Raw genomic sequence first — 72,089 nt, forward strand, 5'->3', positions numbered from 1 at the left:
TTATTAAATATTTTCCACATTCTGTACATTATCAAGCTCATCGGTCTGACAAGCGAGGTGTGCTCTGATTGGCCAGCTATGCAGTGCGTTGTGATTGGCCGAATTCGTCAAGCGTGTGACGGAAATGTTACGCCCCTTACCATACTGTGATGCCTGCGGCAACCACATGTGACAACCCCGGGCTGGACTCCGCTTCGTCCACGGTGAAAGCCGATCCGGCGATCCACTGCGCGAAGTTGATGTATTTCCTCAGCGACTAGCACGGATCAGCTCCAGGCATGACGAAGCGGATATTGTCCTCTTTTGGAAGGCCAAACAAAGTAGTTTCGCTTTCACTACGAAACACATAGCACCTTCACGACATGGCGGCGGCGGCAACAATTTGACTTCATTTTAATATGGGAGGAACAATGAAACATTTAGCTGAACTTCAGCTTTTTAACTTTAGCTTGCTTATAGCTTGGCTTGGACAATCCGTTTATGATCCAATAATAACAGATTGACCGCTTAGAGGTGGAAAAACCCCTGTTGAAAACTTATTTCACTGCAGAAAGCAGGAGACTTTTGCTATAGGAGAAATTATTGATAGGAGAGTTATTATAGAGACGTTATTTATGATTTTTCATGTTTATGAAGAGTTTGTGGTAACTTCTCCAGATGCTTCAGAGCACATGCTTCACACAAAGACACATTCAACCTATCAGACTTGGCTATTGGCAGATCAATGCTCACATAGAACAAATTCACTCAAAATAATATCTCAAATCTATTCATTTGCTATTTTTAAATTAATGTCCTCCAGATTTACCTGTGAACTAGAAGTTACCTGTGACTTTTGAGTGGAAAAAAAGACATTTGACTGGCAAAGTATGTTTTAAAATATTAAGGTCCGATATTCCTTAAACAGAACAAAACAAAAACTTGTGTGATGACATTTCAGACAAAATCAGGCCAAAATGAAGTTTGTTTAGAGTTTGTTTTGGGAGTTCGAAACAGCTTGCCAAAGTGAACTTTCCAGAAAAAAATGGAAACTTATTGTTAAACTTTACAGAAAAATCTAATTGAAAGTGACACTGTTTAAAATGTTTAATACTGTAAAGCTACTTGCTTTAAAGAAGGCTATTTTACAAAGTGCTATATAAATAAATGTGACCTGATGTGAGTTGCCTGGACTGCCGAATTGCAGAGCTCATGCAAATATATCCCCAACTAACAGGAAACATTCTCACAAATTTCACTGACATCTTTTTAAAGTTATTTAAATGTTAGGACAAAACTTTCCCTAAAGTAATGTTTATGGAATGTTCTTATAAACTTATTAATATTTGGTGTGTTGTCATAACGTTGAGGAAAAAACTTTTTTAGAATGAATTTCACGAGACATCCTTAAGTTGTTATTTGTACTTGATGAACATTCTAAAAATGTGTTTGTAACCTTTAAATAAGATTATAATCATGACAACCAAACTAGACATTTTAACGCTCTTAGAATATTAAAAATAATATATTTTTGGGTAAAAATAAAGTTAGTAAAATATTGTGAGAAACGTTTTTGTAACCTTTAAATAATGTAATAATTACAACAACAAAACTGGACATTTCAGCGTCATCCACCTTATTTTTCAACGTGGAAGTAAGCCATTCTCTGTGAATGTGCGAGACTTCCGGTTCATTAGCCACCGTATTGCGAGAATTATAACAAAGTGCATTAAATGGTAAAACTGTTTGTACTACAAACCAGTGTGTTCATAATTAAGATAATACATTAAAATAATATAGTTAGACACACCAGTTTGCAATATCAAGCAGCAAAACGAGCTGTTTTGAACAGCTAAAAATAGCTGGAAGCGGATGACACTGGAAGCCAGACACATTAAATGTACAAATGGCCACGCCCACACAAAAATATGGTGAATAGAAACCTTCAAAACAATGTTCCCACAACCTTATTTATAACCTAAATTGTTATCGGAGTCCACATCGCTATGATCAGACACTTTTCTAAACTGCTGCTTTCTCACCGCTATCAGTTTCTTGTTTGTTTATTTTGTTATTGAGAGGATAGTGCACAGTACAAATTTGTATATTCATCTGAACACTGCTCCCAGCACCGCGGGCAGCATCTGGATGCTCACTAACATTAAACCCCTGCAAAAGTATTTCAAACTTCTTTTTTCCCCAAGCAAAGACTGAAAAAATAACTTTGTTGTGAGTACTGTATATCAGGGCCTTTAGGTTGTCATAGATATTCATATGGTCATAATGCACTGCATCCATCCATCCATCCATGTCTCTATCACCCCCCACTCTCTCTCTCTCTTTCTCTTTAACACACACACACACCTACACATAGCGTGGTAGGCCACCTGTCTCTAACGGCTGTGATCTGCTGAGTTGCGTAACCAGAATGTCCATCAGCTCTGGCCTCCTGCTGACAGCGCCACAGTGGTCCACTCGCTCCGTGTGTTTGTGTGTTTGCTCCTGCACAATACTGCATCTATTTGCATTCGTGCATAACCCATTGATTCCTGTGGGTCAGGGTCAGAAAAGTTCCAAGAGGGTCAGTATAGACCTTGTCCCAAGGAAATTACGAGCACTTTTCACCCACACAGTGAGTCTGCCCACTGTCCCAGATGACTTAATCTGTTAAGCGATGTTTACCACCAAGGACGACGCCTAGAAGAGAATCTGCCGTGATTTAAAGGGATTGGTTTAATTACTATCATCTGTGCGCCATATTTATTTAGTGGAATCTAAAGTAAAAAGCCAAGCGTTTAGCACATAACTAATGTGAACCATTAAACTGATTATGTTGTCTTGTACTCTTGTATGAGCCGTGTACCTTTTGCACTCTATTTCAGGAGAGAGGGGTGTAATGGCTTTTAAAGAATGGTTCATTGTTGCAGTTAATCCAGATTAACAGAGGATATGCTGTGTCTCCATTATGTGGCTAAAACGGAATCTGTCTACTGACTTTTTGGCACAAATTTCATTAATGATCCAAATCCCATAGTGACAGCGATACAGCTGTTCTCCCGACCTGCACCGATATTCATATATTAAACTGTTTTGTGTCTTTGGGACGGCAGTGACAGGACGTACACCTAATCGCAGACCTGGACATCTTGTTTTATTTTGATTAAATGTCTGTGGATGTATTTTACAGTGTTCTTGGGCATGTGAGTGAGAAGACAGCTTGACCAGGCACCGTGTTCCAAAATCCTCCCCCGTTCAGTCCACACTTCCCTCACGTCCATCTCTGATGCATTTGTGTGTTTGGCGTGGTGGTGTTATAGGTGTGAGATTGGCGTGGATCTGCTGCCAGGTGGCTCTGCCCACTTCTTCGCCATTGACTTTTACCTTAACTGCCTTCTCCCTGATCCACTCCTGCAGCCTGTTATTTAAAACTTAGAGGGTTAGTTCACCCGAAAATTAATCTTGACTCACTGTCATATTATTCTGAACCTGCATGAGTTTCTTTCTTTTGCTGAACACAAGAAGACATATTTTAAAGAACTGTTGTCTATACAATGAAAGTCAATGGGGTCCAAACAACACTGGAACCCGCTGACTTGTATGGACAGAAAAACAGTGAGACATTTTTTCAAAATATCAACTTTTGTGTACATTGTTCATTTTTAAACTATTTATCCAACATATTATTGGAAAAACGTGCCTCTATCTACATGTTTGCAAAGCTCCAAAACGACCAATGCATAAAAATCACTGCAGTTTGCATTAAAACACCACACAAATTATGATTACAGGGGCAGACTATTGATTAATAAAGATTTTTTACACAGCTCCTTGTACAATACTATATTATAACCTCAAAACACGTTTACTTCATATGTATTACTTTTCTGACATGGTAAACTTGCTTATTAGTTCAGCTGGTACCTGAGTCCCATGAAACACAATAGTCCCATGAGTCACAATAGAAGAGCTCAAAGACTTGTAGAAGCAAGCTAAAATGGCATGGTTGCTTCAGCAAATGCGGTGTTATTTCACATTTGCTTTTGTTAACACTATTGGTTAGATTTATTGTAGGCAGTACATTATCTTCAAACACGATAGAGCACTAACCTTTTAGTGCCACTCACTGGATATGTCACTTCCAGATTGCTGCAATTCGTACAACCAACCAATGTAATAAACACAACTTTTTGACCTTGCACTGTGCTAAAAACACTTAAAACACCTTAGCAACCACATAGCAACACCCTGGCAACCACCTACAATATTCTAGCATCATAGTGAGTTTTGCATGGTTAAGCATTCACATTTTCTTCAGAAAGTGTAAATGTCTAGAGAGAGATACAGAATAAATTAAGTGTAGTTGTATAATTTAAAAGAGCAATGCTGTACTACTGTACCATTCTGTACATACTGTAGGTACACGGTCACTGTCTGTTACCTTAGACCAAGATGGATTACATGCATGCATGCAGGAACTTTCAAACTGCACTTTCTGAATGTTTACATGTCCCCTGTTCTCGCTCTCACTTTCTCTCTCTCTTTCTCACACACACTCTTTCCAGTTCTCAGATTGCAGATTATTACAGATATATTGCCATAATTATCTATCTTTATAGCGCCTTTAAATGTCACATGTAGTCAGAGTTATGGACTTAATATTACAAAGAGGGTTGAGGCACAAGGATGACTTCATAAAATTATAATTTCAGTAAAGCCAGTTTCCATGTACCTTGAAAAACTGAAAAATATATACATTAGTAATGTTTGTGAAGGTGGTAAATGTATGCATTAAAAAAAAAAAAAAAAGTAAAAAAAAAAATTTTTTTAAAGCAGTGTTTTAAAAATCCAGATATAAGTAAATGACAAGTGTCAGTGGAGCTGCTAGGATGAATCACAAAACCCAGAAATGTCAACAGCCTGCAGTTCAGTTATTTATTTCCTAATGACTAATGTGTTTGGGCCATTTTAAATTTCCTCTTCTGGAACATCTATATACATGCTATTAGCATCAAACACTCATTTATGAGATGCTAACACGTAATGAGGTCCTCAGGTTCTGGTTCCTGTTGTGTAACCAGGAATAGAGATTTGTCCTCTTAAGGTGTCTCATAGCTTCCAGTTCACTTTAGGATTCAGTTTAAGGCCATACCAATTGTTTTTAAGAGCCTACATGGCTTAAATTCATCTTACATTTGTGAACTTGTGTCTTAGGGCCCTATCATACACCTGGCGCAATGCGGCGCCAGGCGCGACGCAAGTGTTTTTTTGCTAGTTTCAGCCTGACGCAGTTGTCATTTTCACGTTCTGCACCATGTTGTTTAAATAGCAAATGCATTTGCGCCCATTTGTGCGCTCATGGGCATGCTGGTCTGAAAACGAGGTGTGTTCAGGCACATTGCTGGCACGTTGCTATTTTGAGGCAACTGAAATAGACCAACAAAAATCTGGTCTAAAGTCAATGTTTTTTTTGTGTGTTATTTAAAGAGCGTGTTAGTATAAGCGGGTCCACAGCGCGCGTCCACTCTGCTTATCACAAACACACAGGAATGCACAGCAGCACACAAACATGCCAAATATAAAAAATTCAAGGATTGCAATGTAAAAGATTATTATTGTGTAGGCTACATAAATATAAAAATGCCTACATGTCATAATGGATAGTCATTGCATGTATCAGAATTAGGCGACCTATTTGGGAATGGGAGATGAGACTCTGATTGGTTTATTGCACGTTATGCCCAAAACACACCCATTACTCATTAAGAGAATAGGGACACCCTTTTAGACCATGCGCCAGGCAGGCAGGCCGTTTTTTCCCGCCGTTAAACTAGCAAAAGTGGATCTGGACACGCCCTAAGTGCACCTGTGGCGTTCACTTTAGATCATGTGCTTAGATCGTTAAAATAGGGCCCTTAGTGTCAGACTCCTCCTAAAAATAAAGGTTCTTTATTGGTATTGATGGTTCCATGAAGTACCGTTGACATTCGTGGAACCTTTCCACTGCACAAAATGTTCTCTATAGTGGAAAATGGTTCTTCATATTTTTTAAATGTTCTTCACACTAAGAAAAAAAAGGTTCTTTTTAAGAAAATACCTCTTAGCATTGTTGTGAAAACCCCCTTTTGGAATCTTCATTTTTAAGACAGTAGGACAACTTCTGTCCACTTTAGAGCGTCTCCCACTGTAGATGTTTTTAAATTTCAACTTAATATCTTTTCTCCATAGTCTATGCACTGTAAAAAAAAATATTTTGACAGGTAACCTAAAATGTATGTAAAATCACATTTATTTATTTATTTTAGAATGAATGAATAAAGGAAAAATGTCAAAAGTATTATTTAATATGATTCGGACTATCAAGCTCTGAAATGACAGTATCATCAAAGTGGCCATCTTTTGAAGTCACTGTGGAAAACCGTTACATTCTTGAAAAAAAAACTTTTTGTGTTATATGATAGAAAGAAATTTATAGTGGTTTAGAACCAGGGAAATAAATAAATGATGACAGAATTTAAATTTTTTGGGTGACCAGTCCCTTTAAATCTCTTTATTTTATGTCTTAATTTAATTATTGTGCAGCGTTTTGGTCACCATTTGTTGTTTTTAAATGTGCTATAGAAATAAATGTGAGGTGACTAACCAAAAATCATGAGCTTAGACACAGGGGGTTCAATTAAGTTTGCTGTTGGTCCCCAATCAGGTTTGTTTTCGAGCGTGTTTTTTTTTTTTTTGCTACTTGTTTCCAGCTTTGCTCTCACCTGTCACAGCGGAATTCAAAATGAGATATTTGAATGGCCCACGCTCTGCCAAAACCTGGCCAGAGCTGTTTACACAGTGATGGAAGCACATTTGGGATCTGTTCAAATTCAAAGACATGCCAAATCATTCTCTCTTTCTTCTTCGTTCCCCCTCCGTCTCTTTGTGCCTCTCACCCTCACCCTCTCTTTCCCTCTCTCTCCCTCGTGGTAAATGGAGATGTGAAATATTTAAACACACTTTGTTGTGCGGGGACAATGCACTCTAGCAGATGGACCAGCCCCGCACGGGTTGGGTGTATGCAAATCTCCATACAAAGCAGCCCAGGATGTTTTCAATCTAACACCAGCGCCTCAGGCCCTGTTTTAATCCCCCTTTACCCACAGCCAGCCCAGTTTTTTATCAAGTCAAACGCCGTAAGCGCTGTGTCAACCTGGACATCTGGCCCCACCACGAAACCAGAGGGAGAGAGAGACAGGCCAGCGAGTGTGGGAGAGAGGATCTGGTTGGCCTGAAACATTTGGAGATGGGTTTGAGATATGGAGAGATGAGTAAAGGACTGTGTGGGATTGTATTGGAGCTTCTGAATAAAAGCTCTCTAACCCTCTTACTTCACTCTGCCGCCTCGGTGGAGATTCGGGCCCGGGAGGCTTACGTTTGCCTGGGAGGTGAACATGTTGCTGAGGCGTTCTCTCTGTTTTTCATTTCTCCATCGTTTTCTCTCCCGCTCCTTCTTTCCCTGCCGCTTTCTTTCGTGTTTTCAAAGGCAGTGAGTGATACTGGGGGCTGTTGCATTTGACTGATTGCTTTCTGATGTGATAAAGGACGCAGACACCTGGAGACACCTGGAGACACCTGGCATCTCGGTGCCGAGCAGCGCAGCATCACGCAGGCGTGCACACAGCACGCACGGACACTCCTTATTCAATTACTGGCACAATTAAAACATTGAACCGATGGTGCGTGAAAACTTCACATTTCCATGTTATAACATCCACTAACTGGTGAACTGATAAACCGACCGGTTAACTGGAACTGATTGATGTCTGAGAGGAAAAAGGGCGTGTTTGATAAATGCTTTGTCTAACTGGATATGCGAATATTCAATCGAGTTAAAAAGATAAAAACAAGGAAAAATCCAAGTTCTTAGATATGAACTCTTTGTATTCACATTCGTTTCATATGGTTTGAAAACATGTAATCAGTGCACACTTCTTAATTATCATTATTAAAAAAATCTGAGAAATATTTCATTAAGAGTTGTGTGTTGCACCGCATGAAATTTTTACAAACTGAACTAACTTTGCCATATCATAAAATTGCCACATTTTTGCCAGATTTCACTTCCTGTTTTATGTTTTGTTTTTTTTGTTTTTGGTTTATACAAAAAATTCAGAGTTTATACAAAATGTTTTAAAGCAACTTAACATTAATAAACTTTTTGTAAATTTTGTAAAATCTGTTGTGAAACTAATTCAAGTTCATCAGTCTCTACAGAAAATAATATTACTTTTATTCAGCACAATCTTGCTCAATTTTTAATAACAGTTTAATAACTGTGTCAATGTTTGAAAGGTAATTAATTATGAATTGAGTTCATTTCAGCTACAAGCAGCTCTACAGAAGGCAATATTGTCATTAATCAGCTCAAGTGAGGTCAATGTTGATTCAGTTCAGTTAAATTCAGCTGCACCACGTGACCTGGAAGATGAATTAATATGGTGTAGTAAAACATATTTAATTAAAATATTTATTTAAAATATGATATTGCATATTTTATTAAAATATATAATATACTAAAATTATTCAATTATATAAAAATATTCTATGTGATATTATTTCTTAGAAATAATATGTCCCAAAAATATATCAATATTAATTGTAATTTAGAATCTGAAAACATACTCATCATGGAAAAGGTGTGTTTAGGTCATTGTATTTATAAACACACACACATATATTATATGTATATAAACACCTTTCCACCACTTCTGTTCTCTTTTCCTTGGAAATGTAGGAAAAATTCACCTCTGGCTCTTTGAACATGTGAGATGGAATGTAAGCAAGAAACAATCCCTATGTGTGTGTGTGTGTGTGTGTGTGTGTGTGGCAGACGTACCTGTCTCCTTCACAGCTGCCTCTCAGACTGCAGGAGCCCAGTTAGCATGACACCTCACATCTCTGAACAGGGCCTGAGGACTGAAAAGATAAACACACACACACACAAACCGCTGCTCCAGCCCTCCAGACCACCACCTGCCTCCATGCACTCGTCTGCGCACAAACACAAAACATTGTCTCTCTTCCTGTGTTTTTCTTTTCATAAAACTTCAACTGACATACCAGCATTAGCTTCCCATGCTCATGTGAGTCGACATGCCTACACAAATATGCATATTTGTATGATTACTGTTCGATTATATACATGCTTACTGCCTACGGCCCTCGCTGCACGCTGCAGGCCAGGCTATGACCCTGTACGGTCCCAGTGACCCTCCCTCAGTTCACTCATTCCTTCAGGTGCAACACAAATAAATAGAAACACATATGTGTTTTTCTATCCTCTACACCTAAAACTAATCCTCAAACAAACCTTACATTTTAAAATCTTAATTAAGAATTATTTAGTGTGTTTATTAAGCCGTGTTCATCTTGACCATCATATGATGCTTAAAATGTAGGTAATTTCCGATTTTATAATACATTTGATGTTTGCAAAACCTGACACACACACAGATACACTGTCCAATATAGATAACACAACCGAAAGGTGTTTTGTATTTTTTTTCTTCATCTAATGGTATATGAGAGATTACAGTCCTGACTTAAGAAAGAAGAGAGAGAGAGATAGCTGGAGAAAGAGCGAGTAAAGAAAGAGAAATCTGGGGGTAAAAGCAAGTGTGAATCTGACAGACCAGATTGCCTGGCAACAGAATGACCATCATCTGGTGCAAGAGAAAGAGTGAGAGAGAAAAAGAAAGAGGGATTGCACATAAAAAAGGAGAAAATATGGTGGTGGTTTTAGTGACCACTATGCCAAAACCAAATCATTTTTGACTGAATTAATTATCTTTAGATGTGCATTTAATATTTACAGAAACAGAGAGTTTGTTATGTTAATGGCAGTTACATACATCAGAAATATTTAAAAGAATAATGATGCTGAAACAGAACATTTCTCCTATGACACTATGAGAGCAGTATCAAGGGTCAAATCTTCATTTAACGATGCAGTATTATTATGGAGATTCCCACTGGCCCCATCAGTGAAAGACATTTTGGTTTCCTGATGTCTGGTCGACTTTTAGCCAAACGTTCTGGGCTGACTGTCACAGCACAGCCTCAGGCACAAACTACACCAGTCCTCTCTCTTCACACACAGCACACACTCGTCTCAAACATGCAGGAGGAGGGGGAGACCAGCCTATATTATGCTAAATTATGTTTTTTATTCTTAATCTATATTTTATATTTAATATTTTAGCATAAAATGAAGCACACTCTATCCCACAATACAATGCACTCAATTTGAACTTCCATTTCCTGTGAACTGGAAGTAATATAAACCAAGATTTTTAGCAATTCTTTATTATATTATATTATATTATATTCTTGCATGGCCTGCCAAAAGTTAAGACCATTTTACACAATATTAGATAAAAAAATGCACAATAAATATGCAACATTATGACATCATGTGGCAGTAATGTAGTGCACTGCTGTCTGAAACAATTCTTAATCTGTTCTGTTTCACATAGCCTTACTGTTAAAAATAGTAGGCAGTACACAGTAGACACTATGCAGTTCTCTAGTATTCTATTCTGAATATAACCATGTTGCTTTTTCAGTTGTCCCAGACATTTTAACTGTGTCGGAAATCAATACTCTAGAGCAGTGTTTCTCAACCCTGGTCCTGGGCGTCCCCCAGCACTGCACATTTTGTGTGTCTCCCTAATCAAACACACCTGATTCAACTCATTAGCTCATTAAAAGAAACTCCAGGACCTGAAATGGGTGTCAGATAAGGGAGCCATACAAAATGTGCAGTGTTGGGGGGGCGCTCTGGACCAGGGTTGAGAAACACTGCTGTAGAGTATGTACTGGATTTAATGAAGAACTTCTCATCTGTTCATAAAATATACACTACTGTCCAAAAGTTTGGGGTCATCAATATTTTTTTATTGTTTTTGAAAAAAGCCTCTTACACTGACCAAGGCTGCATTTCTAAAATACAGTAAAAAAAGTAATATTTTGAAATATTATTACAATTTTAATATGAAGAGTTCAGATGCAAAAGCCTCTAAGTGCCATCTGAAATGTTCATCTAAAATGACAATTTTTATCAGGCTCCTATATTAACGTTCAGTTCTTTTTAAAATTACTGAACCTGCACATAGGAGCCTGAAAAAATGCTAAGTTTAGAATACAATTTCAGACAGCACTTAGAGGCTTTTGCATCTGAACTCCTCATATATTTCAAAATGTAATTTATTGCTGTGATAGCAAAGCTGAATTTTCAGCATCATTACTCCAGGCTTCAGTGTCACATGATCCTTCAGAAATCATTCTAATAAGCTAATTAAAGATTTTTTTTTACTATTGTCGATGTGGAAACTGTGATACTATAAGCAACAGTGTTGGGGAAAGTTACTTTTAAAAGTAATGCATTACAATACTGCGTTACTCCCTAAAGAAGTAACTAATTACATTACTTCGTTACTTTTTATGGAAAGTAATGCGTTATATTACTTTTGCGTTACTTTTTAAATATGAACAGGGCTTGATTATTTTTAATATAAAAAGTTCTATTTATAGCAAATATAAAAGCCCTTTCACACCAAAAAGTGCAATGAATAAACCTCAGGCTGAAGCAAAAGTAAATTCACGTCTGTACAGTAGAACGCAGGAGAAGAATGTTCAACACTCTTCAGCAATAAAAAAAAAACAATGAAGCACAATTGCTAGTTTATCTAAAGTCATTTTTGCTTATTAGTATGGTTGAACTGGATCAGCAAAGGTCAGCAGCAAAGACATTGGTTAATAACATGGGATTAGATACATTTGTGTTATTTAACATTTAATTATTGCAGGTTTGCTTCATGTTCTGAGTTTGCATTTCACTGTTTTAATTCATTTTGATGAATACTAAATCTGTTTTTTGTGAGTGGGATGAATTAATGCACATTCACATTTAGTCTAGAACTACAGTAACATCATGTTCACACAGCGCACACAACTCCTCTGCACTTCTGATTTCTCCCAATATGGGGACAGGAGACTTGTCAGTCAATAAATGGGAAAACAAAGTACCTGGCGTAAAAAAAAAAGTAATCTGATTACATAACTCGCGTTACTTGTAATGCGTTACCCCCAACACTGATAAGCAACTATGGTCTTGTTTTGGATTTGTACAGTCCCGGGTTGTGTTTTTGCAAACCTGGCAATGGTGCATCCACCAAGTTGGCATTGTCACGTGACCTACAATTTCATAATAAAGTGTCCATTGGATGCACACTTCAGAATTTCAACAGAAATATTTTGCAGATACATTTCAACATAGCTTCCTATGTAGTACAGAAAAGTATGCATAGTATTTTTTATGCACTCCTGCAGTCAAATGAATGACGAAACACAAATCTGAAGTCCTTGACCCTAGTTTCACCTACAGAAGTACATTGATTAAATGTAAATTAATTAAAAACAACGAGATACAAGAGCATATATTACAAATAAAGAACTCTAATTAGCCTTTGGGTTTATGGCTATAATATCATTAGAAACATGGATATTAGCTACTCGCATCACACACTCTGCTGGCATTTTCATTAAAGACGTAAAACCAGAAGTTGTAGAAAACGACATAAATAAGCTGTCTGGAGAATGGTTTATGGTCCGGCTGGAGTTCTCGCTCGCGCACACCCTCTAAACTTATTCAATAATAGTATCCCGCTGCTTTAATGGAGTCCTCCGTATGTGTGCGAGTCAGTTTCTTTTCCATCTTTTTCACCCAGTCAGCTTCTCCCGCTGTACTAATTAATGGATGCTTAGTGTGGGTGCCCTTTCTATTGAGTCCCTTTAGTATAAACATAATTAATGCCCAGCCTCTTTTATGGAGGCTGTCATCAGTATTCATCCGCATCCCCCGGAGGAGTGTGCGCTGAACCGCTGCTGCAGCCGGACCGGCTCACCGTGGCACAGCGACACTTGGAGCCCGAGTGAAAGGACCTGGGAATGCACACAAGTGGTATTTGTAAGCCGAGATCAAAAAGCATTTACCTTTAGATGTTTTCCTGTTATGAATATTCAGTGGCCTTATTGAAATCTAATTTAGGTCTCCTTATCTCTGGGGGGTTTTAATCAGTGCACATAGCCGGAGGGTAGATCTGATTGACAGCCAAACTTTAGTGAACGACAGAGAGCTGGTGGAGGGGGAAACAGACACAGGGCATGGACAGAAGCACAGAGAGAGATTTAGCCGTGCACTTGTGTTTTTGTGGCACAAGATATAAGGTATAAAATGCTGTTTTGAATGCAAAACAAACTGCTTCCTGAACAACACTGTTTAACGATAAAGGAACAGTTCACCACTAAATGAACATGTTGTCGTTATTTATTCACCCACATGTTGTCCCATATTTCTTCCGTTGAACAAAACGAAAAGTCATCTGAACGTTTACATATGTCAATATTTTAATTCAGACACACAATGTTTATTTCATATTACGTGACCTCACAGCTCAAAATATAAGGTTCTTATTGGCATTGATGGCTCCATGAAGAATCTTTAACATCCATAGAACCTTTCCATTGCACAAAAGGTTCTTTATAGTGGAAAATTGTTATTTTACAAACTTACTGAAATGTTTTTTAAGGAACCCAAAATGGTTATTCTGTGGCTTTGTTGCAAAAACCCCCTTTTAGAACCTTTATTTTTAAGAGGTAACTGCCAGTGACTGTTTTATTGCCCATCATCATGTATTCAACCCTGCTCCTGGGGACCCACTGTCCTGCATAGTTCAGCTCCAACCCTAATCAAATACACCTGACCCAGCTAATCAAGATCTTCAGGATCACTTGAAAAATCATAGGCTGGGTATGCTGAAGCAGGCTGGAGATAAAGTTTGCAGGACAGTGGGTCCCCAGGAGCAGGGTTGAAGACATATTAGATAAACTAGACAGCTGAAAACAATCAGTGAACATTCTGAATTGAATTCAGGAAACTTTACTTGTCAGCTTGACAGCACCTGGTTAATATATGCTTTTATTGTATGGAAAACAGACACTTTGAAATTCTCCTGAAATATCTTCTGAAGAAATTCTGATTCCACTGAAGGAAGAAAATGAGATTGGAACAACATGAGGGTGAATAAATGATGGCAAGTTTAGTTTTTGTCTGAGCCCATCCCGTTAACTTTACCAGACTAAAAGAAGCTCAGCTGTTTTAGTGCTGCAAAGCTTTGCTGATAAGCGATGACACATTTTGAGCTAATGACTTACAGAGACTGATCAGTTTGAAACAAGAGAATGAAATTTCCTTGCGTAATGAGCTGATAATCAACAAAGGGGAGGCTGTCAGAGGATTGAAGCGGTCCACCAAAGCTTTGAGCTAATAAAGATCCTTTGTTAGGAAGTCTTCTTGTCCAGGTCTTAAGAACATACAACACTATCACTTGTACAACGTGCTCCTCAATGAGCACAGCGAGAATTAAGTGAGTATTAAACACATTGTTGTGTGTGATCATTTGAGACCCTCAGCCTGGAAGGAAAGATGGAGGAAGTTATTTTCTGAAGAGGCCAGCATACGACAACTCCCTGCCAGAGCAATGCGTCATATTGTTCTGTAAACATACATTTGGCATTTGTTGCAGTGTGTGTGTGTGTTAGCTTAAAAAAAGTAGACTAGAGAACTAACTGTCAGGAGCATATTTCTGTGTTCTTTCTGTCTCTTTCTATCAATGATATCAGAACAATCAATGGTAAGAAATACAGACAGTCCCAAATAACAGCAGCTGTCCTCAACAAATAACTTTAAAGGCACAGTTCAACTGAAAATGAAATTCTGTCTTCATTTACTCACCCTTATTTTGTTCCGAAGCCAAATGACTTATTTTCACCTGGGGAAGACAAAAGATAATGTTTTGACGATTTTGTTGGTAGCTCTTTTTCATGAGGACTAGAGCGTTAAAGCTTCAAAAAAGAAAGCAGCATAACGGTATCATAAATGTTGGTCTGTATGACTTATGCACTATACTGTATATCAAGTTTTCAGAAATCATATGATAGCCTTTATGTGAGAAACAAGCTGAAATATGTGTGAATTTGTCAAATTTAATTCATTAAAAAACTTGACGTGGCCTAGCTCTCCTTGATATTTTCATAACTGTAAATGAGAAAAGGTGCTACGTCAAATTTGTAAACAAATCATTTGTCTTGGGTTGAATCTTTTCAGTGAATCATTTTAATCACAAAATCGGTGTAATTGCTTTGTTCATAATAATCCACACATAATCCACAATTCCAGTTCATCAATTCATGTCTTGTGAAGCGAAAAAGCTGTGTGTTTGTAATAAACAAATTCATCATGAAGACATTTTTTACTTAAAACTGTTGCTTCCAGCTAAAAGAGTCCTTTATCCATAATATTGCTTTCTCCAGTGAAAAAGTAATCTCTTCCGAATCAGGAGAGAAATGCACAGATCAAGTGCCGTTTACAAGCGAAAATAGTTCTAAACAAATATGTTGGTGGATTTTGATGTGAGAGGACAACAGAGGATGGAGGAACTGGAGGAAGGGTTATTATGGATTATGGTATTTTGTTTGGAAGCAACGGTTTACAATTAAAATGCCTTAAAGATGGATAATGATGAATTTCTTTATTACAAACATGTAGCTTTACACAGGACATTAGCTGATTGACTGGAGTCATGTGGATTACTTGTGGATTATTGTGATGTTTTTATCAGCTGTCTGAACTCTCATTCTGACGGCACCCATTCACTGCAGAGGATCCATTGGTAAGCAAGTGAAATAATGCTGCTAAATCTATCCAAATCTGTTCAGATGTAGATGCAAACTCATCTACATTTTGAATGGCCTGAGGGTGAGTAAATTTTCAGCAAATTTTAATTTTTGGTTGAACCATTCCTTCAGTATCTCACCGGAGGATAAATTATCAGTGAACGCTGATTTTAATTTAGTTCTCTTTCTGATCCAAAGCTATTGTATGACTTGTGTATAGCTGAATGGACCCCTTTTATACTACTTTTATGGTTTTTGCACCCTATTTTAAGGGGCATTCATAGTTCTTTAGCTAGTATTGGTACTAATACCCCATGTTATTTTATGTAAATTACACTGAAATCACACTGAGTTTAGTAGAGGTCTACACAATAATAAATATATTATCTGTCAAACAAAAAAAGAAGCAACTTGGGCATCACATCAAATTTATGTTCACTCTTGTTTTCACCTTCTGGCTTCAGAAGCTTTCTGCTTCTTCAGCTGTACATGTACTAATTCTCCTGTTGTCTGTAGGTAAAGCAGGATAATATTGTCTGACAATATTGTCTGATTGTCTAATTTTTGCTCTTTGCATTCATGATTATCTTGTACAGGCTTCATTGAGACAATGAGAATGTTTTGAGTTCTTGCAACACCTCTTGTTATTTTATATGGGTGCTTCACTGACACTTCCTTAGCATGACATGAGCGCAGGTGTGGGGTCCTGTCCCGGAGGGCTCCATTAAAATAGTGTCCCTCTCTGTGCTGAGCTACAGGACAGTGTGAGTAACGCCGGCCATATGCTTACCAGGAGGCCAACAGCTGACTGAGATAATTGACAGAAATCAACATATCTGGACACCCGCACGTTTGTGTGAGATGTGAGCGGGAGGAAATGATTGGTGATCAGCAAGAGTCGCTCTGCAGGGAATGCAAAACAGTGGTAGTAATTTAGTTAGTGGAAGGAGAGTTTATAGCCACAGGGCTCAGCCTTTAACAGAAGAGAGAGAGAGAGTTGGGAGCTTGGAGCTTTCTTGTGGTCATAGAATATCTTTGTTGTTGTTTATTTATTGACTATATTTCCAAGTCTTTTGTGTTTGTTTGTGTGTGTGTGTGTGTGTGTGTGTGTGTGAGAGTGTTCAGCAGTCTCTGGGACTGGAATTGTGTTCCCAAAAAATTTAAAGTGCAATAAAATGTATTCTTATGAATTTGATATCTATAATATAAATCATTTTTATTATAGAGACTAAACAGTGCATGTGTTCGACTAATTAACATGCAGATCAGGTCTGAGTTTGGGGGGGACATTCGTTGAGACTACGACACAGTGACATTGTCATTAGCTTGAAGTTAATTAGTAATTAAGAGAGCTATTTCACTCAGGCGCATCTCTCGCTCCTCTGACAGGCTCTTTACTCCTCCATTGTGACGAAAACCAATACTGCGCGCAGGGGGCTGTTCCTCTGTCACTTCCCACGAGAGTTAATTAAGGGCTTTGCCACGATCCTTAAGATACGTAAAAACTGTGATATTATGGCATGTCACAACCAGCTGTGTTAAATTCAATAATATCCTGAAAACATACAGTGCCCTACCTCAGTTCTGATGTTGTTCAAATTCACTAAACCAAAAGATTAGTAATGGGACATATCAAGATTTTATTTTAGAATCATTTATGCTTTTAAGACCTAGACTTTTAATTACTTTTAAATGTCTATGTTAAAACATCATCAGAATCTCTCACCATGCCATATTCACGCGGCATGTAAAATTTAGTTGAATGGACCGTTATGGCATGTGGACTGAAAGCTGATGGATGTGTTAATAAACACGTGTACACATGTAAAATAAAACCCACATACAGTCATATTTCTCTCCAGTTCAACTGTAAATGCATGGGACCTTCCTATATATGTAACATTGGAGGATTCTTAAATTTTTTCTTTTTCTTCTGAACCTTATGATAATTTCCAGCAAACTATCATTTCCAACACATCTCAAATGATGCATTGTGTTTAAAAGCATTCTGTGGAGGAAATGACACAATGAAAATAACATTGGTAGAAAAAATGTCCAAATACTAAGTTTTGTGATATATGGGATAAGTCTTTAAATGATGAAATACTAAGTCATTACACTAAATTACAAATAATTTTTTATAAATAGTTGTATTTTGAGAAACATTTTGAGTAAAATTATGACTTTTTATGTATTTTTAAAACATTTTTGTCATTTTGTTTTACTTTTTGTCAAAACTAAAACTTTTGATCTCATAATTGTCATAATTTTGGATTTTTATGTCATCATTTCAATTTGTAATCTCCAAGTATGTCATACCTTCAACTTTTTGTCATAATTATGACTATTTCATACTTTCGAATTTTATTTATATCATAATCATGACTTTTTTATCTCGTAATTATGATTTACCCAAGCATGATTTTTTTTCTTATGTGGCTGAAATAGGCTTCCATATATTTACCTTGATTTTTCTTTATTTTTCTAATATTTATTTTTGTCACACGTCGTATCTCAAAATGCTCAACATTTTCTTTCTTTTTTCTTTTTTGTTTTAAAACCTTTGTCCCAATTTGGGACAAGGGTATAAAATAAAACTGCATCTGTAAAATGGCTGGAGAATACAACACTGTAATCTGTGTAATCGCACACAAACAAACATTCATCCACACATAAGCAGAGATCTGGATATTGTCACTCAAAGTCTGGACATTAACCATATCAGACTCTGAGAGCCTGGGGACCTTATTCTCTATAGTATTCACAGAGTACACAAATACATGCATCAGAATGAGGAAATTCCAAATGAATACAAGCACCTCTCATCTTCAGGTGTGACACACTTTGCCCCAGGCCCCTGATCTCACCCTCCCCCTCATCCCCCCTCCACGGTAAGCGGCATCGCCATCGGTCTCTATGGTAACCTGAGAGAGTCCCGTGAGAGGGGTGACGGATGCCTGGCACACGCACATATTGCCAACTCACCAGCATGGCACGCAGCGACCTGCCATATGGTGCCACCCCATATATCTGCGACAGAAGCAGAGGAAGACCTGCACGACCATCCATGCTGATATAGCTCTGGAATTACGACAACAGTGTGAACGACTAGTTTCCGCTATATGGCTCTACAAGATTCATTAGCGCGCTGGCCTTTCCAACACAGGCTACATGCAGGCATATATTTCGGCTGCTCAGAATAATGAGCTCCGTGAAAGTGTCTGTTAATATATGTAGATGATCAGAACTGAAGTATACTAGAAAGGCTGTGGAAGTTGATGGTTGGGCGCAGTTGGTGAAGTTTTCAGACTGGAAACAGGTGTAATGATGCTACAAACAGTCGGGAGGTGCTAGCCATGATGACACTCCAGTTAAACACGCACATGTGCCCACCCACGCACTTTCAGTTACACGCATAAAGGCCTCTTTTCAGCATTGAAATGTTTGTGCCAGACTCAGTTAGCAGATTGTAAACCTTTAAGTGAGGTAGGCCCACTTCACCACACTATTTGATGGGCTCTGCTGCCCCCTGGTGGTGTGGCTCTCAATACAACGTCAATATGTTACGGATCACTGATGAAGGTGGAAATGAAAACAGAACATATACCTTGAAAATATACTTTTATGTTTCAGCAAAATGCACTTACAAATACAGAATACCTAATTTACATTGTTTTACATTTCTTTCTACCTGACAGTTGTCCCTAAAATAAGAACGCAATAAGGATTGATTCAGTTTTCAGTGAAACACATATTTTGACTTGTCTTAATTATGACTTATGACTATCTAATAATTTTGACTGTCATAATTATGACTTTTACCTTATAATTTCTACTTTTTAATGTCATAATTTTGATTTACTAAAGCATTATATTTTCTTAAGTGGCTGAAATGGGTGTCCATTATTGACCCTTTTTACCATTCTTTACCTTTTCTTTGTTTTTGTCACTCATCAGATCTCAGATTTCATCTCAAGTTCTTCACTGACACAGTTGTCTTCCTGGTCAATTCTTACATTATAATATTTTTTTATTAGCCAATAGTTTAGTTAGTCATTGTGGAAATTGTGACACAACTTAAGCCATAAGTTATCTAAAAATATATTATAAATACTTATTATAAAAACATATCGGACAACATTAAAATGCTTTGATGATGGCTCACACTTTGTTTGGACTACCCTAGTTTGAAAAACAAAAAAATGACTATGGATTTTCATATTTTAAAACATTTGTTCCAATTTGGGACAAAGGTGAAACAATAAAATAAAATAAAAAACATAATAAAACAGCAGGATTATGTAACACTGCAAACAATTGTGCATAAAACCTCATTTTCTAGACTCTCCTGGTGTTGTGGTTCACAATACATCTTCAATGTCTTGGATCGCTCTGTTGGAGGTATAAATTAAAACACAAAGCATATTAACCTTGATAAAATATACTTTTATATTTCAGCAAAATATGCTTACAAGTAAAGAATACTGCATTTACATTGTTTACATTTCTTTTTCATGTGACATTTGTCTCGAAAATAAGAACACAATATGGACTGATTGAGTTTTCTGTGAAATGCAGCTTTCATCCTCAACTCAGGATGGTATGACACTGCATTAATTCACAGATCGTCTGTTGTATTTCCTAGGTTTGAGTGAAATAAGTTTAATAAGGAATGACGCAAGCGTAATAAATATGCAACATTGCGTCATCGCTACTCTAATGCAAGTTATTATCAGCTGAGATGAAGGAACAAACCCCACAATTATAATCCAGTTATGCAGAACACTTTAAAAATCTAATTAAACTGCATTAAATGGAATGGAACATTATTTATGTGAGATGGCATTTCTATAAAGCTTCATCAGTCAAAACAGGAACAAGATGTATAAAGCAAAGATCATAAGCATTTTCAATCTAACCTCTAAATCAGATATAAATCAAATATAAACGTTTTCTGAAATACTGTATATATTACACACAATGATATCTAATCCATGTATAAAATACCATTTTAATAACAAATAACCTTTGTGAACATATTTCTTATGATTTTATGTTCTGGAAAAAAATAAAATAAAATTTCCTTGAGTCTCATGCAGAGAATGGTGATATATAACAATTCAAGTCTTTTTTCCTGTTTCTTTGCAAATCTGCCATGATCATCCTTAGCAATAGGCCTGCAAGAACAGCAAAAATGCATTGAAATAAGAACCATTAAAGTGCCTTCCGAGTTCTTGCTTTTCCTTCAGTTCTTTAACGTAACTAAACAGTAACATTTTATTTGTGGCCAAACATATGCTTTCGTTTTTGAATAGAACTAAAATATTTTTGGTCAAATAATTCCCAGTTAGATATAACGTTCAGGATCTTGTCTCTACATAATAAAGCTTATCACCATAATACATTCATCATTTCATCGTGCAACATCTTGGTCCAAGCAAATGACCCATCGAGAGAAGGTCTCTAATGACTGAATCAAAGACAAAAAGCAAACTAGCAGTTTGAAACAAAAACATCCTTTAAAGATCAGAAACTCTTCTCAACGGCAGACGGCTGAGACAAAGAAAATGCTTTGAAGGATCAGCCAATGACAAGATGACCTAGCACGTGTTTCATTAAATGACAGTAATACTCTAATTCTGCAGTAACAAACTGTAATCTCTATCACACTCTGAGTGTGAAAAACAGCCGAGATGTCTGAGACGAGGTATTTTAAAATGTCATACAATGCCAAAACAAATGGTATTAACAATAATTTAATAAACATTGTCAGTACTCAGACACTCAAGCTCTAGCTTTTGGTCTTCATCTGATTAATGGATGGTTTGAACTGCTTTGGTCACAGTAATGATGATATTAAAGAAACTGCTACCATAAACCAACACAAGTGCTACAGGATAAAATAGAAATGAATGAACGCAAGGACCTTAACAAAATATTCAGTAACACACTTCATACTGTGGCTCCTAGTGATCTATAACAGATCCATATCGGTTAAGTATCTCCTACAGCTTCTCCTAGATTCTCTTCAGCCAAAGAAAAGCCGAACAGAAAATAAAAGAACCATAATGAAGAAGCCACCGAGTGTTTGGGACGTCCCTCTTCAGAAAGGTTTCTGTCAGAGCCTGTCATTTCTGCTGCTCTGCTCCGGTCCTGTGCTCTCAGATGTGGATGTTGTGGTAACGGCCCTTCGCTAGATCGATGTCTACTCGGCGAGCTTCTGCGAAGCTTAAAAATGTTCCTAAACCCAGCAGGTTCAGTACTGTGATGAGGCCAAAAACGGATGCCCAGGAACCAGTGGCCTCGATCAGATACCCCGAGAAATACACCATGATGACCCCTAACAAACACACATACAACAACATTAACACATACAGCACACTAACAATCCACTTAAAAACTGACTTTGAGTCCTTGATATTAAGTGATTAATATAAATTTTACATTTATAAAATATTAATGTTTTTATACTGTTCTTGCCTGTAAATGCTCCACAGGTATTCATCACTCCTGAAAGAAAGAAAAAAACAAAATTTTTTACAGATTTAGAAAAGACGAATGAAATAATGAGACTGACTGGTAATATTCCCTGTACTGTTTAAATAGCAGACATATTGCTTATTGTAAAATTACAATAAATACGTGCACACCAAGAATGATAACTCTAACAATAACTACAAAGTTTTAAAAAAATTTTCACACTGCAACTATAACGATAATGACAAAGAGGACCATTAACTAAAACTATAAAAAAATTAAATAAAAGCAACATTAACCGAAAATAAATTATGACGAAACCAAAACTAAAAAAAAAAATATATAGAAATATTGACTTGGCAACTAACTGAAATAAAGTAAGTTTAAGTACTGAGAAAAAAGAAAAAAAAAACGAATAAAAAGTCAAAAACACATTAAAAAAATTACTAAATCTAATGTAAAAACTTAACAAAAATTAAAATGAAAACAGAAAATATAGAAACTAGCTCAAAATATGAATAAAAGCTATTTTAATGATACGAAAATAACCCTGGCTACAATCACTTTCAGAGCTTTTTTTTTTTCGGCTGATGAACAATAAAACCATTGACAGCCAATCAAAACCCTTTCTACTTATGCATACACTAAGAATAAACAATGTTCTTGTCCATTGGTGGGAAAGCTAATATAGTTAGCCTTAAGTGTGCAATCATAGTGTGGATTAAAGTAGAGAGAATGCTACAAACCAAACAGAGCCCCTGCACAGGATGGAGCGAGATCCTGAACATTCACTGAAACCCCACTAGAGAGACACAATTACATTTTCACATTTACTTTCATGCATTTGGCAGACACTTTTACAAACAATTTATTGGAGCTTGAATGAACAGAAATCAAGCTATGACCATGCTCTACTATTTCCTTTTTTTCAATGCATGAGTAAGCGGTGAGTGACATTACCTGTGGCTGAATGTAGTGAGGCCCATAGTTGCGGACACGAAAGCCACAGCTGTGGGGAAGGTAGTGGTCCCACACAGAAACAGAGTAAACACACTGGAGACGCCCATAGAGAAGAACTGAAAAACACAATAATACATAATATATACTCAGTTTTTTAAATACATTTTTATTTTTATTCAGCAAGAATGCAATAAATAGATCAAAAGTGACAGTAAAGACAATTATTGTTACAAAAGATTTCCATTTCAAATAAATGCTGCCATTTTGGACTTTCTATTCATCAAAGAATCCTGAAAATATATCATCGTTTCTACAAACATTTTAAGCAGCACAACTGTTTCCAACATTGATAATAAGAAATGTTTCTTGAGCAGCAAATCAGCATATTAGAATGATTTCTGGAGGATCATGTGACACTGAAGACTGGAGTAATGATGCTGAAAATTCAGCTTTGCATCACAGGAATAAATTACATTTTTAAATATATTAAAATATTTTAATTGCAATATTTCACAGTACTACTGTTTTTTACTGTATTTTTCATCAAATTAATGCAGCCTTGGTGAGCATAAGAGAGTGTATATTTCAAACATACCTGCATAAGTTTTCTCACTGATGCAGTATCAAAACCTTTAAAAGACAAAGAAAGGAGCGAGAGGATTAGTGTGCCAGCTGAGGAACATTTAACAGTTTTATAAGTCAATTACAATCATGTAGACTTGACATTTACAACAGACTTGTAACATTGGTGGGAAAGAGCAAAGTCACGACAGAACAATGATTACAGAGTGCAGCCGTTGACGCTAAGGATCATTGCCTTTCTACTGTCTACCAAAAAGACATGAGCATGAGGAACAAACAAACTTATATCTTTGAACAAGAAACGGTGATTGTATGTGTAGTATATGTGGTTTCGTACCCTGACTGATTAGATGGTCTGAAAGGCAGCCACTAAACAGGGAAGAAGGGATGGCCACAAACCATGGGATCACGTTAAACACCCAACCCTGAGGAAACACATGCAGACATACAATCAAACACACACACACACACACACACAGACAGACAGACAGATGCACACAGGAACAGGCAATGAACAATAGGCAAGTCCAATGCATGTGGATATACACTTTTGAGAATATGAATCAAACACACATTCTGATGCACTGTGATGTGGAGCCCCCTGCTGGAGTTCAACCACAGCAGCATCATGCTAACATGACCAGCTCTCTCTCTTTCTCAGAAATTAATTACTCACATAGAAGGATAAGATATAAGACACAGACAGTTTTCTCACATGCCATAGTTCAGTTTACCTTGGCATCAGGGAAGGTGTCCTTGAAAAACGTTGGCAGCCATGACAGCAATGTGAAGAAGGTGCTAGCGGTGCACAAGTGTGTAATAATGACGGCGCTGAAAAACAGATTTCAGTGTTTAGGATGCATTTGAAATGAATGTCACAAACAAAGCCTGACAGAAAAAAAGACACTGCAGGTGCATTTGCTCATTGATAAATATATTGTAGTTTAGACAAATGTTTATAATGATGTAGATAAAGACTAGTGATATTAGTAGGCTAATAAAAGTGGGTTTATTTTACATCTCTTATGGAGATATGGGCCATCTCATATGGGTGCCGCCATGTTGCGATCACCTGATCAAATACTACAATTTGGGGAAAATGGGAAAATGCTTGTTGCTTGTTGAATAAATCAACAAGCAACAAGCTTGTAAATTCTACAATGGCATCAGTAATTGAAAATGCTAGCATTAGTTGCATGATACTGGATCCACACCAGTGTCAATGTACAGGATTTTATATTATATAATTATTATAAAATTAATTATTTTTAATAAAAAAAATAATAATGTGGGTAATTTAAGAATGCAGGAAAACTTGTGAATGCAAAGTCACATATGACTTCACCGTGTAGATTACACTTGTGTTTACTGTGAGTGCACTCTATAAGTAACTGTTGTTACTAATGTTATTATTCTAGTAACAGACTGTTGCCGGGATGATATATTTTTTGTAGGACAAAACCTGGAAATATGTTCCATCATCCTCAAGTCAATGGGTTTTTGGTTAAATGCCTGCAATAAGGTCTGTGGTAATGTTCATGTTTCATTCTACAATATAGAATATATCAGTAATACCCGCTTTTGACTTTTTTTTTTTTACTTTTACTCATCTTGAAACAAGTGGCTAAATGGGATTACAGAGTTTGTCTGGGACATTAAACGTCATCAAACCAAACGGTAAAACTCATCTACTCACTAGTCCATAGTCTTGTTGCATTTATATTTGCTCTCTTGCTAATTATTGTAACTCAAACTTTGAAGGAAAGGGTTGTTTTTTTATTTATTTCCCCATGAAGACTGAAAGAGTTATCAGAAGCTTAGTGATGGTAGCGTTGAAGTCATGTGACCTTAGTGTAGTTTGTTTATAGCCGACATTCAGCTTTTTACTTCTGGTGATTGTATTTAGGCTTCAAAATTCATACAAGTTGTGTTAATTTGTAAAGACTATCATGATGAACAAAATGTATAAAAATCAAAAATATCTGCAATATCCGAAAGCAAATGGAAAAATCCTATTGAATTTTGTCAAGTGAATCAGAGTGATTCTCTACTCTACAATAATAACATTAATAACAACAGTTACTGCTAGAGCACACCCTCAAGCATAATCAAAATGGTAAAGTGCAGCAGCATTTTTAAATAATTTTATAATTATCATCCACTTTTCCATATACATTAATGTACATGTTAAACTAAAATATTACAAAAATATCCACGTCATGTGTGCAATCAGAAACCCTCAGCCATGTTTAGCTGACAGGATGGAGTACTGTGTTACTGTTTCTGGGTGCTCTATATATAGACAGACATGGAACGGATATGAATCAGGCCTTTATGGGAGCTTAGTAAAGACCCTTTGTTCAGCATTCATGCACTCTCTCTCTCTCTCTCTCTCTCTCTCTCTCACACACACACACACTCAGTATTCAGGTGCTAATCTCACCACACAGCTGGCTGTCTGAAGAGACGCAGCCAGTTTCTCTTGGACAGTTTGGACTGGATCCCAGCGCTGCCCAGAGACTCCAGTGTGATGATGGTATATGACAAACACAAACACAATCAGTCTTTAAACAAACACCTGTTAAGGAAGGAATAACAGCACAGCTACAGTCTCTGTTCTGCATGGAGTGTATAAATGCAGACCTACTGCTTCTCACGTACTTGTTAATTAAAACTGATACATATACATATACATATGTGACCTTGGACCACAAAACCAGTCTTAAGTCGCTGGGGTATATTTGTAGCAATAGCCAAAAATACATCGTATGGGTCAAAATTATCGATTTTTCTTTTATGCCAAAAATCATTAGGATATTAAGTAAAGATCATGTTCCATGAAGACATTTTGTAAATTTCCTACCCTAAATATATAAAAACTTAATTTTTGTTTAGTAATATGCATTGCTAAGAGCTTCATTTAAACAACTTTAAAGGCGATTTTCTCAGTATTTAGATTTTTTTGCACCCTCAGATTCCAGATTTTCAAATAGTTGTATCTCGGCCAAATATTGTCCTAACCATATATCAATGGAAAGCTTATTTATTCAGCTTTCAGATTATGTATAAATCTCCATTTAAAAAAATCCAGGGTCACATATATATACATACATACACTTACCCACATTTTAGCCAAACTACCACAAATGGCTTACACCGTTAAACCATAAATTATGACATTAGCTTATTACACAGCTCTTTAGAATACTTGATTTTGATTGGGCAATCATGGCAAGAAATATTTTAGAATGGCTACTATGTGGAATTTTTACAAAGGACAATACCATCAAAAGTTAGGGGTCAGTAAGATTTTTTTAAAGAAATTAATTCTTTTATTTAGTAAGGATACATTCAACTGATCAAAAGTGACAGACAGACACACACACACACATATTCATATACAGTGGGTACGGAAAGTATTCAGACCCCCTTAAATTTTTCACTCTTTGTTATATTGCAGCCATTTGCTAAAATCATTTAAGTTAATTTTTTTTCCTCATTATCCACTGTATATATATGAAAATAAAACAGAAAACAGTTCTTCTAAATTGTAATCAGATTTCACAATATTACTGTTTTTATTGTATTTTTTATCAAATAAATGTGGCCCTGGTGTGCAAAAAATTGAGGTGCCAAGAGATTCCCAATGCTCACAAGTGTTTGTGCTTCTACGTTCTGTACATACCTTCTCCTTTGAGCAGATACTTCCACATGCAGTACGCCCACAACACAGAAAGAAGCCCAGAGATGTAGAACACACTCTCCCAGCCATACAAGTCCAGCATCAGAGAGCCTATGCCTCCTATCACCAGAGTCCTACACACATACACACAGTCACACAAATTCAATCTGAAAGACATCCGTTCCATTTCTAAATGTAACAGTGAAAGCAGACACAGTTAGAGATCAGACACTAACCCCAGGTATGAGCCGCTTCCTACTGTGCTCATGAGGAAGCCCCTCTCACTCTCCACAACCTTCTGAGAGCACAGACTGGCCAGTGATGGGTAGTGAACACCTGAGCATCACATGATAACAGCAAGAAAACAAACACTCATATTATGACTAATAACCAAAAACGGTCAATATTATAAATGTATACCTTGTTTAAAATTTAAACATTTATTAGTTTGTGGTAACTAATACATAAATAACAGTTAAAAATAAATTAATATTTATTTTTTAAGTAAATATTTTTTTTACTTAAAAATAAATAAATATTTTTAATATAATAAGTAATTGACATATTAATGATATTTTGGGCATCCTCTCACATTACAAATACTCACTTTCTATTTTATCCTATACTGTAGATTGTGTATTGTAATGTGCACTATTGTATTGTAATATTACGTTTTGTACCCACCTCATAATTCTGAATAATGTAAAGCCTGGACGCCATTAATTACTTTTAACAAACTTGAATATTTCTGTAACAAAATCAAACTGTGGCACCATCTATGCTGGCAAAGGAATCAAAGTCATAACCGTTATAGAAATTGTCTTTTTACAGACCCCTTTCACTAAAACAAGGGGTCTGTAAAAAGACAATTATACTTGCAAGGCAGAGCATGATAGTGGTTAGATTTACTAAACAAGTTTTCCCAAACTGCACAGCTCTTCTGCAGTTTTCAGCAAACTACAGCCCCATTTAAAAAAAACACTGAGAACAGCTGAATACTGTTTTGTAACTTTCTCGAAGCTTAAACTATTATTGCAATTCAGTCTCATTAGATCTTTAGTAAACAGTCAGTACAGCATGAAAGCATATAAGCACAGTTGTGTGAAGTTCAGCTGGTTTTGTGATGGTGCGCTCACTCACCCTGCAGCAGGCCCATGAGGAAGCGGGAGATGGTCATGGAGACGATGGGCTGGGAGCAGAAATGGGCTAGGATTGGCGTGAAGGCGGTCATTGCTCCCCATGCTGCCGCTGACAACATCAACACTTTCTCTCCTCCCACTCTAAACAAATCAACAAAACCAAATTAACAAGCATTTATGAACACTACATCAAATCCAAACATGACTTTTTGCATTTGAACATATTTCTGAGCATTTCTCCAGCAAAATTCCGCAGGGCTTGCAACATTAAAAACTTTGTAGTGCTGCTTCAGTCTTTAGATCTGCAGCATGGGACCAATGCAGACAAGCGATTCATTGCAAGCTTCATTTGTAACACCTACTTTATCAAGTTAGGTCCCATTTCTGAGCAGGTTGTGGCTCTCTGGTGGCCACTAGACTTGGAGTTCTGTAAAATTACTGTATTTTAGCTCACACGAGAATCATATTATGAACTCACCTGCAGTAATTTCTTTAATATTATTTGAATGTAAACTAATAAAAATTACAAAAAGCTAAACTAGCTCTAATCTGGGACAGACATCCACTGCTAGCTGTTTGACAATGTAACCAGTGTGATAAAGCAGACGCCATTTGTAGAACACAACCTGTTCTACAAATATTTAAAGCACTTCTGACATCTGGCAACTGTGATGGTTTTAAAATAGAGCCACACCTGTAAAACAAAGACTGCCGTCACATTAACTCAATATCTGAATAGAAATGAATTCACTGTTCAGCCGCCCTTCCTTTCAGACCTTAAAATAGTTTACCTTTATGCATTACGTGTTGTGAATAAGTGAAAATAAAAGCTGTGTTACTATTAATAATGAGAAAGTCAGTTTCATTCAACACTAACTTATGCAACCTACTAACTGTTGCCCAACTATACTTACAATTATAAGTCATTACTAATTTAAGTAGTAAAATTAGTTACTTGTAATTTTCTAAATACCCCCCTCCCTCCCTCCCTCATATATATATATATATATACACACACACACTATATATATATATATATATATATATATATATATAATATTATTATTTTTAATAGTACTAATTTAAACAAAGTAGACAAATAATGACATTTCATTTCTTGTTTCACTAACCTGTCACTGACATAGCCTCCAAGCACCTGAGTAAAGCAGTAGCCCCAGAAGAAGCTGCCCAGCACCATGCCTGTCTCTCTCTTGGACCAGCTGAAGCGCTCTGCCATGCTCACTGCACAGATAGGCATGGCCACACGGGCACAGTACAGCAGGCACGTCCCCAGCAACAACACCACCGTCCATACCCTCGCCACTGGCCTGCAGACAGACAGATACAACCAGATGAAGCAAGGTTTTTTTTTCCTTCTTTACAACAAACAAGATTCCTATGAATAGTTATTACAGGCCACAGCACATAAAATTCCATTTCTAACTGGAAGGTACATATCTAGGTTAATTTGCTTCAGATGCATTGACTACTGCTGATGCACTTAAGTTCATCAACCTTTTTACAAAAAAAGATGATCTAAATAGTACAAAGATTCACAAAGTTTATTTCAATCCTCTGGTTTAGAACAAATGGTGACTGAGCACTCATAGAGTGTGCTTAATAATTATAAATGTATAATAAACTTAATATGAATACATGCTTGTTCATTTTCTTATTTTGAATGAAACTTCACAATTTTGTTATAAAATGTTTAAAAACGAAATAACTGGAAAAATATAAGTACATCTATATATTTTAAAACCGATATTTAAATCATTTTAGCCATTCACAATTTGCTGCAAAAATAAATTTAAACTTGAAAAGGTAATTGTGTCCTAGAATAAAGTGAATTTCTGTGCATAATATTAATATACTTTTGTTTTATAATGTATTAATATACTTTATAATCATAGTAATGTACTTATTTGTATTACATTAATAATCATTAGAGGAAAGTTTGGTGGGGTGGTCTCACCTTGTCCAGTTCTGACTGGACTCTGCCCACTTCTTCTGGGATCCAGCTTGTCCGATATTATCTGCGGGGTTCTCCTTAATACTGGCCAAATCTGGACAAGAGTTCTTTCCATGTTTTTGTAGAATTGCCATTCAACGCCAAATATATCCGTTTGTGACTATCCGCTCTGGTATCCTCTCGGGTCAGTCTGTGCGAGCGTTACAGGCAAAAAACCAAAGCAATGAAAAAAAGATGTTTCTATTCCAGTTTCCTCGCGGAAGCATCTCTTTATAAGACCTCTGCCGCATCCATTGCGCTCCGGCGACTGGCAAAACGAGTGGACTTTCGGCTTTCACAGCTGCTGTTACGCAGCGGGAGGAAATTCAGCTTTCTCCTGATTCCTGAAGTGTTGATGATGATCCACGTGTCAGTTTCTTCTTTCAGCCACGCAGTTCCTCCAACCACTGCCTCTTCAAACCAGGAAGTAACGTGACTCAGCCCCTTCCACTCATAACAATAGAAATTCAGGCATGCTTTCTCTTCGGCTAAATACCTTAATGTGAAACTGAGAACCTTATATTTTTAAGGACAGGTTTAGTAGACGCAACACCACTAATGGTGGCGAAGTTATTACAGATACACCGTTGTAGTGATGTGAAGTCCGAATCATGTCCGCGAATCGATTCTTTTGAACAATTCGTTTAAAAACGGCTCACAAAAACGATTCTTTTACTACTTTACGTCAATTGCGTCATTGGCAATGGCAGTCCGGCGTGACATGCTAAACATTCTTGACGTTCAAATAAGGTTTAGTGCAGCTTTATGTTATTAATTGTTTATTATACGTGTATTCATGCGTCCCAGTTCAGTTTGCTGCAGTCATGGTTCAGCTCATAAAACAAACCTATTTAGAACATAAAAATTATTTGCTTTTACAGTAAACAACACTAAAATTCATTTACATTTCTTGACTTAAATCGTTTTGCACTTTTTTTAATTAACTTTCGTATGCGTTGATAAAATTTCAGTCATAAACAAATCGACATTTCTACTAAGCTATTAAATTTGGTTTTCAGTCCATCAGTAAACTCATTGCTTCACTCCAGCTGTTCTTACTATCAAATTATTCATGTCTGATAGACACAACTGTCATTATTAATAGTTAAAAGATAAATAGTGAACAATTCTTTCAGACTGGCTTTGTGAACCGGTTCATCCGATTCATTGAAAAGATCCGACTCAAAAGAACAATTTGTCCATTAATCGAATTTTGCTACATTATATAGGAAAAGAATAGTCAAGTCTAGGTTAATAATTTATTACCATGACAAGATTGCATTGCCAAAGAAATAGACTTATAGGGCAAAGTCCAAGTTGCCATAACATAGGCCTATTCTTATTTTAACTCATTTGAAGTGTAATTTCTGATTTGGGTCTTTACCTGCCAGTCGCAAACCATTATAATAATCAGTCATAAGACAGCCAAGATGGGGCTTTCATTTGCCATATTGATTTGTTAAAAAACACCGTCTGCAACATTTAATTGGACATCACAGCATAAGTATTTGGCCATAGCATTTAACAACAGCAGCAATTTTGAAAATCAAAGAGTTTGGGGATTTAAAAAGAAAAAGAAAAGAATATTTAATACCTATGTAAAGCATCTGACTTTACATCAGTTGTGATCTATAAATCACAACTGAATGTCAATGTAAGCAAGAATACTATGACAATGTACAGTAGAAAACAATGTCACACGACTTTATAACATTATAATGCAATAAACATTAGTACTCAAAAAAGGGCAGATTTTCTTTGACGGGGACCTTTAACACGCATACAAAATGTATGCCTGTGCACTGCAAATAAAAGTTGTGAAAGCACACAGAACTCGTTCTCGGTTTTGGTACAATCAATCCACTGTCCTTGATTGCCACTGTTGTGCCGTAGGTACAGTGAACACAGTCAAATAGAATGTGAATCTAAATAGTGTGGTTCAGTCCTCAACTATACTTGTAGACTTTCTGAACATTCACTGACAAAATAGAAACATAATCCTCTGCAAAAACAAAATAGCTAAAAGGCGATCAATTCAGCTCAGCAAGTCAAACATTGCGGTAACAAAAAAAATCACAGAAATCCATCTGTGATAAAAAAGTGTTTCCATTTTGGCTAGAAGTCACCCTTAAATCTTAATCTCAATTCCACAGCCCATTTAATGCAAAGTCTCTGATAAGCAACAAGTAAACAAAACAAAAGTTTGATAAAAGGATGTTTGAGTGTCAGTCACTGAGTATAAATAGTTAAGGAAAGGGAAAGCGTCCATTTTGTTCCCGGTGAATCTAAATAGTGTGGTTCAGTCCTCAACTATACTTGTAGACTTTCTGAACATTCACTGACAAAATAGAAACATAATCCTCTGCAAAAACAAAATAGCTAAAAGGCGATCAATTCAGCTCAGCAAGTCAAACATTGCGGTAACAAAAAAAAATCACAGAAATCCATCTGTGATAAAAAAGTGTTTCCATTTTGGCTAGAAGTCACCCTTAAATCTTAATCTCAATTCCACAGCCCATTTAATGCAAAGTCTCTGATAAGCAACAAGTAAACAAAACAAAAGTTTGATAAAAGGATGTTTGAGTGTCAGTCACTGAGTATAAATAGTTAAGGAAAGGGAAAGCGTCCATTTTGTTCCCTGCAGAATGCAAGCATGGAGATGCAGGATCGTTTTCACTTGGGGTCCTCGATGGTGCCTTTGCTAAGATCTGTCATTTTGGGGTACTTGACTTTCTTCTGGTCCAACTCGTTCTGAGCCCACAGCAGCAGTTTGAGGAGTTTGGCAAGTTTCGGTGTCGACTCCCTGTTTTCATAGTCCAGCACCGCCTGGTTTACCTCGCTCCACACCTGTTATAGAAGACCACATGCTGTCAATTACTGGCAGACTGAAAGAAAAGTGACATCAGTGGAAAAGACATTTCAGAAAGTTTTGAGTACAGATTACAAAAGACAAATTATATATATATATATATATTTATTTATTTATTTATTTATTAGGGCTGTCAAAATTAACACGCTAATAACATCTAGACTTCATGCTCTGTGTTGACTATGGTTTCACTAATAATAAACATACATTTGCATAAAGCATCCATATTTGTATGCATGTATTGTACTTGAAAAGTATTAATTTAAGGTACATTTAGAACAGATAAAAAGGTGCGATTAAGTTGTGATTAATCACGAGATAACAATCATGTAATTAATTGCGATTAAATATTTGAATCAACTTGACTATATCCAGCAAAGTAAACGAAAAGATTGAAGGGTGATTGTCAAAAATCACTTAGAATCTCCAAAAGGACACCAAAGAACCAAATGATATAAGAAGCCCATATAAGCACATATGAAAGAAAAAATAATTATAATTGTATAGTATGTGTACAGTGCAACAGCAAAGAGCTTTTTTACATTTTAGAGAAGTCAAGTTGCGATACCGAACAGGACCACATGGAGATGCCAAAAACTCCTAAACCACAGCCTGCTGACTGCATATATCTACTACAGTACACTGATCTATTCAGAATAACTAAACACAGCAACATACACATGACAAATCAAAACATTATCGTGAATGTGTGTGGAAACAACGTGAATGAACAGAAATGTCTGTGCCTGTGTATAAATACAATCTACACCAAAGAACCAAATGATATAAGAAGCCCATATAAGCACATATGAAAGAAAAAATAATTATAATTGTATAGTATGTGTACAGTGCAACAGCAAAGAGCTTTTTACATTTTAGAGAAGTCAAGTTGCGATACCGAACAGGACCACATGGAGATGCCAAAAACTCCTAAACCACCGCCTGCTGACTGTATATATCTACTACAGTACACTGAGCTATTCAGAATAACTAAACACAGCAACATACACATGACAAATCAAAACATTATCGTGAATGTGTGTGGAAACAACGTGAATGAACAGAAATGTCTGTGCCTGTGTATAAATACAATCTGCGATCAATGAGTCAAGAGCACTCATACACGCATTATTATAACAGACTCACGCGTGCTTACTGTACTGTACGACTCCTGTACACCACCGCAATCGTCTTTACCTTGACTGCAGTCTTCATCCATCAAAACTTTATTAGCGAGACACTGGTTATCCAGTCGAAAACATGTAGTTTGCGCCTCATCTGTGTTGTGGTGGGATGTGTTGACAACCCGTTCAGTCTGTACTTCACACACAGCGTGACGTGTGAGGGCTCACGCTCTTCAGAGACAATCACAGAATATGACAGAGCTCGTGTTTTAAAGCGAAACAGACTGGAATGAATAATTCACTGAAAACGCAACGCGAGTCTCTGTTCTCGCTGCAATCTCTGATGTAATCAGCCTGGTTTCCTTTATATTAGCTCTGTTTTGGACGGATTGTTTGAATGCATTCGCTTACTGGATCATTGGACTGAAAGCTTTCCCGGAGTTTAGCAGCTTAAAATGATCTGATCGCAAGCAGAGAAGCAAAATCGGGTTAAATGGTTAGAATAGATATTGTGCTTCAGTAATTTTGCATTAATTGCGTTAAATTATTTTAACGCGTTAAGGATTGTAAAATTAATTTCATGCGTTAATGCTGACAGCCCTAATAATAATATATTAAAAATATAAGATAATATAGAACAACCAATGTTACCTTCTGTCTCTGCATCATGTTAAGCAGGTCACCGAAGGGCGACTCTTCTGGGTTATCAAACGCCAGGAGTGCGAGGGTGCGCTCCATCTCTGTCAGACACTCTCGGCTTTCCTCTCCCTGTTCAGCAAGCTGTGTCTGTGCAAACTCCAATGCAGCCTCAGTTTCCCGCAGGCGAATCAACTCTATCAGGTGTTGTTGCTAAAGAAGGAAAGCAGATACATTTTACTCGTCGTAACTTTGGAATCATTCCCTTATGATTTAACATCAGACAGTTGACAGTTTGAGTCACCGTGAAACAGTACTACATCTTTCACAATACACATTTAATATTGAGGTTAACAACCAGTTTGCAAAATAAAAGTCCAACAGTGCACAACTTATAGTGGCCCCAAAAAGTATTTGGACTCTAAGCCACAATAAATATATACAAGTTATTACATCAGATAAAATCTTTTAGTTGGTTTGTTGGGTTCTAAATGATAAAGCAATGCTTTTCATGTGTTTGATACATTGTTATCTATGCAATGACATTCATACATTTGTAGGGTGGCTTCTCTGTCAAAATACAGCCATAAATGTCTTATAACATACAGGTGCATCTCAATAAATTAGAATGTCGTGGAAAAGTTCATTTATTTCAGTAATTCAACTCAAATTGTGATGAAGATGAAAGTACAGATATCGGTTAGTGTCCAGCAGCTCAGGATGCAGACTGTTGATCAGTGCAATGGCCTCTTGAATTTGTCCCTTCAGCACCATCTCCCTAATTTTTATCCTTTCATCCAGAGAGTCCAGATCAACACTTGGTTCAATGCCTGATTCCATCCTGAACTTCTCAGCTGCCTCTTTAAACCCCTCTATGTAAAAAAAAAAAAAAAAATGTATGAAATGGATCTTCTGACACTTGTATTGAAGCTGCAAGGTGAAAAAATAAAAGTGGTAAGTTGATCTCCTACCTGTCACCAGATAATTCATAATAAGTCGATTCATGTCGGCCCGCTGAATATGAACGTTATTTAGCTTTTCCATCCACTCCTCTCGTGTTATGTCCTCTGGCTTTTCAGCATAACTCATCATGAAGTGTTCTACATTAGCAAAAAATATACATAAAAATTACATATAATAAAAAATACACACACGTGTGCGCGCGCGCGCGCATATATATATATATATATATATATATATATACACACACACACACATCTACATATATATACACACATATATAATATATTGTTTACATATACTATTACGTTGACTTTTTAATTATTTTAGTTAGAGAAAGACTAGGGCACTGATACAACAAGCTACATAAAAGGATAACGAATCAGCTAATACACAATGAGAATATATAAATCAACAATGTTATAGAAATTAAGCAAGATTACATTTTCGCTTGTGATGACCGGAAGCTCTAATTATAAAGGCCTGTATCATAACATTGAAGCCTGTAACGTTACCGCAGAAGAGATCACAACTGATTTAAAAATGTCCGTTACAACAGACACATATAAACGTTAATAAGCACAGATATTCTTCAAGCTTTTATATATTACCATTCCTTGTCCACGCTTAAAATAATCAGTCGATTATGCAAAAAAATTTTTGAATTGTACCTGATTGTGTACACTTTCCTCGCCAGCAGCTCGGGGAGAAAGGCCGTACTAAGCTCTCGCGATTTTAAGGAAAACGAGATTTCAGCTATACCTTGCTTGGATTGGCCGTCGATCAAATGTATTTTAATAGCATCGAGGTAGAGTACTGCTTACATTTTTTTTTTTTCATAATTTAAAGTTTTGTCAAAATAACTAAAATATTACGTTCGTTGTAACTTCTATTTAGTTATTAATTTTACTTTATTTATTTATTTATTTATTTTTGAATGTTTTCATCAGCCAGCACTTACCTTACTAATATCGTGAATTATCCTCAATAATAATTTTGACACCGAAAACACAGCAGGCTTTCAGTAGATCAGAATGCAGAAATGTGCTTCCCTTTTTCCTTTCTAGCTCGAGCGTGACGTCAGCGCACGACTCCCATCGAGCGAGACGCTGCTCGCGATCATAAGACTTTTTTTTTTTTTCATAATTTAAAGTTTTGTCAAAATAACTAAAATATTACGTTCGTTGTAACTTCTATTTAGTTATTAATTTTACTTTATTTATTTATTTATTTATTTATTTTTGAATGTTTTCATCAGCCAGCACTTACCTTACTAATATCGTGAATTATCCTCAATAATAATTTTGACACCGAAAACACAGCAGGCTTTCAGTAGATCAGAATGCAGAAATGTGCTTCCCTTTTTCCTTTCTAGCTCGAGCGTGACGTCAGCGCACGACTCCCATCGAGCGAGACGCTGCTCGCGATCATAAGACTCGGACGCCGCATCTAACCTACTCCTGTTTGAAGGCCTTTTATAGATATAGGCAATCACTTACGAAGAACTGACGAACTGCACTTCTACCTTCCTTTCTCTCCTAGACGGTAAGAAATAAGAACACAGCCAGAGGAAAATCTGTGCGTCTCAATCCTGCTACACATGCATGCATGCTGGCCTTGCTCATGGATTAGTAACGTTACTGTTGTAGTACGTTTCTGAACGAGAAACCTTAATGCAGCCCGGTGCTGACCGGTGAAGCAGCATTAAAGGAGTAGTTCACCGTTAGTGAAAAGTGTGTCATAATTTTCTCAACCTCATGTCGCATGACTGACATTCTTCATGAAACACAAAATGAAATGTTAAAGACTTACAGATTCAGACAACGAATTTTCATTGCATTTTATTTCCCATGCAGTTAAACCGTTAAAGTGCGGCTGTTCTGCACCTCCGTTTGTGTTTCGGAAGTGTAACAGATTTGAAACAAGTAAATGATTATATAATTTCCATATGTGGGGGAACTGTTCCTTTAACAAGCAAACCAATATGGATGCTGAGCGCAGAACATGGAGATTAAAGGCTCTAAATCTCCAACCCGTCAGTCAACAATGTGCCGTTTGGCCTGCATCAGTATTGAAACTCTTCCCACCAGGATGCCATCAGTGTTTGCGGTTATTCGTTAGATTTGCGTTGCTGCTCCATCTAAAACGATGGTCTGCTTGCTAATCATCATGGACAAGATACTGTCAGTTGTCCTGTTGTCACTGGCTTTGCTGTATCTTGACAGATAGAGAAGTGATAGGTCTTTTACTCCGTATTGCTGTCAAGTCTTTGAGTTGTAATTATCTACCCATAAACCCATTCTAGTAGGCTTAAGGCTTTAAGTAATCATAGCTTGAAAAGCCTGCTATGTACTATATGCTTTTTGATATATATATATATATATATATATATATATATATACACACACAGGGCAGGACTTAAGGGGACGGGGGTCCCTGGGCTTGAGGTTATGTTTGGGCCCTATACCTATACTACAAATGCCCTCAAATAGAACATCATTATGGAGTAACACAAAATAAACAAACATATGCTTTGAGGTTCATAAATAGTACAATTAATGTGCAACATGTCTAGGCTATAGTAAAATTTAAAATGTAATATTAAATATTCACTATAATATAATAAACAAGATGTGTTCTCTCAGTTGAGAGATCAAAACCCTGAAATAACTTTGAGCAAAAAAAAAAAAAAAAAAGCCAGAAATGTTGGCTTATTAGTATTTTAAAAGTTATTGTCATATCCGTGTCCTCTTATGTGAGGTTCTTATTGAATCAATAAATTCAATTGAATAAAAAGACATGCTGGCTATAAACAATCAAATGAAATCACTATCAACTAAATTCATAGATGGATTGTGCATAAATGTTAAGTTTAAATATAACATTTTAATGTAGAAATATTAAATGATTGCAAAAATGAAATAAGCTACTTTTTTAATATGAAACTACAACTGCCAGTAGGTGGCAGCAAGTGACTGTTTTAATGAGTGAGTTGAATCAACTGATTCATTTAAAAAGCTGATTAATTTAACTTTGCAAACAGCTGTACATACTTATAGCCTGATTGAATCATTTGCTGGTCCGTGTAACGCTGAGGAACAAGACACTGTTGTTCGGAGACGCAGCGGTTCTGCTGTTTGTTCTATTTTCTTTCTGACGGAGCAAAACGGAATTTTATGTATGAAAGTTACTCTGTAAGTTGTTGTTTATTGTACATTTGCGATTGTGCAGATATTAGAGAAAAAAAAACAGGATTCTTGTTTGCGTGATAGGCTAAATCCTATATCATAGGCATAGCTATGTTATAAAAACAGAAACTCATTAAATTGCTATTTTTTATTTAAAATAATTTTGATGACATTTCTTCACCACTATGGGAATGGCAGTAATGAGAGAGAACGCTCAGAACTCATCAAATGATTGCATAATTTAGTGGAACATTAATATATATATATAGAGTAATATAGAATCATCCTCTGTAAAGAAATGAGGAGTGAACATTTGAGAATTTATCATTATGGGGCCTGATGGTTAGAGAGTCGGACTCGTAACCCAAAGGTTGCGGGTTCGAGTCTCGTACCGGCAGGGATTGTATGTGGGGGGAGTGAATGTACAGCGCTCTCTCCCACCTTCAATACCACGACTGAGGTGCCCTTGAGCAAGGCACCGAACCCCCAACTGCTCTCCGGGCGCCGCAGCAAAAATGGCTGCCCACTGCTCCGGGTGTGTGTTCACGGTGTGTGTGTGTTCACGGCGTGTGTGTGCTCACTGCGTGTGTGTGCTCACTGCTGTGTGTGTGCTCACTGCTGTGTGTGTGCTCACTGCTGTGTGTGTGCTCACTGCTGTGTGTGTGCTCACTGCTGTGTGTGTGCTCACTGCTGTGTGTGTGCTCACTGCTGTGTGTGTGCTCACTGCTGTGTGTGTGCTCACTGCTGTGTGTGTGCACTTTGGATGGGTTAATTCCAACATCATGTCATGTCAACATCATGCTACATGTCACTTCACTATTATCTTTCTAAATGTGCACTCTTTGGGGCTAAAGGCTTAATGGAGCTGTTTAAAGTATCCATGTGATAACAAACCAATCGGTGCAGACGCGATTCAATTCGTGTGTCCTTCTTCTATGTGAAATAATCATAAATACCAGTTTATGCTGTTTGATTGTGGCCTCGAAGGTCATAGTTGTAAGCTGTAGCCCCGGCTGGCCCGTTTAGATCTTGCGTGCGCAGTGGAAAGAAATGTGGCTAATAATTTCTGAATTCTGACTGGCATATAACGAACAAATCAAACAAACGTAAACGGGCAAAGGCGGGGCCCCCAACAAGGCGGGGCCCATGGGCTGCAGCCCACTCAAGCCCAATGGTAAGTCCGGCCATGTATATATATTGTGTGGGTGTGGACACGAGTTCTGCATTGTGACTCATTACCCATAACCACCTCACTACTTTCTACTTTCTCTTTCTCCTAGAGCTCAGCTCAGTGTACATCAACTGCTACAAGTTTTCTTAATTGTAAATTTGACAGTGAAGTGATTTTGCTGTATAGAAGTTGTTGAGCCATTTACAGTTTTTTTTTTTTTATTGGTTTGGTACTATTTTCACAAGTAAGCTGTACATTTTCAAAACCCTTCATTACCCATAACCACCTCACTACTTTCTACTTTCTCTTTCTCCTAGAGCTCAGCTCAGTGTACATCAACTGCTACAAGTTTTCTTAATTGTAAATTTGACAGTGAAGTGATTTTGCTGTATAGAAGTTGTTGAGCCATTTACAGTTTTTTTTTATTTTTTTTATTTTTTTTATTTTTTATTGGTTTGGTACTATTTTCACAAGTAAGCTGTACATTTTCAAAACCCTTAGTACAAAACTTTAAACTGATCACATTTGTTACACCACTAGTCATTCTTTCAAAACATGATCTCATGATTTAATTGTAGTTATATATTTATATATATATTTATAGCACATATTTTCATGCCACATAATCATTGTTTCAAAACACAAGATCATTGTGATATGTATTGAGAACATTTGAATTAATCACCAAAACACAATAGTATGATCTTCTTTCAATTTAGTACTTTTAACAGTCGGTTCATTCAAGAGCAAACAATGCAAGATTCATGTTTCAAATCACCTTTGTTGCTGAAATAATTACAGTAATACAGGCAATAACTGTCATGTTAGAAAATACACTTACATTACCTAACTTGCATATCTCACATAAAATCAATAATGTTTGTAAAAGTATTTATCCAGTGTGTTATCAAAAGTTGTGATGAAGGTATGACATGGCCATAAGGTTTTGTGCTAGAACAGAGTTTACTGTCAATGCAGTAAATGTCCTCACTGTGCCATATGACTTAATCTATATTCTAACTGAATTTTTTTAACATGAAGGGTGAGTTATAGTAATGTGCAGTCTTTGCCATGGTAATGCTTCTATATACAGTATCACTTGGCATAATGTAATGTAAAATGCAGTATTTGATGCCATCTGTCTCCCTTCTTCTGATACATCTCTGATCAATCTCTGATCAGTTCCTCTCCCTTGTGTCCTGCTGTATGTTCACAAATAGCAAAACACATGGTTTTACAAACGAGGATGCCCTCAAAGGAAGGTTTTAGGTGATTTTGTCAAGTTTTGCTTACTTCTGGGTACCAATTTGTCCCCAAAATATGGTTACAGTAAGTAGGCACACACACACACACACACACGCACACACACAGGTTTTCCTATCATTATGGTGACATTCCATAGGAGTAATGGGTTTTATACTGTCTACCCCTACACTAACCCTACTCCTAAACCTACCCTTATGAAATTTTAATTTCTACCTGGTAGAGGTAACACAACTGTCCAGAAACGTAGCAAGGAGATCTGTAAAATAATCCATGTGACATCAGTGGTTCAACCGCTATTATACGAAGCTACGAGAATACTTTTTGTGCGCAAAAGAAAAGAAAAAAAACTTTATTCAATAATTCGTCTCCCCCGCGTCACCCTGTAGCACCATTTTGGAGAGTATCAGCTGGACGTAAACAGCGTATGCTGGACGTAAACAGCGTATGCTGTTCTGTGTCAGCTGCGTCACACGGATACGCTGTTTTCGTTCAGATCAAATCTAAAAAATATCTTAATTTGTGTTCCGAAGATGAACGAAGGCCTTATGGGTTTGAAACGACATGAGGGTGAGTAATTAATGACAGTATTTTCATTTTTGGGTGAACTACCCCTTTAAAGGGTTACTTCACCCAAAAATGAAAATGTGTCAGTGAGGTTTTTCAAAGCATTTTCTTTTAAAGGATTAATTCACTTCCAGAATACAAATTTCATTATAATTTACTAACTAACTGCGTTGGCCACCATTGAAGTCCATTATATGAAGAAAAATCCTGGAATGTTTTCCTCAGAAACCTTAATTTCTTTTTGACTGAAGACAGAAAGACATGAACATCTTGGTTGACATGAGGGTGAGTAAATTATCAGGACATTTTTATTCTGGAAATGAACTAATCCTTTAGATTTCACCAAAGAAAGTCACACGGGTTTGGAACATGTGGGTGAGTAAATGATGACAGAATTTTTATTTTTTGGTGAACTAACCCTTTAATGATCATTGTCTTGTTCGCGGTGTGTTTCAAAATTTGTATAGCTTGTTCTAGTTATGTCATCTCTGGACTGTCTACCACCAGTCCAGAGATGACATGCCATTAACCAAAAAGGAACAAATTTTTTCATCTTTGTGCTCTGTCCAAAGTGCTCAGTCTTCCACTTTGTTCTGTTGTCATTAGCATGCATTTCATCTGCCAAATCTCAGTTTTGAATGCCACTGTGGGTCGGCTGTCCTTTTTGCCACTTGTTTCTAAATTTGCTGCATAACTGAGTGGTCCATCTCATTCAGAAGACCTGCTGAAAGCACCGTTGCATTCCATTAGCTAATTTACTGCACTTTCTTTAGAAGTTGTTTCCCCCACCGGTGTGCCAGGATTCCTTAAGTTTTTTGTTTAGTCAGTGTTCCAGTAACACAGGCTAACTAGCTCTGTGTAGTCTATGACAGGGTGTCTTACAGAGAATTCCTCTCATACAGTTCGAACAGTGACGTGTCATAGACTTCTGAAATGAGAAGTAAAATTCCCCTCTTTGCTTAACATTGCTTAATCACAATAGCGCAATCCAAAATGTAAATTACCATTCAAAAGTTTGGGGTTGGTAAGATTAATATATAAAATATATTTTAAGATGTAATTTATTACTCCAGTGTCTTCAGTGTCACATGATCTTTCATGAACCAAATTATTCTAATGTGCTAATTTTGTGTTCAAGAAACATTCATTATTAATATTATTATCAATGTTGAAAACCGTTGTTCATCTTAATATTTTTGTGGAAACTGTGATACTTTTTTTTTTTTTACTGTCCCTTTTGTTCAATTTAATGCATCCTGGCTGAATAAAATTTTTATTTTTTTAAACTTACTGACCTATTGAGCTGTAGTGTATATTTTAATATTACAGCTGTTATTTGGTTATTATTTTAGTCACTGTCCTTTTGGACCATTCGTTTTGTCAGAACCCTCTGAGAGTTTAAATTATTAGTTTTAAATTATTGGTTTGTCTATGTGTGGAGTTATCTGATGTTGGTTAATGGTCACATAACGTGGTAAACAAGGACAAGAAACAACATAAACTATCAAAAAACATCCATACTTCTTGTGCACTATATTCTGAAAAATAAGTGCAAAATAGACTGACATTTAAGTCTCTGAAAGTGTTTGTCTCCACAGCTTCTCAGGGTGAGTAAATAATGACAGACTTTGTTTAGCAGAATTGTGGTGGGTTTTTATTTTATATTCACAGTGTCTTTGTCACTGACTGACACTCTTCTGTTTGACACTGTTAGCTCATCTACCAATTTCAGTGTTTTTCAGTATTTGTCTTGATAGCACATTTGTAGACGGGGTGTTCATACCGTTTTGCAGTAATTGGCCAAAAGTGATGATATAATGAAGCAGAAAATTATCAGTTCCCTGTGTTTTATAGTCCTGTATTTGGATGTAGTGGACTGACAGAAAGCAGAACAATGACAGAAGTCAACAATGACATGAAACTATGAACACTAATGAGTGTTTAGACTTGTGTGATCCTGGACTGTAATGGAATATACATTTCCATGAGAGTTACCATGGTATTCTTGTTGTGTATCTTGGTTTGTTCATATCTGATATTATAAAAAGCAAGAAAGTTTTTATCATCAACACAAGACCATGTGACTTCATAAAAATGTCACTGCTCTCAGCTGTTTGTTCATCACTACTCCTCATCTGTTTGGTCTCTATTCCTGTTCTTTTGAGATCTTTTGTGCCCGTACCTCCGGCTTTTGAGCACCACCTTGCTCCTTATGTTGTTTTGATAGATGCTTCAGATCTGTTCAATTGTCTCTAACTTCTTGAAGCTCCTAGTTTTTGGTCAATAATCAATAACAACACATTATTTTAGGCAACGTTGCTTTAGTATCATTGACATGCTATGCTATTATAGTTTTTTTTCTTTCTTTTTTTATATTTTGAACTAGTTTTTCTTTTTATATTTTCTGTTTTCATTTTAATTTTGTTGTGTATTTTCTAAGTTTAGTTTTTTAAATGTCTATATAGTTTTTGAGTTTGGTTATTTAGTTTTAGATATTTTAGGGATAGTTCACCAAAAATGAAAATTCTGTCATCATTTGCTCACTCTCAAGTTGTTCCAAACCTGTAGGAGTTTCTTTCTTCTTTTGAACACAAAAGAAGATATTTTGAAGAATATGGGAAACCCAATATTTGCTGGTAGCCATTGCTGGTAGCCATATGGAGAAAAAAAAATGTAAATCAATGGCTACCGTCAACTGTTGACATTCTTCAAAATATCTTATTTGCGTTGCTTTAGTATCATTGACATGCTATGCTATTATAGTTTTTTTTCTTTCTTTTTTTTATATTTTGAACTAGTTTTTCTTTTTATATTTTCTGTTTTCATTTTAATTTTGTTGTGTATTTTCTAAGTTTAGTTTTTTAAATGTCTATATAGTTTTTGAGTTTGGTTATTTAGTTTTAGATATTTTAGGGATAGTTCACCAAAAATGAAAATTCTGTCATCATTTGCTCACTCTCAAGTTGTTCCAAACCTGTAGGAGTTTCTTTCTTCTTTTGAACACAAAAGAAGATATTTTGAAGAATATGGGAAACCCAATATTTGCTGGTAGCCATTGCTGGTAGCCATATGGAGAAAAAAAAATGTAAATCAATGGCTACCGTCAACTGTTGACATTCTTCAAAATATCTTATTTTGTGTTCAACAGAAGAAAGAAATTCATACAGGTTTGGAACAACATTAGGGTGACAATTTTTTACTATACTTTTAAATAAAAATGAGAAATGTTGCCTTGCCAACCAGCTGAAATTAAAATAAGTTGAATTTTTATATATATCAGTTAGGCCTAATTTTTATTTTGTTTCAAGTAATGATTATTTATGGTTTTAATTTAAGTTTTAAGTTTTGGTTGACAGTACGTCAGCACTATTACTGTATGTGTGTGTATTTGTTCATTGTGAACAGACTCTCATCAAACATGCCCCGCTCTCTCCTGCTATTCCATCCCTCTACAAACAGACCTTTTAAAACCTGCAGCACATAGCAAAAAAGCCACATCACTTCACCTGCTCGGATAGACAGAGAAAAGAGGATGCAAACAGTGACGTGGGAGGATGTTAGAACACAAACAGAGGGACCAGACAGAGAACTTGATATGATGAATAAACCTGTACAGGAAAGACATGGACAGCGATGTTCATTATTAAGCTGAGGAGACTTTGACAGCCGTCTCTAGTCCACAGACTGAGATGGCCACTAAAGATTTAGTCAGACCATATGGTGGTGCAGAGACAGGAGGGGTGAGGGAGTGTGTGAGAGAACAAGAGAGATGGATGCAGTGTTTTGGTATAAGGCTGCATTGCAGAGCCGTGCTCCTGATGAAAACTCTTAGTAATCACATTTAATGAACCACTGAAGCAGAAAGTCCGTATGCTAGTATAGACACACACTCATTACACATTATTAAAAAAAACATTGTAGTAAAAATATAAATTCGATACAAATTGTAGCAACAAACTTTTACATAGATTTTTTTTGTTTTTTTGCAGTAAATGTAGGTGTTGTTTCTCTGTGTAAAACAAATACTGCCATGATGCCAAGTTGTTGTGGGAGGTTTCTTTGGCGTTGATATGTGGTTGCTAAGGTGTTTCGAGTAGTTTTTAGTACATTGCGATGTGGTGGCTAGTGTGCTGGGGGGTTGCTAGTTCACAAGTCAAAAGAGGCTTTTAAGTACCTAAATGTTGCTAGAATTGTATTCATTTTTTTAAAAAGAAAGTAATACTATTATTCAGCAAGGATACATTAAATTGATCAAAAGTGACAGTAAAGACATTTATAATGTTACAAAAGATTTCTGTTTAAAATAAATGCTGTCTTTTTTGTATTCGACAAAGAACCCTCCTAATACTAATAATAATACATGTTTCTTGAGCAGCAAAGCAGCATATTAGATTGAATTCTGAAGCATCATGTGACACTGAAGACTGCAGTAATGATGCTGAAAATTCAGCTTTACCATCACAGGAATAAATTAGATCAAATGAATCAAATAAATGCAGCCTTGGTGAACATAAGAGACTTACACACCACAATCTAACCTCAAACTTTTGACTGGTAGTGTACTTACAGAATGCACTTTATTGACAGCTGAGAAATTCATCAAATGCAGGGCTTACTTTGACAGCATGTGATTTTGGATACAGTTTATGATATTGTGGTCCCTAGACTCTGGTCTTTTCTTCGGGGTGTGATTGATTGGATTGATTGATTCTCTAAGCAAATCTATTGCCAAGCAAAAATTATAATTTGTAATTGTCTAGAAAAGTAATAGCTAATTATTTATAGTAGTAAACAAAAATAGTAACTATTATTATTTTTTATTATTAAGAACAATAAGAGGTTTGAAAATCCTAAGCATTAGCAATAGTAAATATTACAAAGCACCACTAACATCTGAGCTGATGTTGAATTTGTTTTGACACGAATCATCAAAGACTACTCTGAGGTCATGTCAATGACATTCATTCAGAAGCCCAAAAAAACCTCACTCAAACACACTCTATTAGTGTATCACACCTGGAGGAATTATGGGAGTGTCCCGGTTGAAGAAGCGCACCGGGTTTGAGAAGGGACAGAAATAACCCTTCACTTATTCAGATGCTCCGCTAATACTAATCTGCTAATGCTCGCTAACAAGCTGCACGATTAGCCTGGAAAGGAGGCGAAACTGTCTCTCACCACGGCACAAGAGCTCCTCGCATGAAGAAGAGAGGCGTTTGTACTCATTTAAAGAGTCGCCATAAGTGTGTTTTTGCAAATGATTGGTTATTTTATTGGCATCTTGTGACAGTGAAATGTCTCCTCTCCTGGCAGCCGTTTTGTGTGGAGGTGTCTTAACCTGAATTACTCTGGGTTAATGAGTTAATTGTCTTTGATTCATACTGGAGGTCGTAACTTCTGGTCCTCCCTGTGTGGAAGACGTGTCCCCGTGTGTCTCCCTCTCTGTTTCTATGTGTTTTCACTTGAACACATACCTGACAGCATATAATCATGTAGATAATACTCTGGCTGAGCCAGTCTTTTATCCATCTGCATAAAGTGAGCTTAATGAACTTTTAAAGAGGGGAAAATGTGCTTAATCAGATTTATGCTTGCAATTTTGAAAAACCTCAACGATGTTCTTTTTGCTACTTGAATCAGATGTTGTGTTGCTTTCAAGTCATGCCGGAAATATTGTATTCATGAGTTGAATGCACATGAATGCCACCACAACACCATTAACCATAACCAACAACAACAAAACAAAATCATAATTTTTTATTATTTTATAGTCATATTGAATGACACTGGTGATGGGGAAAGTACATACAGTATGCTAGAAATAGGACATGCACTGTTATACATTTGATAGCTTGTTTGATACATTAGGATTTTCCTCTTTATTACATAACATTCAAGTTTATACATTAAAGTCAGCATGAAATAAAAATGTACCTGATATTTTCTAAATGCTCATTATGGCTCTTATTTTGTACATATCACATCCATCCACAAATCCATATACGTTTAATTTTTAATTTTTTTTTTTTTTTAAACATGGCAATGTTTAATCAAAATGTCATCAATCACTTGATCTTCTGGTGAAAACGACAGACTTCTCTCTGGTGACAGATGCAGGACTTCTCCCATAATTCAGTTTGCTTAAGCTCTACCCCTGCGAGCTCCCATTCATCTGCCTCCACTTTTGAGGGCAATGGCCACATCTCAAAATCCAATCAACAAACATGCATAGAATCAAGTCACTGACCTATGGTTTTTCATTTTTGTTTATAATCCATATATGTACATCACAATACAGAAGAAAAGATGTTTCCTGAATGCTACAGTCACATGACTTCTTTCAGCTGTGTGGATCCTCTGCAGACCTCAGAGGATGAGTGTGCAACTGTTAATGCACTGACTCAAAACGGGGACATTTGAGTCTGTGACTCTCACTGATGTAATAAAGGTGGTACTCTTTGTTTTGCTGCACTAAAGGGTATGGATAATGGGGTTTAGATTCACAGAAATAGTGTGTAATAATAATAAAGTAATTTCAATTTTATTGCCACATTCCTGGGATGGCAAGTATGTGTATGCTTCCATGTTTTTGTATGTTATGCTGCTGTGTGAAAAAGACAGACAAAAAGCAGTGCAAGAATAAAAGCAGATGCAGGAGTACATACAGCAAATATAACCCGTTTCTCTGCTTTTTCTTTCAGACAGAGGAGGTAGTTGTGGTGTGAGGGGAGTGTGTGTGAGTAATGGCGGAGCAGCAGAGGCAGCGTTCACTCTCCACGGCAGGAGAATCACTATACGTGGTCCTGGGAGTTGATAAGAACACTGCACCAGAAGACATAAAGAAATCCTACAGGTGAGACATAAAAAGATTCTTCCAACATTGCCATTGAAAATAGTGGAGAAAAAGCACAGAATCTTTTCAGTGTGGGGATTCTTTCCTTCTATTATGTATTTCTTTTTTTTGTAATTTTACTTGTAAACGATTATGCGTGGAAACAAAAAATTCATAAAGTTTCAAAAATGTCTTAAAGGGATAGTTCACCCAAAAATGAAAAGTCGATCACCATTTACACAACCTCATGTCATTCCAAACCTGTATGCATTTCTACAGAACAAAGTAATTCATACAAGTTTGGAAAGTGAGGGTGAGTAAATGATGGCATTTTTGGGTGAACTATTCATTTCCAATTAAATCCACTAGGGTGAGACAGAACTTTTTTCCTCATTTCCTCTGGATGTTCATGTAAACTTTCTGCCATACTGTTCTTACTACTGCTGTTTTATGTATGTGAACAGTATGTATATTTTCTGTGTGCATGAATACACATGACCGATTACGTTTGCCAACATTTATCGTGTAATAATACAGTATTTTATTTTACATGCTATTTTTAAATAATAGTAGCTAGTTAGTATACCATATCAATATGATATTCTCCTTATCAGAAGCAGAAGTCGTCATAGTCGGGTGAACTTCTATGGTGGTGAATGGAAACAAATATAATTTTTGCATTCCCATTTGTTCCAATAGCAAAAGAAAAACAATTCATTCTAGCATTTCTATGACATTCCAAAAGAGGGAAAAAATATTGAGAGATTGATTTATGTTGGTCAGAGACCGGTTCGGCACTTTTCCAATGTAATAAAACAAAGTATAGTGTTATAAATGTACATGGGGGGGGGACCTTGCTTGATTTACAATGTTAATAACTGTGGTAACACATCAACACAGTCTGTGAAAAGGGTCCATTTTCAACATACTCATAGTTGAACATAAACGCACCTAAAAGCAGATTGGCAAGGATGCCAATTGCATTCATTTTTAGAAAGTTCAATTATTTCTGCTCTTCTGATTTGCAGAAAACTAGCTCTGAAGTTCCACCCTGACAAGAATCCTGACAATCCAGAAGCAGTTGAGAAATTCAAAGAAATCAACAACGCTCATGCCATTCTGTCAGACCCTACCAAACGCAACATCTATGACAAATACGGATCTCTGGGCCTCTACGTGGCAGAACAGTTTGGAGAGGAGAATGTTAACACATACTTTGTATTGTCCAGCTGGTGGGCCAAGGTTAATCATACACACAAGGACACACAAAAGATAGATATACTAAGTTAGACACACTACCATTCAAAAGTTTGGAGTTAGATTTTAAGAAATTAATATTTCTATTCAGCAAGAATGCATTAAATTTATCAGAAGTGACAGTAAAGACATTTCAAATGTTACAAAAGATTTCTATTTCAAAGAAATTCTGTTCTTTTAAACTTTTTATTCATCGACAGTTTTGACAAAATATTAAACCACAGAACTGCTTTTATTTTTAGCATTGATAATAAAAATAATAAATGTTTCTTGAGCAGCAAATCAGCATATCAGAAGGATTTCTGAAGGATCATGTGACACTGAAGACTGGAGTAATGATGCTGAAAATTCAGCTTTGCTATCACAGGAATAAATTACATTTTAAAAAATATTAAAAGGGAAAACCTTGGTTAGCATAAGAGACTTCTGACTCCAAGCTTTCGGATGGTAGTGCATATAGTAAATTAGTGTACATGTTATTTAAGTTGAATTCCTCTTTTTTTTTTTTTTTTTCTACACTCTGGACAGGCCTTGTTTATATTCTGCGGTGTGGCTACAGGCTGTTATTTCTGCTGCTGTCTGTGCTGCTGTTGTAACTGCTGCTGTGGGAAGTGTAAACCTCATCCTCCTCGGGCAGATGAGCCGGAATTTTATGTGTCTCCCGAAGACCTGGAAGCTCAGATGCAGTCTGATGAGAGAGGTGAGACACACTGACACGCACTTTCATTCACAACAGTCAAGTAATTATGGTAATGTTGACATGAAATCAAAATGGAAGTTTTGTGGTTATTAGTACATGTCTGTTAGCTTTTTAATACCATTCATAAGCTACAAAATGTAGTGTAATAAACTTCTAGAAGTCCAATAAAATGTTTTGTAGATTGAGACTGTCCTATTCCCCAAATACTACCTGCCACTGACAACCAATAGCAAGTAGCAAATTATGGTTTGGGGACCTAAAGGGACCAAAATGAAAATCATTAACTCACCCTCAGTTTGTTCCAAACCTGTATGCTTTTTTTCTCTTCTGTACAAAAGAAGATATTTTGATGAATGTTGGTATCCAAACAGATTTGATTCCCACTGACTTCCATAGTATTTTTTTTTCCATATTGTGGAAGTAAGTGGGGCCCAGCAACTGTTTGGTTACCCAAATTCTTAAAATTATTTTCTTTTGTGTTCAACAGAAGAAAGAAAATCAAACAGGTTTGGAATAACGTGACTGTGAGTAAATGATGACAGAATTTTCATTTCTGGGTGAACTGAACTATTTATGATTCAATGAATGTCTGGTCAAGCATTACTGATGTAATTCCTGTAAGTTTTTAGAGGTTTTTTTTCTCTCTCTCTGTAAACAGTAATTAGTAAAAAGATAGGTACAGCACATTTCTTTATTTGTGGTGCTACACACTTGCCTGCTAAGCTTCCATTGAGGGTTTTACAGTATTCAGGTTTCATTTTAACTGTAAACCTCTGTTGTGCAGCATTTTGTTGCTAAAAAGTAAATTGGAATTGTTAAATTTTAATTTGTTCATATTTTAAAAGATTAAATAAAATGTTAATGTTTTATGCCTTAATTTCTTTATTACAGATACATTTTCATCATAAATTATTCTATCATCATAAATTATTTCATCATAAATTATTTCAGTGTTTAGTCATATAAATAACAAAATATAGCAAAGAATGCAGTTCTGCAGGAAATGCAAAATATGTAACCTAAATACACGTTGTATTTTACTTTATTGTTATTTAAATGTATGTGAAATTATAATAAAAAATGTGTATTTCTTTTAAATGTTAATTATTAAAAAACAATATTTAGACCAATAAGAACTATACGGTTGCTTTTACAGTAACGGTGTTAAATGTAATCAAAATTAATATTAAAATGTTGTGATGCCTGAAATCATAGCATTTAAAACCGAGTTTAGTTTCTAGTGTGTGAATTTTTTTTATTATTATCAATCTTAATATTAGCCACTTATCAGTTTCTAGTCATAACTTGAAAATAATTATGGGTTTATCCATGTCAGATGTCAGACAGAATTGTAATATTAGTGATATCTCTAGTTTGGTGGTGTGTATTAAACTAAATGCTAAATGCTGTTAAGAGTTTATTGATTATTTGTTTGTTTTATTTAGTTTTTAAAGACCTTCAGTATATCCTACTTCCTGATTTTTAAATAGGAAATGCATCTGGAAATAAAATGCGCAGTTCAGTGTATGTTATTGTAAAGGAATAATGATTGTTTCATAATCTTTCGTCACAACGTCATCATTTTATCTGTATCTGAAAACTTTTCTTTTTCTGCGGACATAACTAAGGCCGTGCAGGTGGGTCAATAATATTATTGGTTTCAATCAAATCCCATTGAATAAAATCAAGTCCTGCCAAATATTTTTGCCAGTTTCACTTAGAATTACAATTAAAATGCCTTCAGATTGTTTATTTAGCCAGTGAAAGGTCTGTTCAGTATTTGAAGTGGCTTCCTGACACTCACTATCATGCCTGTAATGCTTAGCAACATGGTTGAGTTTGAGCTGTTAGCTGGTCATATTATAAAGCAGCGTGACACTAGTGTGTGTTTCAACAGATGGCAGCAGCCCCATCGTGATGCAGCCATCCTCTGCCACAGAAACCACTCAGCTGACCGCAGACTCTCACCACACCACCTACCGGACAGACACCAGCTATTAAACCTCCCTCTCTCTCTCACATACACACACACGGGACCACCATGCCAGAAGAGGTCACGGTGGTCAGTGGGTGATCCAAAGGAAAGAGAATGAGCGGTTAGTTAGTTACAGTATCATTGGAAAACCTGAAACGCTCCACTGTACAGGGCAAGAAGCGAGTTTATATTTATTTGCATTTAACCTCAATTATCCCCAAACCTACTGCGGTGTTATATTCAGCACACACACACACACACACACACACACACACAAACACACACACAAGGACTTTCTTACAGTGTCCATACAGTCTTCCTGCTATGATTCAAGCTTCATCTTGCCGACAGCGCTTGTTGTGCAATTTGCACTGGTTATCACACTGCATTTGTCTACATAATCAGTGAAAATAATTTTGATCAATCGTATTTGAAGCATGACAACCACAGGACATAAGGAAGTATTTTTGTATGATTTAGTGTATTCAGCTATCATAATGGTTATTGAATCTGGCTACAATTTTATAATTGTAGAGGTTGTCACACAAACACTACCATTCAAAAGTGTGGGGTCAGTTATTTATTTATTTTTTAGAAAGTATGCGTTAAATTGATCAGAAGTGACAGTAAAGACATTTGTTACAAAATATTTCTATTTCAAATGTCATTCTTTTGAGCTTTGTTCATTTACAGTCCTTAAAAACACACACAAAAAAAATTTAAGAACTGTTTTCAACACTGATAATAATAAAAATGTTGCTTGAGCAGCAAATCGGCATATTAGAGTGATTTCTGAAGGATCATGTGACACTGACGACTGGAGTAATGATGCTGAAAATTCAGCTTTGTCATCACCGGAATAAATTACTTTTTAAAATGCATCAAGATAGAAAACTGTTATTTTAATTGTATTTTAATTAACAGTATTTCACAAAATTAATGTTTGATTAATTTTTGTTCAGCCTTGGTGAGCATAAGACTCAAAAAAAAAAAAAACCTTCCTAACTTACTGACCATAAACTTTTCAAACTCAAAGTTATTGACCTTTCCATACATTTGATTGGCTCTCACTAGCACAAACCTCACAATCGCATTATAAACAGACCTGTGCCATTTTTATTAAGCAGAAATCACACTATATAAATTATAATCCTTACATCACACTATATGTAAGTTATAATCCTTAAGGTTCAAAGCGTTTCATTACATAAACAGGAAATGGTTTTGAGTTGTTAGTTACATTTATATTTTTCTAAATAGTAAGGCAGTGTAGTGTAGTCACTGAGGACGCATTGCTGTGTCATGTTGTGTATGTTTATCTGAGCTGTCTCTCGTGTTAATGGCATCTGGTGGGCATGTACTGTCAAATATAATCATGCAGTGCTCAATTTCAGCCACATTGTCTTACTGTGGTAGTGGTGTGTTTTGGTGTGATTGATCACTGGAACAGAGTTTGGGGTTGTCAGATAAATACAAACACACCTTTGTGCCGGGTTATTTAATCTTGAACGGGTGTTTTGTATTTCCTTCTGTATTCTCAAGGCTTTGCTAAGGTAAAGAGTGTTTGCATTCCTCAGGATTGTGGTTTCAGAAAGCATAAGCCCATCCCCGGACAGCTGGGTTCAGTACAAGCACAGGAGGATTGTGGGTAAAGGGATTCATCTGCACAAAGCATACATTGTTTCCCGTATAATTCAGTAACATCAGTGATTTTTATTAATTGATTCTATAGTTTCACACTGACCCAAAATTGTTAATTGATGCATCATTTTTTAGTGTGATACATTGGGGAGTAATGAAAATATCCATTCTCTATACATTTTCTAGCTTTGCTCAGCCCTAAAATATCGATTAATTATGGGTGCATGAAAAGGTCATGGAAAAGTCATTGCTCAAACAATTTGGGAACCCTGACACTTGCAAATTTTTTAGATCTTCTCTTTTCTTTAATCTCTCAGAATACATGCATATTTTAATTTAATTTAATTTTTATTTTTTGATAGGAGTAAGCATAAACATACAGACTTTTAAGTGTAGGAAACCTTCATTTCTGTGTGTGTGTGTGTGTGCTGTTTGAAACTGAGATCTTAATTTAATCACTGCATTATCTTCTACTGTATGTTCTGTGTTTAAATATGTAATTTCTATAAAAATGGATTAGCGGTATATCTGTCCCTGTTTGCGCATACATTCATTTACATGCACTTGAACCAGGATGTATGGAAAACTTGTGTAATTTACCCCAAATGTGTATGTTTTATTTGTTTAGGATCACATTGTAGGTTTATCTCATTTTTTTTGTGTTTTATTTTTCTAAATCATTAGGCAGATTATTAGTGATCATGTTTCTAAGCATTTCTAAGACTGACCTGTTATAATGTGTAACGCTTTTTATTTGCAAAATATTATTTCTCAACACAAGCTCCACTGTAACACGGTTACTGATCAGTTTTTGGTTTGTTATCCCAGTTTTGCTTTCCATTTATTTGTTGTATTCATTCATTCATAATCATAAAAAAAAACTCTGATCTGACTTCCTATTGCTTCCAATCTAAGAATAAGAGAACGAATGGAGCATTGTATGTGAATGCAACACCTAAACAGAATCACATTAAAAATGAAGGAAGTAGTATAAACATGGTGATTAGATACAATATTTGATTTATTATTTTCCTATGTTTTTAATAAATTACGTTCAGAATGTGTAAATGAATATGACTGTTGTACAGAATGGGTGAATTCTTTTGTGCGTTCTGGATAAATCAGCTGAAATTGTTGTAGCATGAATGTGTCAGAGAAGTAACGTTGATAATTGGTCTGAATTACAGCTGTAAAATAAATGTGAAGGAAGCTATAAAAAAAAGTATCTGTGTTTATGTGTGTATTTGTGCAAAGGAAATTATGATCTGCAAAATAAAATGGCAATGTTGCTTTTCAAACACTTACAAGGATAAAAAGTATGATTTTTTTCTCTCTCCTTTTTCAAAGTGTTGTTTTGGACCCCATTGACTTTCATTGTATGGGTAAAAACAGTTGAAACATTCTTCAAAACATCAACTTTAGAGTTCTACAGAATAAAAAAAAGTCATACAAGTTTGGAAAAACATGAGGGTGAGTAAAAATAATGACTGAATTTTTATTGTTGTCAACTATTCTTTTAAGTAGCTTCTAATTAAGTACACTACTTTTTTCAATTATTTGGTCAAAAATAGGCTACTGTAAAAAAACAGTAAAATTGTGAAATATTACAATTTAAAAATTACTCTTTTTCAGTTTTTTCCTCTGTCTTTTTCCAACTCAAATGCACTCGTACACACTTGTGGATGTTTTTGTGTTAAAGGTTTCACGTACACTTCATAAACACCTTTCTTTCCTCTAATACTGTAGCTGTTCTGACATTATTGACTTGTTGGCTGTTTTGGGACTGAAGACATGAATGATTGGAGTAACACGAGATGAGGCATCATCTCTGTTTCCCAGCATTCCACTGGCTGCCTGATATGGGCACAACTGATCAAGGGTAGGGGGTGTCCCGGTGTCCCAGTGAGCCAGCAAGAAACCAGACACCTTCCCCCTCTCGCACATGCACACACACATACAGCACAGGCCCCATCGCGCTGTTCAAGCACAGGGTCAGAGCAACTGCCTGCTGCCTCGAGCGATTAGGCAAGCACACAGCACAGAGACATGAAGACGGTGGTGTCTCATCTCCCTAGCTGTGGTTTCACTCTCCTATCTTAGTTTCCAGTGAGTGTGGGGTCAGCGAGGGCACACAGCCATGTCTCTTCCACTGGATATACCTACATTGGGGACGCTGGGGAAACAACTCATCTGTCCCATCTGTGTGGAGGTCTTCACGAAACCTGTGGTCATTCTGCCCTGTCTGCACAACCTCTGCCGCAAATGTGCCAATGAACTGTACCAGGTGTGTACCAAGTCACTCGGAGGATGATGGTTTGTGTGTGGATTTAAAAACATTTTGTATTAACCATCTGAAACATGTTTACATGTTCTTTTTCAAGCCTTTGGTAAGATGATAATTTCTCAAAATAGCACCTGTGCACTTGATATACATACAGTTAATCTGTACATGACATGAGCTGCCAGTTTCCTTCATAAACCAAAGTGTTTTATGTGCTAAGGTGCTATTTGAATTTTAATTGATAACTAAGTTGGATGGTCAACAACATGTAAAGGCCCGTTCACACCAGTAACATTAACTATATTAGCGTCCACACCAATGGATAACAACATTCTGTCTTCTGCCACTTTAAACGCTCAAGCAGGATGGATTCTCACTGGCTGTGAATATTTTTAATCATTCAACACCTGGAAAAAAAAAATCTGATTTCTCTGTCTTTATCATTATTGTTGGGGTATAAGTTTCCATATTCTCGTACAATTAGAATGATTTTTAAAACTTTACAGTTGTAGTTATTACTATAGATATATTTTTTTGGAGTGAGCGGGCCTTAACTAACTAAAGTTATGACTGCAGCACCACCGCAACCACAAACACAGACAGTTTTCTAGTGACCTGTCGTGCTGATATGTGGAAACCCAACAGGTGGGGATTGCAAATGTCTAAATTCAATCCCCAGCCTGAAATCTGAGGCATAAAAATAGGTGATGGCCTACATTTGATGCATTTGAGCATTTAGTGCTCATGCAGCACACAATGGACATATTGAGATGAGAGATAGTCCCTTGTAACAGCTATATGTCTTGTCTGCATAATCCTTCTCTTCCTCTGCCCCTAAATTAACTTTGATACCTCACCAGTTTTCTTTTACACCTCCTCATAGGCAAAGGTTAAAAGCCAAGCTATGTATCTGTCATATGGCCAATTTACATGGGAGAAAAATGATGCCATCTCTGGCTGCATCTTCTTATCTGCATGCTTATCTTACTTTTTTCAGATGCTACCACATCACAATTATCAGATAGCTATACATAGCATCCTTCACATTATGCTGATGTCTAAGTTGGGAAGGTGGTCCAAAGGGACGCTAAAAAATGCTAGTTGATCCCTGTTATTTTAGGAACCAGGGTTGGACAAAATTCTGAATTGAAGTAAAGGCCTACTTGCAATTGTTGTCTAAGAATTAAAAAATGCACAAGAAGTTGAATCAACATTTGAATTGGATTGACGGGAAATTTGCTGAATTACAATTAGAAGAAATTCAACAGATAATGTAATTGAGGGAAATGCAGTCTTCCACTCTGGTCCATAAACCGGTAAAGCATATAAAGCAAACCTTTTTTTACATTTAAAAAAAAAAATTATAATAAATACACAAATACAACTTTCAAAAAAGGCTGTCAAGCTTATATTCATAGTTGAGCAACCTTCATTTTTAGTTAAAATTACGCTTCATGGGGTCATAAGAATTTCTTAGAATTTCAATTCATTTTAATTCCACTTTCTTAAATTCAAATTTGGATTTCAATTCAAAAATTCTTATATTCTCAAATTAGAACTCAATTCAGTTCTGAATGGTGCAGAGCCCTGCTAACTGCATACACTTGACCTCTGACCTCTCAGAGTGAGTGCAGTGTCACTCTGAAACTGAAACCAAGAGCATGTTGTGGCATAAATATATTATCTTGATCCTTGATGAACGTCCAGTTGTGCATCTCTGGTAAATAAATAGCAAATAATTCAGTAAATAAATAATTCCCATCATGCCTTACAACAACATTATAATTGGACCAGTGATGGTGCTCTGATTCACACTGGACCCATAAGCCTCAGCAGCTGAGAGCTATTAAAGTGTGAGACTATTTTAGGATATTTTGTTTGCAAACTCTATTTCATGCCCCTGTCTCTATTGATTAAGACAGGACACACAGACCAAAACATAGGCACACACATGCTCATCTTACCCTAGAAAGGCACACAGTGTAGAGAGGTACATGAAAGTCCAATTAGTCTAACCAAGTGGTGATGATGTTATTCAGTCTAGTTGACCGTGCTAGCCATTTCTTTTCCTTTTTTCTTCCTTAAAAAGACGTATGTAGTGAATTATGAAAAGTGGTTTCAATTGTCAGTTGATATAAAATATCACAAATACTGCTGACAGCTGAAGAACAGCATGCTGAGTAAGATGTGCAGCCATCTCTCTTCCAGGTTGGAATCGGAGGACGTTTTCGCTGCCCTTCCTGTCAGCATGAGGTTGTCTTGGACCGTCATGGAGTTTATGGACTGCAGCGCAATTTACTCGTGGAAAACATTATTGATGTTTACAAACAGGAGTCTGAAAGGTCAGATCAGGGGTGTGTTGAATAACTGTCGTCAACAAAGATGATAAAGTAAATGTAAGTGCAATCTGTACTTAAAGGGTTAGTTCACCCAAAAATTTTTATTCTGTCATTAATTACTCACCCTCATGTTGTTTCAAACCCGTAAGACCTTCGTTCTTCTTCGGAACACAAATTAAGATTTTTTTAATGGAGTCTGAGAGCTGTCTGACCCCGCAAAGTCAGCAACACAACTGAAATGTTTTCAAGTCCAGAAACGTAGCAAGGAGATCTGTAAAATAATCCATGTGACATCAGTGGTTCAACAGCGTATGCTGTTCTGTGTCAGCTGCGTCACACGGATACGCTGTTTCCGTTCAGATCAAATCACAACAACGTAGGAAGCACATCCGGCGTGACGCAGCTGACACAGAACAGCATACACTGTTTACGTCCAGCTGATACTCTCCAAAATGGCGCTACAGGGTGACACGGAGGAGACGAATTGTTAAATAAAGTCGTTTTTATTTTTATTTTGCGCACAAAAAGTATTCTTGTGGCTTCGTAAAATTACGGTTGAACCACTGATGTCACATGGATTATTTTACAGATCTCCTTGCTACGTTTCTGGACTGAACATTTCAGTTGTGTTGCGGTCTATGCAGGGTCAGACAGCTCTCAGACTCCATCAAAAATTATGTTAATTTGTGTTCCGAAGATGAACTAATGTCTTACGGGTTTGAACGACATGAGGGTGAGTAATAAATGACAGAATTTACATTTTTGGGTGAACTAACCTGTTAAGGCTTTTATGGCTCTGTATGATATATTAGAATATGGAATATAATTTATGTATTAAAGTATGGAGCCCATACTTGAGTTTTTATACTGAGACGCCCAAACTGAGCAAAAAAAGAAAAAAGAAAAAGTGTGATCTGTTGCAGATGCTGATATTTATAAGACTAAAAAGTTATGTGAATTATGATAGCTTTCAATGTCAGTTAATTATGTCAGATCTTTATAGCAGTATAGCAGAATAAATAAATAATAAAATGCATATAAATATCAGTTGTCACTCTATATCTCCTTAGTAAGATGATAGACTGTAAATGCTTACTTTAATGATCAGAGCTCTGTAGTTGGTGCAAAACTTAAAAAGCAATGCAGTACAATGACGATTGGGAAATGGGCAAATAAACATTCCACAAAAGCCTGATGTATCATATTTGATATTCACATCTTAACAGAATTTAAGTGTTTATCTTGAAATATTACTAACGGTATCAAAGTTATTCTTACTTACATAAATCAGGTAATAATATAACACTTCACAGTAAATACTGTATATACCACAACCTGGAGGGGAACATTTTTACAGTTAAACTGTACAGTTTACAGTAAAACTTCACTGAAACAGGTGTTTCAGTGATGTTTTGATCATGTTGATCATTTAGAAGCCTTTTTGTCCAACAAATGTTGGCTTTACCCTAAAGGCTTTATATAGAGTTAATGCTTCTATCAAATGATTTATATAATCAACTAAAAATTCAGGGCTATCCATGAAATGGTTGTGGCCATATATAGACCCTTCACCCAGGTCTGGTGATGCCTGTGGTTGTTGGTATATATGGTGCATTTTTTTTGGAGGATTAAACACTTTAACTGATCTTTATTTTATTGTAATGCTATCAATGTGTCTCCAGCTCTAGGCCTCCACCGAAGCCTCCTGTACAGTTCAGCTGCACGGAGCATGAAGATGAGAAGCTTAATATTTATTGCATCACGTGTCAGGTGACCTCCTGTTCTCTCTGTAAGGTGTTTGGGGCCCACAAAAACTGCCAAGTAGTTCCCCTCCCTGATGTTTACCAGCAGCAGAAGGTATGATCTTCAAGATATTTGTGTTGTCATGTTACATCTTGACATTTTACACCAAATAATTAATTTCACCTTTTATAGTTATTTTCACATCTCTTCTGATCAATGCTGCCAACTTTACAGTTGAAGAAGAAGTGGAGGAAACATCTGATGAACCAGAGTCAGAACCTGAGTCTGACCCTGAACCTGAACCAGTGCTGACCCCAGAACCTGACCCTGAACCATATCAGGATCTGAAATCAGAGGGTTCTGAGATGACGAATCCCACGCCGGAGACAGCAGAGGACACTTGGGGACAAGCAGACAGTTGTAGAGACATCAGAAAAGTGGCTGTGTGTGAAAAGAATGGCTTAAGCACTTCACAGGTACGTTCTTCTACTAATGTGTGCATCTACACTCTCAGTCAAAGTTTTCAAGAACATTTTCTGCACTTCAATAACAACACCTAACTTGAGACTTGTTAAATAAAAATGTCTGCGGTATTTGAGGTTATTGAAATATATATCAACAATTGCTTCTTTTCTGTCTTTCCTTTAGATTGTCACTCTAGTCCTTTATTTCCTGTGCTTTCTGGTCGTCCTACAGACAATATGGGGAAACATTCAGTACCTTATTTGTATATAGCAGAGGTGAAGAGACATAGTCTCCAGGTACTAATAATGCTCACATGATATTTTGAATAAAAACAAAGCCAAAATTTTTTGTTTAAATGGAGGAAGGTTTTAAGATATATTGGATTATTATCATGCCTATATGTTCTGGCATAAAAATAAAGTTTTCTGCTGACTGGCACTAGAAGCCTGTGAGCGTCGCACTAGAAGGACTGAGCCCTCCAGTGGTCACCAGTGAGATGATTTGTCTCTGATTCTCCTAGCTCAATGCTCCAATAAAAAAACAAGAAGCTCATAGAAAGAATGATGACTTGCTACTGGTCTCTTCCCTTTGCTTCTTGACAAAATCTTCTTTGTGTTTGTGCAAACAATTAAAACTTTGTGTTCACTTATTTTAGTTTTTTGTTTGCCCAATAACGTTGCCTATTCTTGCTGTGATAGTTAGTGACAGTTCTCGCTATTTGTTAGACTAGTGCTCAAAGGCTATATCATTTTAAACACCTGTTTACCAATCTGAATTGACTTTAGATTTGGTTGTAATGAGATGAATGGATGAATAGTTGTTAGAACTGCTGAATTTGTTTGAATGAGTGTAATCTTGGCTTGAATTAAAACCCAGTGTTTTTCTTTTCTTTTATGAACAAATTATGATTAAATTAACAAATTAATCAAATGTGGCCACAGCCAAGTTGTAGGAACACATTTTTAATTTGTGACACAATATTTATATTTTGCTCTGTATGATTAACATCTAATTTAAAGTTGACATGAAACAGAAGTTGCAACTGTCTTTTCTTCCCTAATGTGTATATCCCAGTGAAATGGTTTCTCAAATGAGTAAAAATGTTGTCCATCGGGAATTAATCGATTGTTGTTTGGACTATCAGAATCAGAGAAGAGATGACATTGCAAGGAAGTTGGAAGTTGTTTTTATTAAAGATTACAAAGGCACATGATAAATTGTTTATAACACTGCAATATTCTATAAAAAATAATAATGTGCACGGATAAAGCAATTTATAATAAACTGCAATGTTTCATAAAAATAAGAATTGTCCATTTTGATTTTGTGATGACTTTATAGCAGGGGTGATTCTAGGATTTTTTTCAACTGGGGGACATAAGAGGGCCAATTAATACAGAGGGGCTGATCTTTTGTATTGACGTTGTGTATTTATGTAGAACTGTATCCAAATCATTTATAGTTCACTATAAGCTTTAAAATCAGCAATAAACAGTGATACCTTATTATCCTTTAATTAAATTTTTTCACTGCTGTAAATCAGAACGGTCAAATACAATTTGTGTTAACTTTTCAACTCACAAAAATGATAAAACTTAACATTAATGCTTTAATGCAGGGCCAGTTGATGAGCTGATGAGTGGCAGTTGATGGTCATCAGAAGGTTGGAGAGAGAGAGAGAGAGCGCTCTGTGTGTGTGTGTGTGTGTGTGTGTGTGTGTGTACGCGTTTTTATGACAAATGAGGACATACATTTGTATAATGACAAAGGTATGACATAGGCATTACAAGGAGAAGGTGACTTTTCAGGACATTACCCCATGTCCCCACTTTTCAAAACGCTTATAAATCACACAGAGTGGAGTGTATTGAAAATCTGAAATAGCACAAAGTTCCCTGTGAGGGGTAGGTTTAGGGGTAGGGTTGGTGTAGGGCAATAGAGTATACGGTCTGTACAGTATAAAAACCATTACGCCTATGGGATGTCCCCACTTTTCACAAATGTAAACCTGAGTATATCTTTTCTAGTCCTTTCTATCCTGCAGTGTTTTATTTTCAGGTTAAAATTTTGCTCCACATGGCTCACCAACAGAGCAAGATGAAGGCCTAAAGAGGTAAGCTGTTCTGGAGAAATCAAGAAAAATGGTAGAGAAGATCAAAGAACTTGAAAAATTGATTACTGTTTCAAAAGAAAAAGGTGATTCAGCCCTGGCCTCAGCAACCGTGTCTGAATGTGGTTTTCATTTCTAATTAAAATGAACTGCATTTTTACATTCTTAGGAACTAAATATGTTTGCAGATGGTGAGAAGTACTGTAACCAGCTGACCAAGCAGAAAATCAGCATGAAAGAACCGATATCCAGGGTATGAAAGAGATGTTAAAGGAGGACAAGAATGTTGCCAATGCTTAAAGTGCTCAAAACTAATGGACCTGAGAAGAGACTTGGAAGGATGGGAGTCGATTCTGGCAAAGTCAGAATAGGATAAACAGGTGAAAGCAATCAAATATTTTACTAAAATATGGTTGTAAATTCCCCACACAGAGGTCATGCAGCACAGACTTGGAAGATCTCAGCATTAAATTGAAGAAGATAATAGCTGCTTTTTTGGGGGGGTACCAGTAGAATATATTTTTTATGAATGTGATTAAAATACTTAGATTTCAGTTCCATGCAGAGCGACTATTAAAAAATGGAGTCTGAAATGTGAGGAGCTGCAGACAGACCTTGAAAGCTATCAGAAGGAATGCCATTTCTAGATATACAAGCTCAGGATTGCTTATGAGGAGTTCCTTGATCATCTGGAATCTGTTAGAAAAGATAAAAAGTAATTTCTGGTATTGCAGGCTCTCAGAGAATTTTTAAAACTCCTTATACAAACATCAATTAGTATCAGTGACAACTGAACTAAATGTTCAAACTAGTGCTTTCAAATGATTAATCGTGATTAAATCACACCCAAAATCAAAGTTTTTGTTTACATAATATATGTGTGTGTACTATGTATATTTATTATGTGTATATAGATACACACACATACAGTATATATTTTGAAAATACATGTATTTACATGTATATATTTATATTCATATAATTTATAATATATATAAATGTATTTAATATATAAACATAACATTTTTCTTAAATATATACACGTATGTGTGTGTATTTATATATAAATCATAAATATACACAGTACACATATATATTATGTAAACAAAAACTTTTATTTTGGATGAGATTAATCGCGATTAATTGTTTGACATCACTAGCCAAAATAATTTTTTGTATATTATGATATAATGTATAATTAATTTTTATAAACAATGTTTAATTTTATTATAATGTTAACATTATAATAAAATATTATTACGATAATATTATATTATTATATTGAATTATAATATATTTTTGTTGTAGTTGAGTTATTATAATTACAGTGATTATATAATTTTAGCCATCCAACATGCAATATGCATATTTTTAATTATATATTGTTGTTTAGTTTGTGTTTATGTATTATTCATTTATTTATGTATACATTTTTTTATTTAAAAAAGCAATATTGCAACTGTCACTGATAATGCGTTGTTGTATGGAAAACAACAAGTCTTTGATCATTTTTTTTTTTTGCTTGCAAAATGCATACATACACATATTCCATGTGTGGGGACATTGTGGGGACCAAATGAACCCACAAAGATAGTGAAACCTGACATATTTGACCTTCCCCACAAGTGAAATAAATTATAAAAAATACTGAATTACTAGAAATTGAAAATGTAAGAATGCAAAAAAGGTATAGGTTTAAAGGCAGGTTTAGTGGATAGAAAATATCATCAGCTCAGTATAAAAACAATAGAGGTCTATAGCAACTCCCTACAAAGATGGCTGTACAAGTGTGTGTGTGTGTGTGTGTGTGTGTGTGTGTGTGTGTGTGTGTGTTTGTGTGTGTGTTGTGTATGTGTGTGTGTGTGTGTGTGTGTTGTGTATGTGTGTGTGTGTTGTGTCTGTGTGTTGTGTGTTGTGTGTGTGTATTGTGTCTGTGTGTTGTGTGTGTGTGTTTTTGTGACAAATGAGGACATACATTTGTATAATGACAAAGGTATGACATAGGCATTACAAGGAGAAGGGGACTTTTCAGGACATTACCCCATGTCCCCACTTTTCAAAACGCTTATAAATCACACAGTGTGGAGTGTATTGAAAATCTGAAATAGCACAAAGTTCCCTGTGAGGGGTAGGTTTAGGGGTAGGGTTGGTGTAGGGCAATAGAGTATACGGTCTGTACAGTATAAAAACCATTACGCCTATGGGATGTCCCCACTTTTCACAAAAACAAACCTGTATGTGTGTGTGTGTGTGTGTGTGTGTGTGTGTGTGTGTGTGTGTGTGTATGTAAATCCTGGGGCTGGGGCGTCTTGCCCATTCAAAGTCCCAGATTTTTGATCCAAGTGGATATAAACGTGATATTAATGATTATTAACGAGTTTAATAATGGGGATCTAAAGACAATCATAAATCACAAGCTACACAACATCTTCATAATCTCTATAGCTAATAGTTAAATGATCAAATAAACCGTTTTACATGTGGTGAATGAAGTTCGAGGTTGCTGCGGTCATGTTCGGTTTGCAAATTTCTTTTTATGAATATGGTCAATTTCGAAGTGTTTATATCCAAATAACATCTAATTTAAAGTTGACATGAAACAGAAGTTGCAACTGTCTTTTCTTCCCTATTGTGTATATCCCAGTGAAATGGCTTCTCAAATGAGTAAAAATGTTGTCCATCGGGAATTAATCGATTGTTGTTTGGACTATCAGAATCAGAGAAGAGATGACATTGCAAGGAAGTTGGAAGTTGTTTTTATTAAAGATTACAAAGGCACATGATAAATTGTTTATAACACTGCAATATTCTATAAAAAATAATAATGTGCACGGATAAAACAATTTATAATAAACTGCAATGTTTCATAAAAATAAGAATTGTCCATTTTGATTTTGTGATGACTTTATAGCAGGGGTGATTCTAGGATTTTTTTCAACTGGGGGACATAAGAGGGCCATATAAGTGGATATAAACGTGATATTAATGATTATTAACGAGTTTAATAATGGGGATCTAAAGACAATCATAAAACACAAGCTACACAACATCTTCATAATCTCTATAGCTAATAGTTAAATGATCAAATAAACCGTTTTACATGTGGTGAATGAAGTTCGAGGTTGCTGCGGTCATGTTCGGTTTGCAAATTTCTTTTTATGAATATGGTCAATTTCGAAGTGTTTATATCCAAACAAATAATTTTCGTAGATTCTGTCTACCCCTGCATTGTTGTGTTTACACAGCTTCATGCAGCTGCGGAGACTCTGGACGCCGCTAGTCTTGCAGCTTCATATTAGTTTATGTCGAAATTATTTTTTAATGATTTTTTTTTTTTTAAGTTTAATTACAATTCTTATAAGGTCATTGTCGAGTCATGCTGTTCGATACTGATTTACTTTCGAGTATTCGTTCTCAAGTCAAAGTCATTTTCTCCATTCATTAAACCTTTAATCTTTAAAAACGCATCTCTGAAGAGATTTGACTGAAAAATCCGTTCACTAATCGCACATCGCTAATAATAGAATTAAGCTAAAGAATCATCTAGCCGTTTGGTTTGATGAATACATCGACGTCTGCTTTTGGCTGGGTATAAAGTGCAACTGGAAATGTGCATTGGAAATGACATGCTTTTCTTCAGCACTGATCTGCTAGATTTTCCTAAAACAGTCTCTGCGCGACTGTGTTTCTCAGCTGTTGTGTTGACGTCATCTCAGCGCGCCGGAAAGAAAGCGCACTTGTGCAGCTCTTCAAGCTGAGCTGGCTGATCGCTCGGCGTCTTCTGCTGGCTTGTCAAGCGTTTTTGGATGCTTTGATAGTATCCAGAGGGAAGTTACGTATTTACGCATCGCAGAGCTTTTTCCCTCTGAGTTACGTAACTGTCAAGACAACATTTTGAAGATCTAAACCGACGACATGGATTCCGCCAATCAAGGTAAACAAAAACTAAGCAATCAAACACGACAACACTGGATTGATACAACCGCTTATACGTTTATAGCGTAATTTAGAGTAACTGTAGCCTTATCTCTGGATCCCAGCGTAGTGAATGTGTGGTGGTGAAGGGGAGATCAGGGCAGGGCAGGCGATCAGGTTACTAATGCGTAACAAAAACACATCGAGGCTGAGTGCAGGTGTTTGCGTTACTATAATGTGATTAGCATCGGAATCATAGATGATATCAGGGAAATTATTGTTCCCTTTCTTGGTGTTTGTCGTGTGCGCTTATGGCGTGGCGATTTTCAACATGGATCTGGGATAACGTTATTATTATTAAACCATTAGTAAAGACAACACCACTCCTTTATCTGTTGTGCCACATTATGTGATGCTATTTAAATAGGCAGTTTAGGGTCAGTAAGGGGCAGATGACATGTCTCATTAATATAGCTCAGACCCACGTGACATCTCTTTCACAGACCTAAATTGAGCGCTTGAACTGTACACACGTGTGTATTGAATGGCCAAAATATATATATATATATATATATATAATTTTTAGCAATAAAGCCCTACTATAACTTTTAACGCACCCTCAAAAGGCAGTTTTGGGCCAATAATGCAATTTCTCCTGTTAATGTATCGTCATATCTGCCAAATTCATGGGTTCATATCTTCAAAATGCTACAGTAAAAATGTCAGAAATTTTGCATGGTGACAATCAAATGCCTTGGGAATAAGACTCCAGGTTAAAGGGGGTCATATGATGCGATTTAAATTTTTCCTTTCTATTTGGAGTGTTACAAGCTCTTGGTGCATAAAGAAGATCTGTAAAGTTGTAAAGACTAAAGTCTCAAATCCAAAGAGATATTCTTTATAAAAGTTAAGAGTTAACCGCACCTACCTAAAACGGCTCGTTCTAACACGCCCCCACATGTCTACATCACTATGTGGAAAGATTTGCATAACGCCGCCCAAATGTTCACACAAAGAAAGAATGTGTAACTTTTGTTCTCGCTGTAGTATTGTTGTTGCCGCCGCCATGTCCAGAAGACACTGTGTTTCGTTGTGAAAGCAAAACTACTTCGTTTGGCCTTCCAAAAGAGGACGATATCCGCTTCGCTTTTTATTTACATTTCAGAATAGTTTATTATTCTTTTCCTAAAACAGATCCAATAGTAAAGGGTGCCTAAAAAAGCGTGAATAAGAGTAAAACACATGGTCGCTAAGTTGAGCTGATGACACGTTCAGTAATAAATAATACTGTAATCATATTGTATGTGCCTTTACATGGTCCAATTTCGCTGCTAATTCAGTGTTATTTGCATTTAAAAATTATTTATTTAATTTGAAAACGGCAACAAAAGCAGCATGGGCCATTAAAAAAAACGTGAAAAAACCCCCCAGAAAATCCACACGGTCCTTAAGTTGAGCATGAATATGAAGCTACGTGGAAGCGTCATGTTTTTTAAGGTGCAATGGATAGCGTCAATAAATAGGATAAGAAGCTGAATTCAGCCTCGTTTTCTGCTGTTTATGCTTTTACCTCTGAATGTGAGTTAGATAAAATGCGTGTGTGAAGAGTGATCATAAGTTCATGGTGACAGAATAAATAACATAATTAAATATTGTAACAAGGGCATTTTCTTTCTGTGGTGATGTATTTACTGTGGAAAAGTTAAGTTTGGGTGGAACAAATCGAATCGATTTTTTTTTGTGTGTGGTCCAAAGCGATTTCAAGAAAATAAACTTCTCTGATCACATTTATTTTTTACAATTCTGTTTAGTGTTACGGAAATTATGTACTTCATCTTTAATATATCATTCTCTTTCAATCTGACAGACATCAATCTGAACTCTCCACATAAAGGCCTGGGCTCTGACTCTCTCTCAGACATGCCTGAAGAGAAGGGGGCGGCTGCTGTGAGTCCAGGGACTCTCCCTCCGGGTCTGACAGAGGAGGAGGCAGAGGAACTGAGACTGGAGCTCACCAAGGTAAACACCTACAGCCACTGCATGACCAGGGGTTTGAGAATGTGCTCATCATCTCCAATATGTCTTCAGATTAGGGCTGTTATTTTAACACTATTAATTCAGAGCGATTCGTTATAAATTGAGGTAACTCATACATTCATGTTATTCAGTTATTGTTTACTTCTTTACTAAATACTTTTTTGCCCCACTGTATGTGGCGATGTCAGAGAAGCTGGGCCAGTGGAATGAGAAGGTTACAGGATGTGATATGTGAGTGTTTGACCGCATTGGCACGTATTTGCAGTGAATGCATGAACTCCTCTCACCCACTCGACCTGTCAATGAGAGTGGAGCATTCGAACACCTGAGTCCAGCATGTTTCAGGAGGAGACATAACTGCTGGCTTGGGGGGTTTTCTGCTCTGGTGATCATAAATCAATGGATGCAGTGCATCAAATATAGATTCAAGTGTTCAAATGCTCCACCCCTTGAGGGGTTAAATGAACCATCCATATCAAATACAGCCTAACACAAATAACCAAAACCTGTCTCTCAAACGAAGATTGATGGTGTTTTAAATACTATGATCTGGTCTCCTGTAGCATTGACTCTAACCTTCTGTACAATGTACATATTTATAGAGCTGGGTCTTGACACAAATTTCACGATTCGATTCTCATTCACAAGCTTTCGATTCGATTACCATTTCGATTCGATTCAATATCGATTATTTTGGACATATATCAGGTACAGTACTTGCCAAATTTTCAAGGAATAAAAAATCTCAACTAATGCTGTAAAATATACATGAGAGTCAGTTGGTACTACATTACTATAATGTTGAAGGTTAAAATTGACTGATTTGTAGGCTATACAACTGCTAAAATGACACCTAATGAAGTTTTTAAAATTATAAAGTTACAATTACATAATAATATTTCTACTTTAATTCGTTATTTCTTTTTAAAATATAAACATTTAAATGGTGTCTGTCATAAAAAAATTTATGGATTTATTCAAACAAGTTAAACATTGAAGTACAGTAACAATTATATGTTATATGGTGCATATTTTTAGTAAAATGCCCCTCTCTACAGTTTATTTTTCTATCTGACTAATGAGTTTATGGTCACCGAATATGTTTTTTCTAAATGTAAAAAATGTGTCATGTAACGTCACAAGTCATTATTGATGTCTTTACGCAGCTGAAACACTGATTGAGCGATTACATACGGATACGGATTGTAAAGTTTTCTTTCTTTTAACTTAACTTCGGATGTTTAGTCATGTTTATTTTGTGCTGAAACTGGTATTAATGTGGAGGAGATGATTGATTCACGTGCGCCTCGCTCTGCTGCGTCTGTCGAACAGAGGCGCTCCAGCAATCTGTCACTTCACATTAAACAGCGCCAAAACGGCATTTATTGTTTAAATACTGCAATACAATGGACAGAATTTGAACTCTGAGACTGATTCATATTTAAAGTAGGTGCGGGAGGTGCGCTTCAATGTTCCGTCCATTAACTGAAAACAGGCTAGACTAATCGATTCTTGGGATTTAAGAATCGATATCGTTCCGTAAAAATGAGAATCGATTAATATTGACATATCGATATTTTTTTACCCAGCCCTACATATTTATCAGTCCCATTAATTCTCCACTCTACTAACTGAAACTTTACATAGTATTGAAAGACAAAGGCTGTTTATAGAAGAAAATTGGATCTTAATTGCCACATGAGGAAGGACAGAGGTATTTTTGCTTTTTAGTTAAAGTGGGCGCCTAAAACACTGAATCGTGTCTCATATATTTTTGACTCTTTCTGTTTTTTTTCGCTTCACAGTCTCTTGGTCCACCCATGCAAGTAGTACTCCTCCATTTCTGAAACACTCAAGAACATACAGCTCTTTGCTTCTTTAAAAGTTATGCTGCATTCATGTACCATGTCTGAATCATCAGCTGCTGAAGTTCGAATCAGCTGTTCACATCCTTGCCTGTTCAAATGATTTGTTTCTATAGCAGTGCTGCAAATAGAAATGGCTACATTAATTCACCTCTTTTATACTACTGCTAAAAAGATAGAAGTTTGGGGTTAACATCTTTTTATTTTTAAGTATTTGAAAGACATTTCTTAAGCACACCTGTCTGCATTTATTTGATCAAAGATGTTGTGAATATTTTCGTATATTTTAAAATGTAATTTATTCCTGTGATGCAAAGCTGAATTTTCAGCATTGTTACTCCAGTCTTCAGTGTCACATGATCCTTCAGAAATCATTCCAATAAGCTTGATTTGATTCTGAAGAAACATTTTTTTATTATTACCAATATATATTATATATTAAAACAGGTGTGCTGCTTAATATTTCTGTATTTTAATGTAGGTTCATAAAATTCAGGATTATTTGATGAATAGAAGTTATTGCTGTCACTTTGAACACTTCAATATG

At 36.2% G+C, this 72,089-nt stretch overlaps 4 protein-coding genes across 5 annotated transcripts; 2 read left to right on the forward strand and 2 right to left on the reverse strand.

The window, feature by feature from the left end:
• Positions 1 to 21,830: 21,830 nt before the first annotated feature.
• LOC107563661 (solute carrier family 17 member 9-like) lies at positions 21,831 to 31,033 on the reverse strand. The gene is made up of 13 exons (XM_016248595.1): positions 30,569 to 31,033; positions 29,724 to 29,921; positions 28,595 to 28,734; positions 27,691 to 27,790; positions 27,457 to 27,588; positions 26,216 to 26,311; positions 24,507 to 24,603; positions 24,110 to 24,197; positions 23,786 to 23,820; positions 23,191 to 23,306; positions 22,977 to 23,032; positions 22,234 to 22,263; positions 21,831 to 22,093 (listed from the first exon to the last, which is right to left on the reverse strand). The coding sequence occupies exons 1-13, from the start codon at positions 30,697 to 30,699 to the stop codon at positions 21,915 to 21,917; spliced, it is 1,398 nt and encodes a 465-aa protein (XP_016104081.1). The 5' UTR covers positions 30,700 to 31,033; the 3' UTR covers positions 21,831 to 21,914.
• A 1,869-nt stretch (positions 31,034 to 32,902) lies between these two features.
• On the reverse strand, positions 32,903 to 36,943 carry LOC107563662 (glucose-induced degradation protein 8 homolog). The gene is made up of 5 exons (XM_016248596.1): positions 36,865 to 36,943; positions 36,205 to 36,333; positions 35,911 to 36,105; positions 35,249 to 35,448; positions 32,903 to 33,451 (listed from the first exon to the last, which is right to left on the reverse strand). Exons 2-5 carry the CDS (start codon positions 36,323 to 36,325, stop codon positions 33,278 to 33,280), a joined length of 690 nt encoding a protein of 229 aa, XP_016104082.1. The 5' UTR covers positions 36,326 to 36,333; positions 36,865 to 36,943; the 3' UTR covers positions 32,903 to 33,277.
• Positions 36,944 to 37,468: 525 nt separating this feature from the next.
• LOC107563663 (dnaJ homolog subfamily C member 5-like) lies at positions 37,469 to 53,753 on the forward strand. Of its 2 annotated transcripts, XM_016248597.1 has the most exons (6): positions 37,469 to 37,738; positions 49,084 to 49,235; positions 50,243 to 50,456; positions 51,000 to 51,171; positions 52,800 to 52,808; positions 53,069 to 53,753. In XM_016248597.1, the coding sequence occupies exons 2-6, from the start codon at positions 49,126 to 49,128 to the stop codon at positions 53,170 to 53,172; spliced, it is 609 nt and encodes a 202-aa protein (XP_016104083.1). In that variant the 5' UTR covers positions 37,469 to 37,738; positions 49,084 to 49,125; the 3' UTR covers positions 53,173 to 53,753. The 2 variants fall into 2 exon arrangements, with proteins under 2 accessions (XP_016104083.1, XP_016104084.1); XM_016248598.1 differs by lacking the exon at positions 52,800 to 52,808.
• Positions 53,754 to 56,924: 3,171 nt separating this feature from the next.
• On the forward strand, positions 56,925 to 61,270 carry LOC107563674 (tripartite motif-containing protein 54-like). The gene is made up of 5 exons (XM_016248607.1): positions 56,925 to 57,082; positions 57,169 to 57,174; positions 58,351 to 58,372; positions 59,277 to 59,410; positions 61,096 to 61,270. The coding sequence occupies exons 1-5, from the start codon at positions 56,925 to 56,927 to the stop codon at positions 61,268 to 61,270; spliced, it is 495 nt and encodes a 164-aa protein (XP_016104093.1).
• Positions 61,271 to 72,089: the final 10,819 nt, after the last annotated feature.

This window comes from Sinocyclocheilus grahami, unplaced genomic scaffold (genome assembly GCF_001515645.1).
Source record: "Sinocyclocheilus grahami isolate Dianchi unplaced genomic scaffold, SAMN03320097.WGS_v1.1 scaffold885.1, whole genome shotgun sequence".
NCBI lineage: Eukaryota > Metazoa > Chordata > Actinopteri > Cypriniformes > Cyprinidae > Sinocyclocheilus > Sinocyclocheilus grahami.

What these genes read in the sequence shown, in the direction of transcription:
- LOC107563661 (XM_016248595.1), bottom strand. Translation starts at nt 30,699, where the DNA reads ATGGCAATTCTACAAAAACATGGAAAGAACTCTTGTCCAGATTTGGCC. An exon ending in GGAGGCTATGTCAGTGACAG is followed by an intron (nt 28,735 to 29,723) that starts GTTAGTGAAACA and finishes TGATTTGTTTAG; the next exon opens with AGTGGGAGGAGAGAAAGTGT. An exon ending in CCTCATGGGCCTGCTGCAGG is followed by an intron (nt 27,791 to 28,594) that starts GTGAGTGAGCGC and finishes TGTGATGCTCAG; the next exon opens with GTGTTCACTACCCATCACTG.
- LOC107563674 (XM_016248607.1), top strand. Translation starts at nt 56,925, where the DNA reads ATGTCTCTTCCACTGGATATACCTACATTGGGGACGCTGGGGAAACAA. An exon ending in AAATGCAGTCTTCCACTCTG is followed by an intron (nt 58,373 to 59,276) that starts GTCCATAAACCG and finishes TCTCTCTTCCAG; the next exon opens with GTTGGAATCGGAGGACGTTT. An exon ending in TACAAACAGGAGTCTGAAAG is followed by an intron (nt 59,411 to 61,095) that starts GTCAGATCAGGG and finishes CTCCAGCTCTAG; the next exon opens with GCCTCCACCGAAGCCTCCTG.
- LOC107563663 (XM_016248597.1), top strand. Translation starts at nt 49,126, where the DNA reads ATGGCGGAGCAGCAGAGGCAGCGTTCACTCTCCACGGCAGGAGAATCA. An exon ending in GACATAAAGAAATCCTACAG is followed by an intron (nt 49,236 to 50,242) that starts GTGAGACATAAA and finishes TCTGATTTGCAG; the next exon opens with AAAACTAGCTCTGAAGTTCC. An exon ending in TGTCCAGCTGGTGGGCCAAG is followed by an intron (nt 50,457 to 50,999) that starts GTTAATCATACA and finishes CACTCTGGACAG; the next exon opens with GCCTTGTTTATATTCTGCGG.
- LOC107563662 (XM_016248596.1), bottom strand. Translation starts at nt 36,325, where the DNA reads ATGATGAGTTATGCTGAAAAGCCAGAGGACATAACACGAGAGGAGTGG. An exon ending in ATATCTGTACTTTCATCTTC is followed by an intron (nt 35,449 to 35,910) that starts ATCACAATTTGA and finishes CTTTCCTTCTTT; the next exon opens with AGCAACAACACCTGATAGAG. An exon ending in ACATGATGCAGAGACAGAAG is followed by an intron (nt 33,452 to 35,248) that starts GTAACATTGGTT and finishes CTTCTATAACAG; the next exon opens with GTGTGGAGCGAGGTAAACCA.